Source organism: Narcine bancroftii, chromosome 4 (genome assembly GCF_036971445.1).
Source record: "Narcine bancroftii isolate sNarBan1 chromosome 4, sNarBan1.hap1, whole genome shotgun sequence".
Lineage (NCBI taxonomy): Eukaryota > Metazoa > Chordata > Chondrichthyes > Torpediniformes > Narcinidae > Narcine > Narcine bancroftii.
The window spans coordinates 144,997,261-145,068,457 of record NC_091472.1 but is presented as its reverse complement, the minus strand read 5'-3'; positions in this window follow the sequence as shown (position 1 = coordinate 145,068,457).

The window sequence follows — 71,197 nt, the reverse complement described above, 5'->3', positions numbered from 1 at the left end:
CTGATGCTCCTCTGGTGCTCCTCTGATGCTCCTCTGATGCTCCTCTGATGCTCCTCTGATCCTCCTCTGATGCTACACTGATGCTCCTCTGATGCTCCTCTGATGCTCCTCTGAGGCTCCTCTGATGCTCCTCTGATGCTCCTCTGATGCTCCTCTGATGCTCCTCTGATGCTCCTCTGATACTCCTCTGATGCTCCTCTGATGCTCCTGTGATGCTCCTCTGATGCTCCTCTGCTGCTCCTCTGATGCTCATCTGATGCTCCTCCGATCCACCTCTGATGCTCCTCTGATGCTCCTCTGATGCTCATCTGATGCTCCTGTGATGCTCCTCTGATGCTCCTGTGATGCTCCTCTGCTGTTCCTCTGCTGTTCCTCTGATGCTCCTCTGATGCTCCTCTGATGCTCCTCTGATGCTCCTCAGAGGCTCCTCTGATGCTCCTCTGATGCTCCTCTGATGCTCCTCTGATGCTCCTCTGATGCTCCTCTGATGCTCCTCTGATGCTCCTGTGATCCTCCTCTGATGCTCCTCTAATGCTCCTCTGATGCTCCTCTGATCCTCCTCTGATGCTCCTCTGATGCTCCTCTGATGCTCCTCTGATGCTCCTCTGATCCTCCTCTGATGCTCCTCTGATGCTCCACTGATGCTCCTCTGATCCTCCTCTGATGCTCCTCTGATGCTCCTCTGATGCTCCTCTGATGCTCCTCTGATGCTCCTCTGATGCTCCACTGATGCTCCTCTGATGCTCCTCTGATGCTCCTCTGATGCTCCTCTGATGCTCCTCTGATGCTCCTCTGATGCTCCTCTGATGCTCCTCTGATGCTCCTCTGATGTTCCTCTGATGCTCCTCTGATGCTCCTCTGATGCTCCTGCTCCTGCTCCTGCTCCTGCTCCTGCTCCTGCTCCTGCTCCTGCTCCTGCTCCTGCTCCTGCTCCTGCTCCTGCTCCTGCTCCTGCTCCTGCTCCTGCTCCTGCTCCTGCCCCTGCTCCTGCTCCTGCTCCTGCTCCTGCTCCTGCTCCTGCTCCTGCTCCGGCTCCTGCTCCGGCTCCTGCTCCGGCTCCTGCTCCTGCACCTCTGATGCTCCTGCTCCTGCTCGATGCTCCTCTGATGCACCTCTGATGCTCCTCTGATGCTCCTCTGATGCTCCACTGATGCTCCTCAGATGCTCCTCTGATGCACCTCTGATGCTCCTCTGATGCTCCTATGATGCTCCTCTGATGCTCCTCAGATGCTCCTCTGATGCACCTCTGATGCTCCTCTGATGCTCCTCTGATGCTCCTCTGATGCTCCTCTGATGCTCCTCTGTTGCTCCTCTGATGCTCCTCTGATGCTCCTCTGATGCTCCAATGATGCTCCAATGATGCTCCACTGATGCTCCTGTGATGCTCCTGTGATGCTCCTCTGAGGCTCCTCTGATGCTCCTCTGATGCTCCTCTGATGCTCCTCTGATGCTCCTCTGATGCTCCTCTGATCCTCCTCTGATCCTCCTCTGATGCTCCTCTGATGCTCCTCTGATGCTCCTCTGATTCTCCTCTGATGCTCCTCTGATCCTCCTCTGATGCTCCTCTGATGCTCCTCTGATTCTCTTCTGATGCTCCTCTGAGGCTCCTCTGAGGCTCCTCTGAGACTCCTCTGATGCTCCTCTGAGGCTCCTCTGATGCTCCTCTGATGCTCCTCTGATGCTCCTCTGATGCTCCTCTGATGCTCCTGTGATGCTCCTCTGATGCTCCTCTGCTGCTCCTCTGATGCTCATCTGATTCTCCTCTGATGCTCCTCTGATGCTCCTCTGATGCTCCTCTGATCCTCCTCTGATCCTCCTCTGATGCTCCTCTGATGCTCCTCTGATGCTCCTCTGATGCTCCTCTGATGCTCCTCTGATTCTCCTCTGATGCTCCTCTGATGCTCCTCTGATGCTCCTCTGATGCTCCTCTGATGCTCCTCTGATTCTCCTCTGATGCTCCTCTGATGCTCCTCTGATGCTGTCTGATGCTCCTCTGATCCTCCTCTGATGCTCCTCTGATGCTCCTCTGATGCTCCTCTGATGCTCCTCTGATGCTCCTCTGATGCTCCTCTGATGCTCCTCTGATGCTCCTCTGATGCTCCACTGATGCTCCTCTGCTGCTCCTCTGATGCTCATCTGATGCTCCTCTGATGCTCCTCTGATGCTCCTCTGATGCTCCTCTGATGCTCTTCTTATGCTCCTCTGATCCTCCTCTTATGCTCCTCTGATGCTCCTCTGATGCTCCTCTGATGCTCCTCTGATGCTCCTCTGATGCTACTCTGATGCTACTCTGATGCTCCTCTGATGCTCCTCTGATGCTCCTCTGATGCTCCTCTGATGCTCCTCTGATGCTCCTCTGATGCTCCTCTGATGCTCCTCTGATCCTCCTCTGATGCTCCTCTGATGCTCCTTTGATGCTCCTCTGATGCTCCTCTGATGCTCCTCAGAGGCTCCTCTGATGCTCCTCTGATGCTCCTCTGATGCTCCTCTGATGCTCCTCTGATGCTCCTCTGATGCTCCTCTGATGCTCCTCTGATGCTCCTGTGATCCTCCTCTGATGCTCCTCTGATGCTCCTCTGATGCTCCTCTGATCCTCATCTGATGCTCCTCTGATGCTCCTTTGATGCTCCTCTGATGCTCCTCTGATGCTCCTCAGAGGCTCCTCTGATGCTCCTCTGATGCTCCTCTGATGCTCCTCTGATGCTCCTCTGATGCTCCTCTGATGCTCCTCTGATGCTCCTCTGATGCTCCTGTGATCCTCCTCTGATGCTCCTCTGATGCTCCTCTGATGCTCCTCTGATGCTCCTCTGATGCTCCTCTGATCCTCCTCTGATGCTCCTCTGATGCTCCACTGATGCTCCTCTGATGCTCCTCTGATGCTCCTCTGATGCTCCTGTGATGCTCCTCTGATGCTCCTCTGCTGCTCCTCTGATGCTGATCTGATTCTCCTCTGATGCTCCTCTGATGCTCCTCTGATGCTCCTCTGATGCTCCTCTGATGCTCCTCTGATGCTCCTCTGATCCTCCTCTGATGCTACTCTGATGCTCCTCTGATGCTCCTCTGATGCTCCTCTGAGGCTCCTCTGATGCTCCTCTGATGCTCCTCTGATGCTCCTCTGATGCTCCTCTGATGCTCCTCTGATACTCCTCTGATGCTCCTCTGATGCTCCTGTGATGTTCCTCTGATGCTCCTCTGCTGCTCCTCTGATGCTCATCTGATGCTCCTCTGATTCTCCTCTGATGCTCCTCTGATGCTCCTCTGATGCTCCTCTGATGCTCCTCTGATCCACCTCTGATGCTCCTCTGATGCTCCTCTGATGCTCATCTGATGCTCCTGTGATGCTCCTCTGATGCTCCTGTGATGCTCCTCTGCTGTTCCTCTGCTGTTCCTCTGATGCTCCTCTGATGCTCCTCTGATGCTCCTCTGATGCTCCTCAGAGGCTCCTCTGATGCTCCTCTGATGCTCCTCTGATGCTCCTCTGATGCTCCTCTGATGCTCCTCTGATGCTCCTCTGATGCTCCTGTGATCCTCCTCTGATGCTCCTCTAATGCTCCTCTGATGCTCCTCTGATCCTCCTCTGATGCTCCTCTGATGCTCCTCTGATGCTCCTCTGATGCTCCTCTGATCCTCCTCTGATGCTCCTCTGATGCTCCACTGATGCTCCTCTGATCCTCCTCTGATGCTCCTCTGATGCTCCTCTGATGCTCCTCTGATGCTCCTCTGATGCTCCTCTGATGCTCCTCTGATGCTCCACTGATGCTCCTCTGATGCTCCTCTGATGCTCCTCTGATGCTCCTCTGATGCTCCTCTGATGCTCCTCTGATGCTCCTCTGATGCTCCTCTGATGCTCCTCTGATGCTCCTCTGATGTTCCTCTGATGCTCCTCTGATGCTCCTCTGATGCTCCTCTGATGCTCCTCTGATGCTCCTCTGATGCTCCTCTGATGCTCCTCTGATGTTCCTCTGATGCTCCTCTGATGCTCCTCTGATGCTCCTGCTCCTGCTCCTGCTCCTGCTCCTGCTCCTGCTCCTGCTCCTGCTCCTGCTCCTGCTCCTGCTCCTGCTCCTGCTCCTGCTCCTGCTCCTGCTCCTGCTCCTGCTCCTGCTCCTGCCCCTGCTCCTGCTCCTGCTCCTGCTCCTGCTCCTGCTCCTGCTCCTGCTCCGGCTCCTGCTCCGGCTCCTGCTCCGGCTCCTGCTCCTGCACCTCTGATGCTCCTGCTCCTGCTCGATGCTCCTCTGATGCACCTCTGATGCTCCTCTGATGCTCCTCTGATGCTCCACTGATGCTCCTCAGATGCTCCTCTGATGCACCTCTGATGCTCCTCTGATGCTCCTATGATGCTCCTCTGATGCTCCTCAGATGCTCCTCTGATGCACCTCTGATGCTCCTCTGATGCTCCTCTGATGCTCCTCTGATGCTCCTCTGATGCTCCTCTGTTGCTCCTCTGATGCTCCTCTGATGCTCCTCTGATGCTCCAATGATGCTCCAATGATGCTCCACTGATGCTCCTGTGATGCTCCTGTGATGCTCCTCTGAGGCTCCTCTGATGCTCCTCTGATGCTCCTCTGATGCTCCTCTGATGCTCCTCTGATGCTCCTCTGATGCTCCTCTGATGCTCCTCTGATGCTCCTCTGATCCTCCTCTGATGCTCCTCTGATGCTCCTCTGATGCTCCTCTGATGCTCCTCTGAGGCTCCTCTGAGGCTCCTCTGATGCTCCTCTGAGGCTCCTCTGAGGCTCCTCTGATGCTCCTCTGATGCTCCTCTGATGCTCCTCTGATGCTCCTCTGATGCTCCTGTGATGCTCCTCTGATGCTCCTCTGCTGCTCCTCTGATGCTCATCTGATTCTCCTCTGATGCTCCTCTGATGCTCCTCTGATGCTCCTCTGATCCTCCTCTGATCCTCCTCTGATGCTCCTCTGATGCTCCTCTGATGCTCCTCTGATGCTCCTCTGATGCTCCTCTGATGCTCCTCTGATGCTCCTCTGATGCTCCTCTGATGCTCCTCTGATGCTCCTGTGATGCTCCTCTCATGCTCCTCTGATTCTCCTCTGATGCTCCTCTGATGCTCCTCTGATGCTGTCTGATGCTCCTCTGATCCTCCTCTGATGCTCCTCTGATGCTCCTCTGATGCTCCTCTGATGCTCCTCTGATGCTCCTCTGATGCTCCTCTGATGCTCCTCTGATGCTCCTCTGATGCTCCACTGATGCTCCTCTGCTGCTCCTCTGATGCTCATCTGATGCTCCTCTGATGCTCCTCTGATGCTCCTCTGATGCTCCTCTGATGCTCTTCTTATGCTCCTCTGATCCTCCTCTTATGCTCCTCTGATGCTCCTCTGATGCTCCTCTGATGCTCCTCTGATGCTCCTCTGATGCTACTCTGATGCTACTCTGATGCTCCTCTGATGCTCCTCTGATGCTCCTCTGATGCTCCTCTGATGCTCCTCTGATGCTCCTCTGATGCTCCTCTGATGCTCCTCTGATCCTCCTCTGATGCTCCTCTGATGCTCCTTTGATGCTCCTCTGATGCTCCTCTGATGCTCCTCAGAGGCTCCTCTGATGCTCCTCTGATGCTCCTCTGATGCTCCTCTAATGCTCCTCTGATGCTCCTCTGATGCTCCTCTGATGCTCCTCTGATGCTCCTGTGATCCTCCTCTGATGCTCCTCTGATGCTCCTCTGATGCTCCTCTGATGCTCCTCTGATGCTCCTCTGATCCTCCTCTGATGCTCCTCTGATGCTCCACTGATGCTCCTCTGATGCTCCTCTGATGCTCCTCTGATGCTCCTGTGATGCTCCTCTGATGCTCCTCTGCTGCTCCTCTGATGCTGATCTGATTCTCCTCTGATGCTCCTCTGATGCTCCTCTGATGCTCCTCTGATGCTCCTCTGATGCTCCTCTGATCCTCCTCTGATGCTACTCTGATGCTCCTCTGATGCTCCTCTGATGCTCCTCTGAGGCTCCTCTGATGCTCCTCTGATGCTCCTCTGATGCTCCTCTGATGCTCCTCTGATGCTCCTCTGATACTCCTCTGATGCTCCTCTGATGCTCCTGTGATGTTTCTCTGATGCTCCTCTGCTGCTCCTCTGATGCTCATCTGATGCTCCTCTGATTCTCCTCTGATGCTCCTCTGATGCTCCTCTGATGCTCCTCTGATGCTCCTCTGATCCACCTCTGATGCTCCTCTGATGCTCCTCTGATGCTCATCTGATGCTCCTGTGATGCTCCTCTGATGCTCCTGTGATGCTCCTCTGCTGTTCCTCTGCTGTTCCTCTGATGCTCCTCTGATGCTCCTCTGATGCTCCTCTGATGCTCCTCAGAGGCTCCTCTGATGCTCCTCTGATGCTCCTCTGATGCTCCTCTGATGCTCCTCTGATGCTCCTCTGATGCTCCTGTGATCCTCCTCTGATGCTCCTCTAATGCTCCTCTGATGCTCCTCTGATCCTCCTCTGATGCTCCTCTGATGCTCCTCTGATGGTCCTCTGATGCTCCTCTGATCCTCCTCTGATGCTCCTCTGATGCTCCACTGATGCTCCTCTGATCCTCCTCTGATGCTCCTCTGATGCTCCTCTGATGCTCCTCTGATGCTCCTCTGATGCTCCTCTGATGCTCCTCTGATGCTCCACTGATGCTCCTCTGATGCTCCTCTGATGCTCCTCTGATGCTCCTCTGATGCTCCTCTGATGCTCCTCTGATGCTCCTCTGATGCTCCTCTGATGCTCCTCTGATGCTCCTCTGATGTTCCTCTGATGCTCCTCTGATGCTCCTCTGATGCTCCTCTGATGCTCCTCTGATGCTCCTCTGATGCTCCTCTGATGCTCCTCTGATGTTCCTCTGATGCTCCTCTGATGCTCCTCTGATGCTCCTGCTCCTGCTCCTGCTCCTGCTCCTGCTCCTGCTCCTGCTCCTGCTCCTGCTCCTGCTCCTGCTCCTGCTCCTGCTCCTGCTCCTGCTCCTGCTCCTGCCCCTGCTCCTGCTCCTGCTCCTGCTCCTGCTCCTGCTCCTGCTCCTGCTCCGGCTCCTGCTCCGGCTCCTGCTCCGGCTCCTGCTCCTGCACCTCTGATGCTCCTGCTCCTGCTCGATGCTCCTCTGATGCACCTCTGATGCTCCTCTGATGCTCCTCTGATGCTCCACTGATGCTCCACTGATGCTCCTCAGATGCTCCTCTGATGCACCTCTGATGCACCTCTGATGCTCCTCTGATGCTCCTCTGATGCTCCTCTGATGCTCCTCTGATGCTCCTCTGTTGCTCCTCTGATGCTCCTCTGATGCTCCTCTGATGCTCCAATGATGCTCCAATGATGCTCCACTGATGCTCCTGTGATGCTCCTGTGATGCTCCTCTAAGGCTCCTCTGATGCTCCTCTGATGCTCCTCTGATGCTCCTCTGATGCTCCTCTGATGCTCCTCTGATCCTCCTCTGATCCTCCTCTGATGCTCCTCTGATGCTCCTCTGATGCTCCTCTGATGCTCCTCTGATGCTCCTCTGATCCTCCTCTGATGCTCCTCTGATGCTCCTCTGATGCTCCTCTGATGCTCCTCTGAGGCTCCTCTGAGGCTCCTCTGAGACTCCTCTGATGCTCCTCTGAGGCTCCTCTGATGCTCCTCTGATGCTCCTCTGATGCTCCTCTGATGCTCCTCTGATGCTCCTGTGATGCTCCTCTGATGCTCCTCTGCTGCTCCTCTGATGCTCATCTGATTCTCCTCTGATGCTCCTCTGATGCCCCTCTGATGCTCCTCTGATCCTCCTCTGATCCTCCTCTGATGCTCCTCTGATGCTCCTCTGATGCTCCTCTGATGCTCCTCTGATGCTCCTCTGATGCTCCTCTGATGCTCCTCTGAGGCTCCTCTGATGCTCCTCTGATGCTCCTCTGATGCTCCTCTGATGCTCCTGTGATGCTCCTCTGATGCTCCTCTGATTCTCCTCTGATGCTCCTCTGATGCTCCTCTGATGCTGTCTGATGCTCCTCTGATCCTCCTCTGATGCTCCTCTGATGCTCCTCTGATGCTCCTCTGATCCTCCTCTGATGCTCCTCTGATGCTCCTCTGATGCTCCTCTGATGCTCCTCTGATCCTCCTCTGATGCTCCTCTGATGCTCCTCTGATGCTCCTGTGATGCTCCTCTGATGCTCCTCTGATGCTCCTGTGATGCTCCTCTGATGCTCATCTGATGCTCCTCTGCTGTTCCTCTGATGCTCCACTGATGCTCCAATGATGCTCCTCTGATGCTCCTGTGATGCTCCTCTGATGCTCCTCTGATGCTCCTGTGATGCTCCTCTGATGCTCATCTGACGCTCCTCGCTGTTCCTCTGATGCTCCTCTGATGCTCCTCTGATGCTCCTCTGATGCTCCTCTGAGGCTCCTCTGATGCTCCTCTGATGCTCCTCTGATGCTCCTCTGATGCTCCTCTGATCCTCCTCTGATGCTCCTCTGATGTTCCTCTGATGCTCCTCTGATGCTCCTCTGATCCTCCTCTGATGCTCCTCTGATGCTCCTCTGATGCTCCTGTGATGCTCCTCTGATGCTCCTCTGATGCTCCTGTGATGCTCCTCTGATGCTCATCTGATGCTCCTCTGCTGTTCCTCTGATGCTCCACTGATGCTCCAATGATGCTCCTCTGATGCTCCTGTGATGCTCCTCTGATGCTCCTCTGATGCTCCTGTGATGCTCCTCTGATGCTCATCTGACGCTCCTCGCTGTTCCTCTGATGCTCCTCTGATGCTCCTCTGATGCTCCTCTGATGCTCCTCTGAGTCTCCTCTGATGCTCCTCTGATGCTCCTCTGATGCTCCTCTGATGCTCCTCTGATGCTCCTCTGATGCTCCTCTGATGCTCCTGTGATGCTCCTCTGATGCTCCTGTGATCCTCCTCTGATGCTCCTCTGTTGCTCCTCTGATGCTCCTCTGATGCTCCTCTGATGCTCCAATGATGCTCCAATGATGCTCCACTGATGCTCCTGTGATGCTCCTGTGATGCTCCTCTGAGGCTCCTCTGATGCTCCTCTGATGCTCCTCTGATGCTCCTCTGATGCTCCTCTGAAGCTCCTCTGATCCTCCTCTGATCCTCCTCTGATGCTCCTCTGATGCTCCTCTGATGCTCCTCTGATGCTCCTCTGATGCTCCTCTGATCCTCCTCTGATGCTCCTCTGATGCTCCTCTGATGCTCCTCTGATGCTCCTCTGAGGCTCCTCTGAGGCTCCTATGAGACTCCTCTGATGCTCCTCTGAGGCTCCTCTGATGCTCCTCTGATGCTCCTCTGATGCTCCTCTGATGCTCCTCTGATGCTCCTGTGATGCTCCTCTGATGCTCCTCTGCTGCTCCTCTGATGCTCATCTGATTCTACTCTGATGCTCCTCTGATGCTCCTCTGATCCTCCTCTGATCCTCCTCTGATGCTCCTCTGATGCTCCTCTGATGCTCCTCTGATGCTCCTCTGATGCTCCTCTGATGCTCCTCTGATGCTCCTCTGATGCTCCTCTGATGCTCCTCTGATGCTCCTCTGATGCTCCTGTGATGCTCCTCTGATGCTCCTCTGATTCTCCTCTGATGCTCCTCTGATGCTCCTCTGATGCTGTCTGATGCTCCTCTGATCCTCCTCTGATGCTCCTCTGATGCTCCTCTGATGCTCCTCTGATGCTCCTCTGATGCTCCTCTGATGCTCCTCTGATGCTCCTCTGATGCTCCACTGATGCTCCTCTGCTGCTCCTCTGATGCTCATCTGATGCTCCTCTGATGCTCCTCTGATGCTCCTCTGATGCTCCTCTGATGCTCTTCTTATGCTCCTCTGATCCTCCTCTGATGCTCCTCTGATGATCCTCTGATGCTCCTCTGATGCTCCTCTGATGCTCCTCTGATGCTACTCTGATGCTACTCTGATGCTCCTCTGATGCTCCTCTGATGCTCCTCTGATGCTCCTCAGAGGCTCCTCTGATGCTCCTCTGATGCTCCTCTGATGCTCCTCTGATGCTCCTCTGATGCTCCTCTGATGCTCCTCTGATGCTCCTGTGATCCTCCTCTGATGCTCCTCTGATGCTCCTCTGATGCTCCTCTGATGCTCCTCTGAGGCTCCTCTGATGCTCCTCTGATGCTCCTCTGATGCTCCTCTGATCCTCCTCTGATGCTCCTCTGATGCTCCACTGATGCTCCTCTGATGCTCCTCTGATGCTCCTCTGATGCTCCTGTGATGCTCCTCTGATGCTCCTCTGCTGCTCCTCTGATGCTGATCTGATTCTCCTCTGATGCTCCTCTGATGCTCCTCTGATGCTCCTCTGATGCTCCTCTGATGCTCCTCTGATCCTCCTCTGATGCTACTCTGATGCTCCTCTGATGCTCCTCTGATGCTCCTCTGAGGCTCCTCTGATGCTCCTCTGATGCTCCTCTGATGCTCCTCTGATGCTCCTCTGATGCTCCTCTGATACTCCTCTGATGCTCCTCTGATGCTCCTGTGATGCTCCTCTGATGCTCCTCTGCTGCTCCTCTGATGCTCATCTGATGCTCCTCTGATTCTCCTCTGATGCTCCTCTGATGCTCCTCTGATGCTCCTCTGATGCTCCTCTGATCCACCTCTGATGCTCCTCTGATGCTCCTCTGATGCTCATCTGATGCTCCTGTGCTGCTCCTCTGATGCTCCTGTGATGCTCCTCTGCTGTTCCTCTGCTGTTCCTCTGATGCTCCTCTGATGCTCCTCTGATGCTCCTCTGATGCTCCTCAGAGGCTCCTCTGATGCTCCTCTGATGCTCCTCTGATGCTCCTCTGATGCTCCTCTGATGCTCCTCTGATGCTCCTCTGATGCTCCTGTGATCCTCCTCTGATGCTCCTCTAATGCTCCTCTGATGCTCCTCTGATCCTCCTCTGATGCTCCTCTGATGCTCCTCTGATGCTCCTCTGATGCTCCTCTGATCCTCCTCTGATGCTCCTCTGATGCTCCACTGATGCTCCTCTGATCCTCCTCTGATGCTCCTCTGATGCTCCTCTGATGCTCCTCTGATGCTCCTCTGATGCTCCTCTGATGCTCCTCTGATGCTCCACTGATGCTCCTCTGATGCTCCTCTGATGCTCCTCTGATGCTCCTCTGATGCTCCTCTGATGCTCCTCTGATGCTCCTCTGATGCTCCTCTGATGCTCCTCTGATGCTCCTGTGATCCTCCTCTGATGCTCCTCTAATGCTCCTCTGATCCTCCTCTGATGCTCCTCTGATGCTCCACTGATGCTCCTCTGATCCTCCTCTGATGCTCCTCTGATGCTCCTCTGATGCTCCTCTGATGCTCCTCTGATTCTCCTCTGATGCTCCACTGATGCTCCTCTGATGCTCCTCTGATGCTCCTCTGATGCTCCTCTGATGCTCCTCTGATGCTCCTCTGATGCTCCTCTGATGCTCCTACTCCTACTCCTGCTCCTCTGATGCTCCTCTGATGACCTCTGATGCTCCTCTGATGCTCCTCTGATGCTCCTGCTCCTGCTCCTGCTCCTGCTCCTGCTCCTGCTCCTGCTCCTGCTCCTGCTCCTGCTCCTGCTCCTGCTCCTGCTCCTGCTCCTGCTCCTGCTCCTGCTCCTGCTCCTGCTCCTGCTCCTGCTCCTGCTCCTGCTCCTGCTCCTGCTCCTGCTCCTGCTCCTGCTCCTGCTCCTGCTCCTGCTCCTGCTCCTGCTCCTGCTCCTGCTCCTGCTCCTGCTCCTGCTCCTGCTCCTGCTCCTCTGATGCTCCTCTGATGCTCCTGCTCCTGCACCTGCTCCTGCTCCTGCTCCTGCTCCTGCTCCTGCTCCTGCTCCTGCTCCTCTGATGCTCCTCTGATGTTCCTCTGATGCTCCTCTGATGCTCCTCTGATGCTCCACTGATGCTCCTCTGATGCTCCTCTGATGCTCCTCTGATGCTCTTCTGATGCTCCTCTGATGCTCCTCTGATGCTCTTCTGATGCTCCTCTGATGCTCCTCTGATGCTCCTCTGAGGCTCCTCTGAGGCTCCTCTGAGGCTCCTCTGAGGCTCCTCTGATGCTCCTCTGATGCTCCTCTGATTCTCCTCTGAGGCTCCTCTGATGCTCCTCTGATGCTCCTCTGATGCTCCTGTGATGCTCCTGTGATGCTCCTCTGATGCTCCTCTGATGCTCCACTGATGCTCCTCTGATGCTCCTCTGATGCTCCTCTGATGCTCCTCTGATGCTCCTCTGATGCTCCTCTGATCCTCCTCTGATGCTCCTCTGATGCCTCTCTGATGCTCCTCTGATGCTCCTCTGATGCTCCTCTGATGCTCCTCTGATGCTACTCTGATGCTCCTCTGATGCTCCTCTGATGCTCCTCTGATGCTCCTCTGATGCTCCTCTGATCCTCCTCTGATGCTCCTCTGATGCTCCTCTGATGCTCTTCTGATGCTCCTCTGATGCTCCTCTGATGCTCCTCTGAGGCTCCTCTGATGCTCCTCTGATGCTCCTCTGATGCTCCTCTGATGCTCCTCTGAGGCTCCTCTGATGCTCCTCTGATGCTCCTCTGATGCTCCTCTGATGCTCCTCTGATGCTCCTCTGATCCTCCTCTGATCCTCCTCTGATGCTCCTCTGATGCTCCTCTGATGCTCCTCTGATGCTCCTCTGATGCTCCTCTGATCCTCCTCTGATGCTCCTCTGATGCTCCTCTGATGCTCCTCTGATGCTCCTCTGAGGCTCCTCTGAGGCTCCTCTGAGACTCCTCTGATGCTCCTCTGAGGCTCCTCTGATGCTCCTCTGATGCTCCTCTGATGCTCCTCTGATGCTCCTGTGATGCTCCTCTGATGCTCCTCTGCTGCTCCTCTGATGCTCATCTGATTCTCCTCTGATGCTCCTCTGATGCTCCTCTGATGCTCCTCTGATCCTCCTCTGATCCTCCTCTGATGCTCCTCTGATGCTCCTCTGATGCTCCTCTGATGCTCCTCTGATGCTCCTCTGATGCTCCTCTGATGCTCCTCTGATGCTCCTCTGATGCTCCTCTGATGCTCCTCTGATGCTCCTGTGATGCTCCTCTGATGCTCCTCTGATTCTCCTCTGATGCTCCTCTGATGCTCCTCTGATGCTGTCTGATGCTCCTCTGATCCTCCTCTGATGCTCCTCTGATGCTCCTCTGATGCTCCTCTGATGCTCCTCTGATGCTCCTCTGATGCTCCTCTGATGCTCCTCTGATGCTCCACTGATGCTCCTCTGCTGCTCCTCTGATGCTCATCTGATGCTCCTCTGATGCTCCTCTGATGCTCCTCTGATGCTCCTCTGATGCTCTTCTTATGCTCCTCTGATCCTCCTCTTATGCTCCTCTGATGCTCCTCTGATGCTCCTCTGATGCTCCTCTGTTGCTCCTCTGATGCTACTCTGATGCTACTCTGATGCTCCTCTGATGCTCCTCTGATGCTCCTCTGATGCTCCTCTGATGCTCCTCTGATGCTCCTCTGATACTCCTCTGATGCTCCTCTGATCCTCCTCTGATGCTCCTCTGATGCTCCTTTGATGCTCCTCTGATGCTCCTCTGATGCTCCTCAGAGGCTCCTCTGATGCTCCTCTGATGCTCCTCTGATGCTCCTCTGATGCTCCTCTGATGCTCCTCTGATGCTCCTCTGATGCTCTTGTGATCCTCCTCTGATGCTCCTCTGATGCTCCTCTGATGCTCCTCTGATGCTCCTCTGATGCTCCTCTGATCCTCCTCTGATGCTCCTCTGATGCTCCACTGATGCTCCTCTGATGCTCCTCTGATGCTCCTCTGATGCTCCTGTGATGCTCCTCTGATGCTCCTCTGCTGCTCCTCTGATGCTGATCTGATTCTCCTCTGATGCTCCTCTGATGCTCCTCTGATGCTCCTCTGATGCTCCTCTGATGCTCCTCTGATGCTCCTACTCCTACTCCTGCTCCTCTGATGCTCCTCTGATGACCTCTGATGCTCCTCTGATGCTCCTCTGATGCTCCTGCTCCTGCCCCTGCTCCTGCTCCTGCTCCTGCTCCTGCTCCTGCTCCTGCTCCTGCTCCTGCTCCTGCTCCTGATCCTGCTCCTGCTCCTGCTCCTGCTCCTGCTCCTGCTCCTGCTCCTGCTCCTGCTCCTGCTCCTGCTCCTGCTCCTGCTCCTGCTCCTGCTCCTGCTCCTGCTCCTGCTCCTGCTCCTGCTCCTGCTCCTCTGATGCTCCTCTGATGCTCCTGCTCCTGCACCTGCTCCTGCTCCTGCTCCTGCTCCTGCTCCTGCTCCTGCTCCTGCTCCTCTGATGCTCCTCTGATGTTCCTCTGATGCTCCTCTGATGCTCCTCTGATGCTCCACTGATGCTCCTCTGATGCTCCTCTGATGCTCCTCTGATGCTCTTCTGATGCTCCTCTGATGCTCCTCTGATGCTCTTCTGATGCTCCTCTGATGCTCCTCTGATGCTCCTCTGAGGCTCCTCTGAGGCTCCTCTGAGGCTCCTCTGAGGCTCCTCTGATGCTCCTCTGATGCTCCTCTGATTCTCCTCTGAGGCTCCTCTGATGCTCCTCTGATGCTCCTCTGATGCTCCTGTGATGCTCCTGTGATGCTCCACTGATGCTCCTCTGATGCTCCACTGATGCTCCTCTGATGCTCCTCTGATGCTCCTCTGATGCTCCTCTGATGCTCCTCTGATGCTCCTCTGATCCTCCTCTGATGCTCCTCTGATGCCTCTCTGATGCTCCTCTGATGCTCCTCTGAGGCTCCTCTGAGGCTCCTCTGATGCTCCTCTGATGCTCCTCTGATTCTCCTCTGAGGCTCCTCTGATGCTCCTCTGATGCTCCTCTGATGCTCCTGTGATGCTCCTGTGATGCTCCTCTGATGCTCCTCTGATGCTCCACTGATGCTCCTCTGATGCTCCTCTGATGCTCCTCTGATGCTCCTCTGATGCTCCTCTGATGCTCCTCTGATCCTCCTCTGATGCTCCTCTGATGCCTCTCTGATGCTCCTCTGATGCTCCTCTGATGCTCCTCTGATGCTCCTCTGATGCTACTCTGATGCTCCTCTGATGCTCCTCTGATGCTCCTCTGATGCTCCTCTGATGCTCCTCTGATGCTCCTCTGATGCTCCTCTGATGCTCCTCTGATGCTCTTCTGATGCTCCTCTGATGCTCCTCTGATGCTCCTCTGATGCTCCTCTGATGATCCTGTGATGCTCCTCTGATGCTCCTGTGATCCTCCACTGATGCTCCTCTGCTGCTCCTCTGATGCTCCTCTGATGCTCCTCTGATGCTCCTCTGATGCTCCTCTGAGGCTCCTCTGATGCTCCTCTGATGCTCCTCTGATCCTCCTCTGATGCTCCTCTGATGCTCCTCTGATGCTCCTCTGATGCTCCTCTGATGCTCCTCTGATGCTCCTCTGATGCTCCTCTGATCCTCCTCTGATGCTCCTCTGATGCTCATCTGATGCTCCTCTGATGCTCCTCTGATCCTCCTCTGATGCTCCTCTGATGCTCCTCTGATGCTCCTGTGATGCTCCTCTGATGCTCCTCTGATGCTCCTGTGATGCTCCTCTGATGCTCATCTGATGCTCCTCTGCTGTTCCTCTGATGCTCCACTGATGCTCCAATGATGCTCCTCTGATGCTCCTGTGATGCTCCTCTGATGCTCCTCTGATGCTCCTGTGATGCTCCTCTGATGCTCATCTGACGCTCCTCGCTGTTCCTCTGATGCTCCTCTGATGCTCCTCTGATGCTCCTCTGATGCTCCTCTGAGGCTCCTCTGATGCTCCTCTGATGCTCCTCTGATGCTCCTCTGATGCTCCTCTGATGCTCCTCTGATGCTCCTCTGATGCTCCTCTGATGCTCCTGTGATGCTCCTCTGATGCTCCTGTGATCCTCCTCTGATGATCCTCTGCTGCTCCTCTGATGCTCCTCTGAGGCTCCTCTGATGCACCTCTGATGCTCCTCTGATCCTCCTCTGATGCTCGTCTGATGCTCCTCTGATGCTCCTCTGATGCTCCTCTGATGCTCCTCTGAGGCTCCTCTGATGCTCCTCTGATGCTCCTCTGATCCTCCTCTGATGCTCCTCTGATGCTCCTCTGATGCTCCTCTGATGCTCCTCTGATGCTCCTCTGAAGCTCCTCTGATGCTCCTCTGAAGCTCCTCTGATGCTCCTCTGATGCTCCTCTGATGCTCCTCTGATGCTCCTCTGATGCTCCTCTGATCCTCCTCTGATGCTCCTCTGATGCTCCTCTGATGCTCCTCTGATGCTCCTCTGATGCTCCTCTGATGCTCCTCCTATGATCCTCTGATGCTCCTGCTCCTGCTCCTGCTCCTGCTCCTGCTCATGCTCCTGCTCCTGCTCCTGCTCCTGCTCCTGCTCATCTGATGCTCCTCTGATGCTCCTGCTCCTGCTCCTGCTCCTGCTCCTGCTCCTGCTCATGCTCCTGCTCCTGCTCCTGCTCCTGCTCCTGCTCCTCTGATGCTCCTCTGATGCTCCTCTGATGCTCCTCTGATGTTCCTCTGATGCTCCTCTGATGCTCCACTGAGGCTCCTCTGATGCTCCTCTGATGCTCCTCTGATGCTCCTCTAATGCTCCTCTGATGCTCCTCTGTTGCTCCTCTGATGCTCCCCTGATGCTCCTCTGATGCTCCTCTGATGCTCCACTGATGCTCTTCTGATGCTCCTCTGATGCTCCTCTGATGCTCCTCTGATGCTCCTCTGATGCTCCTCTGATGCTCCTGTGATCCTCCTCTGATGCTCCTGTGCTGCTCCTCTGATGCTCCTCTGATGCTCCTCTGATGCTCCTCTGAGGCTCCTCTGATGCTCCTCTGATGCTCCTCTGATGCTCCTGCTCCTGCTCCTGCTCCTGCTCCTGCTCCTGCTCCTGCTCCTGCTCCTGCTCCTGCTCCTGCTCCTGCTCCTGCTCCTGCTCCTGCTCCTGCTCCTGCTCCTGCTCCTGCTCCTGCTCCTGCTCCTGCTCCTGCTCCTGCTCCTGCTCTTGCTCCTGCTCCTGTTCCTGCTCCTGCTCCTGCTCCTGCACCTCTGATGCTCCTCTGATGCACCTCTGATGCTCCTCTGATGCTCCTCTGATACTCCTCTGATGCTCCTCAGATGCTCCTCTGATGCTCCTCAGATGCTCCTCTGATGCTCCTCTGATGCTCCTCCGATGCTCCTCTGATACTCCTCTGATGCTCCTCAGATGCTCCTCCGATGCTCCTCTGATGCTCCTCTGATGCTCCTCTGATGCTCCTCTGATGCACCTCTGATGCTCCTCTGATGCTCCTCTGATGCTCCTCTGATGCACCTCTGATGCTCCTCTGATGCACCTCTGATGCTCCTCTGATGCTCCTCTGATGCTCCTCTGATCCTCCTCTGATGCTCTTCTGATGCTCCTCTGATGCTCCTCAGATGCTCCTCTGATGCTCCTCTGATACTCCTCTGATGCTCCTCAGATGCTCCTCTGATGCTCCTCTGATGCTCCTCTGATGCTCCTCTGATGCTCCTCTGATCCTCCTCTGATGCTCCTCTGATGCTCCTCTGATGCTCCTCTGATGCTCCTCTGATGCTCCTCTGATGCTCCTGCTCCTGCTCCTGCTCCTGCTCCTGCTCCTGCTCCTGCTCCTGCTCCTGCTCCTCTGATGCTCCTCTGATGCTCCTCTGATGCTCCTCTGATGCTCCTCTGATGCTCCTCTGACGCTCCTCTGATGCTCCTCTGATGCTCCTCTGATGCTCCTGCTCCTGCTCCTGCTCCTCTGATGCTCCTCTGATGCTCCTCTGATACTCCTCTGATGCTCCTCAGATGCTCCTCCGATGCTCCTCTGATGCTCCTCTGATTCTCCTCTGATGCTCCTCTGATGCACCTCTGATGCTCCTCTGATGCACCTCTGATGCTCCTCTGATGCTCCTCTGATACTCCTCTGATGCTCCTCAGATGCTCCTCTGATGCTCCTCTGATACTCCTCTGATGCTCCTCAGATGCTCCTCTGATGCTCCTCTGATGCTCCTCTGATGCTCCTCTGATGCTCCTCTGATGCTCCTCTGATCCTCCTCTGATGCTCCTCTGATCCTCCTCTGATGCTCCTCTGATGCTCCTCTGATGCTCCTCTGATGCTCCTCTGATCCTCCTCTGATGCTCCTCTGATGCTCCTCTGATGCTCCTCTGATGCTCCTCTGATGCTCCTCTGATGCTCCTCTGATCCTCCTCTGATCCTCCTCTGATGCTCCACTGATGCTCCTCTGATGCTCCTCTGATGCTCCTCTGATGCTCCTCTGATGCTCCTGCTCCTGCTCCTGCTCCTGCTCCTGCTCCTGCTCCTGCTCCTGCTCCTGCTCCTGCTCCTGCTCCTCTGATGCTCCTCTGATGCTCCTCTGATGCTCCTCTGATGCTCCTCTGATGCTCCTCTGATGCTCCTCTGATGCTCCTCTGATCCTCCTCTGATGCTCCACTGATGCTCCTCTGATGCTCCACTGATGCTCCTCTGATGCTCCTCTGATGCTCCTCTGATGCTCCTCTGATGCTCCTCTGATGCTCCTCTGACGCTCCTCTGATGCTCCTCTGATGCTCCTCTGATGCTCCTGCTCCTGCTCCTGCTCCTCTGATGCTCCTCTGATGACCTCTGATGCTCCTGCTCCTGCTCCTGCTCCTGCTCCTGCTCCTGCTCCTCTGATGCTCCTCTGATGCTCCTCTGATCCTCCTCTGATGCTCCTCTGATGCTCCTCTGATGCTCCTCTGATGCTCCTCTGATGCTCCTCTGAGGCTCCTCTGATGCTCCTCTGATGCTCCTCTGATGCTCCTCTGATGCTCCTCTGATGGTCCTGTGATGCTCCTCTGATGCTCCTCTGATGCTCCTCTGATGCTCCTCTGATGCTCCTCTGATGCTCCTCTGATCCTCCTCTGATCCTCCTCTGATGCTCCTCTGATGCTCCTCTGATGCTCCTCTGATGCTCCTCTGATGCTCCTCTGATCCTCCTCTGATACTCCTCTGATGCTCCTCTGATGCTCCTCTGATGCTCCTCTGAGGCTCCTCTGAGGCTCCTCTGAGGCTCCTCTGAGGCTCCTCTGAGGCTCCTCTGATGCTCCTCTGATGCTCCTCTGATGCTCCTCTGATGCTCCTCTGATGCTCCTCTGATCCTCCTCTGATGCTCCTCTGATGCTCCTCTGATGCTCCTCTGATGCTACTCTGATGCTCCTCTGATGCTCCTCTGATGCTCCTCTGATGCTCCTCTGATGCTCCTCTGATCCTCCTCTGATGCTCCTCTGATGCTCCTCTGATGCTCTTCTGATGCTCCTCTGATGCTCCTCTGATGCTCCTCTGATGCTCCTCTGATGATCCTGTGATGCTCCTCTGATGCTCCTGTGATCCTCCACTGATGCTCCTCTGCTGCTCCTCTGATGCTCCTCTGATGCTCCTCTGATGCTCCTCTGATGCTCCTCTGAGGCTCCTCTGATGCTCCTCTGATGCTCCTCTGATCCTCCTCTGATGCTCTTCTGATGCTCCTCTGATGCTCCTCTGATGCTCCTCTGATGCTCCTCTGATGCTCCTCTGATGCTCCTCTGATCCTCCTCTGATGCTCCTCTGATGCTCATCTGATGCTCCTCTGATGCTCCTCTGATCCTCCTCTGATGCTCCTCTGATGCTCCTCTGATGCTCCTGTGATGCTCCTCTGATGCTCCTCTGATGCTCCTGTGATGCTCCTCTGATGCTCATCTGATGCTCCTCTGCTGTTCCTCTGATGCTCCACTGATGCTCCAATGATGCTCCTCTGATGCTCCTGTGATGCTCCTCTGATGCTCCTCTGATGCTCCTGTGATGCTCCTCTGATGCTCATCTGACGCTCCTCGCTGTTCCTCTGATGCTCCTCTGATGCTCCTCTGATGCTCCTCTGATGCTCCTCTGAGGCTCCTCTGATGCTCCTCTGATGCTCCTCTGATGCTCCTCTGATGCTCCTCTGATGCTCCTCTGATGCTCCTCTGATGCTCCTCTGATGCTCCTGTGATGCTCCTCTGATGCTCCTGTGATCCTCCTCTGATGATCCTCTGCTGCTCCTCTGATGCTCCTCTGAGGCTCCTCTGATGCACCTCTGATGCTCCTCTGATCCTCCTCTGATGCTCGTCTGATGCTCCTCTGATGCTCCTCTGATGCTCCTCTGATGCTCCTCTGAGGCTCCTCTGATGCTCCTCTGATGCTCCTCTGATCCTCCTCTGATGCTCCTCTGATGCTCCTCTGATGCTCCTCTGATGCTCCTCTGATGCTCCTCTGAAGCTCCTCTGATGCTCCTCTGAAGCTCCTCTGATGCTCCTCTGATGCTCCTCTGATGCTCCTCTGATGCTCCTCTGATGCTCCTCTGATCCTCCTCTGATGCTCCTCTGATGCTCCTCTGATGCTCCTCTGATGCTCCTCTGATGCTCCTCTGATGCTCCTCCTATGATCCTCTGATGCTCCTGCTCCTGCTCCTGCTCCTGCTCCTGCTCATGCTCCTGCTCCTGCTCCTGCTCCTGCTCCTGCTCATCTGATGCTCCTCTGATGCTCCTGCTCCTGCTCCTGCTCCTGCTCCTGCTCCTGCTCATGCTCCTGCTCCTGCTCCTGCTCCTGCTCCTGCTCCTCTGATGCTCCTCTGATGCTCCTCTGATGCTCCTCTGATGTTCCTCTGATGCTCCTCTGATGCTCCACTGAGGCTCCTCTGATGCTCCTCTGATGCTCCTCTGATGCTCCTCTAATGCTCCTCTGATGCTCCTCTGTTGCTCCTCTGATGCTCCCCTGATGCTCCTCTGATGCTCCTCTGATGCTCCACTGATGCTCTTCTGATGCTCCTCTGATGCTCCTCTGATGCTCCTCTGATGCTCCTCTGATGCTCCTCTGATGCTCCTGTGATCCTCCTCTGATGCTCCTGTGCTGCTCCTCTGATGCTCCTCTGATGCTCCTCTGAGGCTCCTCTGATGCTCCTCTGATGCTCCTCTGATGCTCCTGCTCCTGCTCCTGCTCCTGCTCCTGCTCCTGCTCCTGCTCCTGCTCCTGCTCCTGCTCCTGCTCCTGCTCCTGCTCCTGCTCCTGCTCCTGCTCCTGCTCCTGCTCCTGCTCCTGCTCCTGCTCCTGCTCCTGCTCCTGCTCCTGCTCCTGCTCCTGCTCCTGTTCCTGCTCCTGCTCCTGCTCCTGCACCTCTGATGCTCCTCTGATGCACCTCTGATGCTCCTCTGATGCTCCTCTGATACTCCTCTGATGCTCCTCAGATGCTCCTCTGATGCTCCTCAGATGCTCCTCTGATGCTCCTCTGATGCTCCTCCGATGCTCCTCTGATACTCCTCTGATGCTCCTCAGATGCTCCTCCGATGCTCCTCTGATGCTCCTCTGATGCTCCTCTGATGCTCCTCTGATGCACCTCTGATGCTCCTCTGATGCTCCTCTGATGCTCCTCTGATGCACCTCTGATGCTCCTCTGATGCACCTCTGATGCTCCTCTGATGCTCCTCTGATGCTCCTCTGATCCTCCTCTGATGCTCTTCTGATGCTCCTCTGATGCTCCTCAGATGCTCCTCTGATGCTCCTCTGATACTCCTCTGATGCTCCTCAGATGCTCCTCTGATGCTCCTCTGATGCTCCTCTGATGCTCCTCTGATGCTCCTCTGATGCTCCTCTGATCCTCCTCTGATGCTCCTCTGATGCTCCTCTGATGCTCCTCTGATGCTCCTCTGATGCTCCTCTGATGCTCCTCTGATGCTCCTGCTCCTGCTCCTGCTCCTGCTCCTGCTCCTGCTCCTGCTCCTGCTCCTGCTCCTCTGATGCTCCTCTGATGCTCCTCTGATGCTCCTCTGATGCTCCTCTGATGCTCCTCTGACGCTCCTCTGATGCTCCTCTGATGCTCCTCTGATGCTCCTGCTCCTGCTCCTGCTCCTCTGATGCTCCTCTGATGCTCCTCTGATACTCCTCTGATGCTCCTCAGATGCTCCTCCGATGCTCCTCTGATGCTCCTCTGATTCTCCTCTGATGCTCCTCTGATGCACCTCTGATGCTCCTCTGATGCACCTCTGATGCTCCTCTGATGCTCCTCTGATACTCCTCTGATGCTCCTCAAATGCTCCTCTGATGCTCCTCTGATACTCCTCTGATGCTCCTCAGATGCTCCTCTGATGCTCCTCTGATGCTCCTCTGATGCTCCTCTGATGCTCCTCTGATGCTCCTCTGATCCTCCTCTGATGCTCCTCTGATCCTCCTCTGATGCTCCTCTGATGCTCCTCTGATGCTCCTCTGATGCTCCTCTGATCCTGCTCTGATGCTCCTCTGATGCTCCTCTGATGCTCCTCTGATGCTCCTCTGATGCTCCTCTGATGCTCCTCTGATCCTCCTCTGATCCTCCTCTGATGCTCCACTGATGCTCCTCTGATGCTCCTCTGATGCTCCTCTGATGCTCCTCTGATGCTCCTGCTCCTGCTCCTGCTCCTGCTCCTGCTCCTGCTCCTGCTCCTGCTCCTGCTCCTGCTCCTGCTCCTCTGATGCTCCTCTGATGCTCCTCTGATGCTCCTCTGATGCTCCTCTGATGCTCCTCTGATGCTCCTCTGATGCTCCTCTGATCCTCCTCTGATGCTCCACTGATGCTCCTCTGATGCTCCACTGATGCTCCTCTGATGCTCCTCTGATGCTCCTCTGATGCTCCTCTGATGCTCCTCTGATGCTCCTCTGACGCTCCTCTGATGCTCCTCTGATGCTCCTCTGATGCTCCTGCTCCTACTCCTGCTCCTCTGATGCTCCTCTGATGACCTCTGATGCTCCTGCTCCTGCTCCTGCTCCTGCTCCTGCTCCTGCTCCTCTGATGCTCCTCTGATGCTCCTCTGATCCTCCTCTGATGCTCCTCTGATGCTCCTCTGATGCTCCTCTGATGCTCCTCTGATGCTCCTCTGAGGCTCCTCTGATGCTCCTCTGATGCTCCTCTGATGCTCCTCTGATGCTCCTCTGATGGTCCTGTGATGCTCCTCTGATGCTCCTCTGATGCTCCTCTGATGCTCCTCTGATGCTCCTCTGATGCTCCTCTGATCCTCCTCTGATCCTCCTCTGATGCTCCTCTGATGCTCCTCTGATGCTCCTCTGATGCTCCTCTGATGCTCCTCTGATCCTCCTCTGATACTCCTCTGATGCTCCTCTGATGCTCCTCTGATGCTCCTCTGAGGCTCCTCTGAGGCTCCACTGAGGCTCCACTGAGGCTCCTCTGAGGCTCCTCTGATGCTCCTCTGATGCTCCTCTGATGCTCCTCTGATGCTCCTCTGATGCTCCTGTGATGCTCCTCTGATGCTCCTCTGCTGCTCCTCTGATGCTCATCTGATTCTCCTCTGATGCTCCTCTGATGCTCCTCTGATGCTCCTCTGATCCTCCTCTGATCCTCCTCTGATGCTCCTCTGATGCTCCTCTGATGCTCCTGTGATGCTCCTCTGATGCTCCTCTGATGCTCCTCTGATGCTCCTCTGAGGCTCCTCTGATGCTCCTCTGATGCCTCTCTGATGCTCCTCTGATGCTCCTCTGATGCTCCTCTGATGCTCCTGTGATGCTCCTCTGATGCTCCTCTGCTGCTCCTCTGATGCTCATCTGATGCTCCTCTGATTCTCCTCTGATGCTCCTCTGATGCTCCTCTGATGCTGTCTGATGCTCCTCTGATGCTCCTCTGATGCTCCTCTGATGCTCCTCTGATGCTCCTCTGATGCTCCTCTGATGCTCCTCTGATGCTCCACTGATGCTCCTCTGCTGCTCCTCTGATGCTCATCTGATGCTCCTCTGATGCTCCTCTGATGCTCCTCTGATGCTCCTCTGATGCTCTTCTTATGCTCCTCTGATCCTCCTCTGATGCTCCTCTGATGCTCCTCTGATGCTCCTCTGATGCTCCTCTGATGCTCCTCTGATGCTACACTGATGCTACTCTGATGCTCCTCTGATGCTCCTCTGATGCTCCTCTGATGCTCCTCTGATGCTCCTCTGATGCTCCTCTGATGCTCCTCTGATCCTCCTCTGATGCTCCTCTGATGCTCCTCTGATGCTCCTCTGATGCTCCTCTGATGCTCCTCAGAGGCTCCTCTGATGCTCCTCTGATGCTCCTCTGATGCTCCTCTGATGCTCCTCTGATGCTCCTCTGATGCTCCTCTGATGCTCCTCTGATGCTCCTGTGATCCTCCTCTGATGCTCCTCTAATGCTCCTCTGATGCTCCTCTGATCCTCCTCTGATGCTCCTCTGATGCTCCTCTGATGCTCCTCTGATGCTCCTCTGATCCTCCTCTGATGCTCCTCTGATGCTCCACTGATGCTCCTCTGATCCTCCTCTGATGCTCCTCTGATGCTCCTCTGATGCTCCTCTGATGCTCCTCTGATGCTCCTCTGATGCTCCTCTGATGCTCCACTGATGCTCCTCTGATGCTCCACTGATGCTCCTCTGATGCTCCTCTGATGCTCCTCTGATGCTCCTCTGATGCTCATCTGATGCTCCTCTGATGCTCCTCTGATGCTCCTCTGATGCTCCTACTCCTACTCCTGCTCCTCTGATGCTCCTCTGATGACCTCTGATGCTCCTCTGATGCTCCTCTGATGCTCCTGCTCCTGCTCCTGCTCCTGCTCCTGCTCCTGCTCCTGCTCCTGCTCCTGCTCCTGCTCCTGCTCCTGCTCCTGCTCCTGCTCCTGCTCCTGCTCCTGCTCCTGCTCCTGCTCCTGCTCCTGCTCCTGCTCCTGCTCCTGCTCCTGCTCCTGCTCCTGCTCCTGCTCCTGCTCCTGCTCCTGCTCCTGCTCCTGCTCCTGCTCCTGCTCCTGCTCCTGCTCCTGCTCCTGCTCCTGCTCCTCTGATGCTCCTCTGATGCTCCTGCTCCTGCACCTGCTCCTGCTCCTGCTCCTGCTCCTGCTCCTGCTCCTGCTCCTGCTCCTCTGATGCTCCTCTGATGTTCCTCTGATGCTCCTCTGATGCTCCTCTGATGCTCCACTGATGCTCCTCTGATGCTCCTCTGATGCTCCTCTGATGCTCCTCTGATGCTCCTCTGATGCTCTTCTGATGCTCCTCTGATGCTCCTCTGATGCTCCTCTGATGCTCCAATGATGCACCTCTGATGCTCCTGTGATGCTCCTGTGATGCTCCTGTGATGCTCCTCTGATGCTCCTCTGATGCTCCTCTGATGCTGCTCTGATGCTTCTCTGATCCTCCTCTGATCCTCCTCTGATGCTCCTCTGATGCTCCTCTGATGCTCCTCTGATGCTCCTCTGATGCTCCTCTGATGCTCCTCTGATGCTCCTCTGATGCTCCTCTGAGGCTCCTCTGAGGCTCCTCTGAGGCTCCTCTGAGGCTCCTCTGATGCTCCTCTGATGCTCCTCTGATTCTCCTCTGAGGCTCCTCTGATGCTCCTCTGAAGCTCCTCTGATGCTCCTGTGATGCTCCTCTGATGCTCCTCTGATCCTCCTCTGATGCTCCACTGATGCTCCTCTGATGCTCCTCTGATGCTCCTCTGATGCTCCTCTGATGCTCCTCTGATGCTCCTCTGATCCTCCTCTGATGCTCCTCTGATGCTCCTCTGATGCCTCTCTGATGCTCCTCTGATGCTCCTCTGATGCTCCACTGATGCTCCTCTGATCCTCCTCTGATCCTCCTCTGATGTTCCTCTGATGCTCCTCTGATGCTCCTCTGATGCTCCTCTGATGCTCCTCTGATCCTCCTCTGATGCTCCTCTGATGCTCCTCTGATGCCCCTCTGATGCTCCTCTGAGGCTCCTCTGATGCTCCTCTGATGCTCCTCTGATGCTCCTCTGATGCTCCTCTGATGCTCCTCTGATGCTCCTGTGATGCTCCTCTGCTGCTCCTCTGATGCTCATCTGATTCTCCTCTGATGCTCCTCTGATGCTCCTCTGATGCTCCTCTGATCCTCCTCTGATCCTCCTCTGATGCTCCTCTGATGCTCCTCTGATGCTCCTCTGATGCTCCTCTGATGCTCCTCTGATGCTCCTCTGAGGCTCCTCTGATGCTCCTCTGATGCTCCTCTGATGCTCCTCTGATGCTCCTCTGATGCTCTGTGATGCTCCTCTGATGCTCCTCTGCTGCTCCTCTGATGCTCATCTGATGCTCCTCTGATTCTCCTCTGATGCTCCTCTGATGCTCCTCTGATGCTGTCTGATGCTCCTCTGATGCTCCTCTGATGCTCCTCTGATGCTCCTCTGATGCTCCTCTGATGCTCCTCTGATGCTCCACTGATGCTCCTCTGCTGCTCCTCTGATGCTCATCTGATGCTCCTCTGATGCTCCTCTGATGCTCCTCTGATGCTCCTCTGATGCTCTTCTTATGCTCCTCTGATCCTCCTCTGATCCTCCTCTGATGCTCCTCTGATGCTCCTCTGATGCTCCTCTGATGCTCCTCTGATGCTCCTCTGATGCTACACTGATGCTACTCTGATGCTCCTCTGATGCTCCTCTGATGCTCCTCTGATGCTCCTCTGATGCTCCTCTGATGCTCCTCTGATCTCATCTGATCCTCCTCTGATGCTCCTCTGATGCTCCTTTGATGCTCCTCTGATGCTCCTCTGATGCTCCTCAGAGGCTCCTCTGATGCTCCTCTGATGCTCCTCTGATGCTCATCTGATGCTCCTCTGATGCTCCTCTGATGCTCCTCTGATGCTCCTGTGATCCTCCTCTGATGCTCCTCTAATGCTCCTCTGATGCTCCTCTGATCCTCCTCTGATGCTCCTCTGATGCTCCTCTGATGCTCCTCTGATCCTCCTCTGATGCTCCTCTGATGCTCCACTGATGCTCCTCTGATCCTCCTCTGATGCTCCTCTGATGCTCCTCTGATGCTCCTCTGATGCTCCTCTGATGCTCCTCTGATGCTCCTCTGATGCTCCTCTGATGCTCCACTGATGCTCCTCTGATGCTCCACTGATGCTCCTCTGATGCTCCTCTGATGCTCCTCTGATGCTCCTCTGATGCTCCTCTGATGCTCCTCTGATGCTCCTCTGATGCTCCTCTGATGCTCCTACTCCTACTCCTGCTCCTCTGATGCTCCTCTGATGACCTCAGATGCTCCTCTGATGCTCCTCTGATGCTCCTGCTCCTGCTCCTGCTCCTGCTCCTGCTCCTGCTCCTGCTCCTGCTCCTGCTCCTGCTCCTGCTCCTGCTCCTGCTCCTGCTCCTGCTCCTGCTCCTGCTCCTGCTCCTGCTCCTGCTCCTGCTCCTGCTCCTGCTAATGCTCCTGCTCCTGCTCCTGCTCCTGCTCCTGCTCCTCTGATGCTCCTCTGATGCTCCTGCTCCTGCACCTGCTCCTGCTCCTGCTCCTGCTCCTGCTCCTGCTCCTGCTCCTGCTCCTCTGATGCTCCTCTGATGTTCCTCTGATGCTCCTCTGATGCTCCTCTGATGCTCCACTGATGCTCCTCTGATGCTCCTCTGATGCTCCTCTGATGCTCCTCTGATGCTCCTCTGATGCTCCTCTGATGCTCTTCTGATGCTCCTCTGATGCTCCTCTGATGCTCCTCTGATGCTCCAATGATGCACCTCTGATGCTCCTGTGATGCTCCTGTGATGCTCCTGTGATGCTCCTCTGATGCTCCTCTGATGCTCCTCTGATGCTCCTCTGATGCTGCTCTGATGCTCCTCTGATCCTCCTCTGATCCTCCTCTGATGCTCCTCTGATGCTCCTCTGATGCTCCTCTGATGCTCCTCTGATGCTCCTCTGATGCTCCTCTGATGCTCCTCTGATGCTCCTCTGAGGCTCCTCTGAGGCTCCTCTGAGGCTCCTCTGAGGCTCCTCTGATGCTCCTCTGATGCTCCTCTGATTCTCCTCTGAGGCTCCTCTGATGCTCCTCTGATGCTCCTCTGATGCTCCTGTGATGCTCCTCTGATGCTCCTCTGATCCTCCTCTGATGCTCCACTGATGCTCCACTGATGCTCCTCTGATGCTCCTCTGATGCTCCTCTGATGCTCCTGCTCCTGCTCCTGCTCCTGCTCCTGCTCCTGCTCCTGCTCCTGCTCCTGCTCCTCTGATGCTCCTCTGATGCTCCTCTGATGCTCCTCTGATCCTCCTCTGATGCTCCTCTGATGCTCCTCTGATGCTCCTCTGATGCTCCTCTGATGCTACTCTGATGCTCCTCTGATGCTCCTCTGATGCTCCTCTCATGCTCCTCTGATGCTCCTCATATCCTCCTCTGATGCTCCTCTGATGCTCCTCTGATGCTCTTCTGATGCTCCTCTGATGCTCCTCTGATGCTCCTCTGATCCTCCTCTGATCCTCCTCTGATGCTCCACTGATGCTCCTCTGATGCTCCTCTGATGCTCCTCTGATGCTCCTGCTCCTGCTCCTGCTCCTGCTCCTGCTCCTGCTCCTGCTCCTGCTCCTGCTCCTCTGATGCTCCTCTGATGCTCCTCTGATGCTCCTCTGATCCTCCTCTGATGCTCCTCTGATGCCTCTCTGATGCTCCTCTGATGCTCCTCTGATGCTCCTCTGATGCTCCTCTGATGCTACTCTGATGCTCCTCTGATGCTCCTCTGATGCTCCTCTCATGCTCCTCTGATGCTCCTCATATCCTCCTCTGATGCTCCTCTGATGCTCCTCTGATGCTCTTCTGATGCTCCTCTGATGCTCCTCTGATGCTCCTCTGAGGCTCCTCAGATGCTCCTCTGATGCTCCTCTGATACTCCTCTGATGCTCCTCAGATGCTCCTCTGATGCTCCTCTGATGCTCCTCTGATGCTCCTCTGATGCTCCTCTGATGCTCCTCTGATCCTCCTCTGATGCTCCTCTGATGCTCCTCTGATGCTCCTCTGATGCTCCTCTGATGCTCCTCTGATGCTCCTCTGATGCTCCTCTGATCCTCCTCTGATCCTCCTCTGATGCTCCACTGATGCTCCTCTGATGCTCCTCTGATGCTCCTCTGATGCTCCTCTGATGCTCCTGCTCATGCTCCTGCTCCTGCTCCTGCTCCTGCTCCTGCTCCTGCTCCTGCTCCTGCTCCTCTGATGCTCCTCTGATGCTCCTCTGATGCTCCTCTGATGCTCCTCCTATGATCCTCTGATGCTCCTGCTCCTGCTCCTGCTCCTGCTCCTGCTCATGCTCCTGCTCCTGCTCCTGCTCCTGCTCCTGCTCATCTGATGCTCCTCTGATGCTCCTGCTCCTGCTCCTGCTCCTGCTCCTGCTCCTGCTCCTGCTCCTGCTCCTGCTCCTGCTCCTGCTCCTCTGATGCTCCTCTGATGCTCCTCTGATGCTCCTCTGATGTTCCTCTGATGCTCCTCTGATGCTCCACTGATGCTCCTCTGATGCTCCTCTGATGCTCCTCTGATGCTCCTCTAATGCTCCTCTGATGCTCCTCTGTTGCTCCTCTGATGCTCCCCTGATGCTCCTCTGATGCTCCTCTGATGCTCCACTGATGCTCTTCTGATGCTCCTCTGATGCTCCTCTGATGCTCCTCTGATGCTCCTCTGATGCTCCTCTGATGCTCCTGTGATCCTCCTCTGATGCTCCTGTGCTGCTCCTCTGATGCTCCTCTGATGCTCCTCTGATGCTCCTCTGAGGCTCCTCTGATGCTCCTCTGATGCTCCTCTGATGCTCCTGCTCCTGCTCCTGCTCCTGCTCCTGCTCCTGCTCCTGCTCCTGCTCCTGCTCCTGCTCCTGCTCCTGCTCCTGCTCCTGCTCCTGCTCCTGCTCCTGCTCCTGCTCCTGCTCCTGCTCCTGCTCCTGCTCCTGCTCCTGCTCCTGCTCCTGTTCCTGCTCCTGCTCCTGCACCTCTGATGCTCCTCTGATGCACCTCTGATGCTCCTCTGATGCTCCTCTGATACTCCTCTGATGCTCCTCTGATGCTCCTCTGATACTCCTCTGATGCTCCTCAGATGCTCCTCTGATGCTCCTCTGATACTCCTCTGATGCTCCTCAGATGCTCCTATGATGCTCCTCTGATGCTCCTCTGATGCTCCTCTGATGCTCCTCTGATCCTCCTCTGATGCTCTTCTGATGCTCCTCTGATGCTCCTCTGATGCTCCTCTGATGCTCCTCTGATGCTCCTCTGATCCTCCTCTGATGCTCCTCTGATGCTCCTCTGATGCTCCTCTGATGCTCCTCTGATGCTCCTCTGATGCTCCTCTGATGCTCCTCTGATCCTCCTCTGATCCTCCTCTGATGCTCCACTGATGCTCCTCTGATGCTCCTCTGATGCTCCTCTGATGCTCCTCTGATCCTCCTCTGATGCTCCTCTGATGCCTCTCTGATGCTCCTCTGATGCTCCTCTGATGCTCCTCTGATGCTCCTCTGATGCTACTCTGATGCTCCTCTGATGCTCCTCTGATGCTCCTCTGATGCTACTCTGATGCTCCTCTGATGCTCCTCTGATGCTCCTCTGATGCTCCTCTGATGCTCTTCTGATGCTCCTCTGATGCTCCTCTGATGCTCCTCTGAGGCTCCTCTGATGCTCCTCTGATGCTCCTCTGATGCTCCTCTGATGCTCCTCTGATTATCCTGTGATGCTCCTCTGATGCTCCTGTGATCCTCCTCTGATGCTCCTCTGCTGCTCCTCTGATGCTCCTCTGATGCTCCTCTGATGCTCCTCTGATGCTCCTCTGAGGCTCCTCTGATGCTCCTCTGATGCTCCTCTGATCCTCCTCTGATGCTCCTCTGATGCTCCTCTGATGCTCCTCTGATTCTCCTCTGATGCTCCTCTGATGCTCCTCTGATGCTCCTCTGATGCTCCTCTGATCCTCATCTGATGCTCCTCTGATGCTCCTCTGATGCTCCTCTGATGCTCCTCTGATCCTCCTCTGATGCTCCTCTGATGCTCCTCTGATGCTCCTGTGATGCTCCTCTGATGCTCCTCTGATGCTCCTGTGATGCTCCTCTGATGCTCATCTGATGCTCCTCTGCTGTTCCTCTGATGCTCCACTGATGCTCCAATGATGCTCCTCTGATGCTCCTGTGATGCTCCTCTGATGCTCCTCTGATGCTCCTGTGATGCTCCTCTGATGCTCATCTGATGCTCCTCGCTGTTCCTCTGATGCTCCTCTGATGCTCCTCTGATGCTCCTCTGATGCTCCTCTGAGGCTCCTCTGATGCTCCTCTGATGCTCCTCTGATGCTCCTCTGATGCTCCTCTGATGCTCCTCTGATGCTCCTCTGATGCTCCTCTGATGCTCCTGTGATGCTCCTCTGATGCTCCTGTGATCCTCCTCTGATGCTCCTCTGCTGCTCCTCTGATGCTCCTCTGAGGCTCCTCTGATGCACCTCTGATGCTCGTCTGATCCTCCTCTGATGCTCGTCTGATGCTCCTCTGATGCTCCTCTGATGCTCCTCTGATTCTCCTCTGATGCTCCTCTGAGGCTCCTCTGATGCTCCTCTGATGCTCCTCTGATCCTCCTCTGATGCTCCTCTGATGCTCCTCTGATGCTCCTCTGATGCTCCTCTGATGCTCCTCTGAAGCTCCTCTGATGCTCCTCTGAAGCTCCTCTGATGCTCCTCTGATGCTCCTCTGATGCTCCTCTGATGCTCCTCTGATGCTCCTCTGATCCTCCTCTGATGCTCCTCTGATGCTCCTCTGATGCTCCTCTGATGCTCCTCTGATGCTCCTCTGATGCTCCTCCTATGATCCTCTGATGCTCCTGCTCCTGCTCCTGCTCCTGCTCCTGCTCATGCTCCTGCTCCTGCTCCTGCTCCTGCTCCTGCTCATCTGATGCTCCTCTGATGCTCCTGCTCCTGCTCCTGCTCCTGCTCCTGCTCCTGCTCCTGCTCCTGCTCCTGCTCCTGCTCCTGCTCCTCTGATGCTCCTCTGATGCTCCTCTGATGCTCCTCTGATGTTCCTCTGATGCTCCTCTGATGCTCCACTGATGCTCCTCTGATGCTCCTCTGATGCTCCTCTGATGCTCCTCTAATGCTCCTCTGATGCTCCTCTGTTGCTCCTCTGATGCTCCCCTGATGCTCCTCTGATGCTCCTCTGATGCTCCACTGATGCTCTTCTGATGCTCCTCTGATGCTCCTCTGATGCTCCTCTGATGCTCCTCTGATGCTCCTCTGATGCTCCTGTGATCCTCCTCTGATGCTCCTGTGCTGCTCCTCTGATGCTCCTCTGATGCTCCTCTGATGCTCCTCTGAGGCTCCTCTGATGCTCCTCTGATGCTCCTCTGATGCTCCTGCTCCTGCTCCTGCTCCTGCTCCTGCTCCTGCTCCTGCTCCTGCTCCTGCTCCTGCTCCTGCTCCTGCTCCTGCTCCTGCTCCTGCTCCTGCTCCTGCTCCTGCTCCTGCTCCTGCTCCTGCTCCTGCTCCTGGTTCCTGCTCCTGCTCCTGCACCTCTGATGCTCCTCTGATGCACCTCTGATGCTCCTCTGATGCTCCTCTGATACTCCTCTGATGCTCCTCTGATGCTCCTCTGATACTCCTCTGATGCTCCTCAGATGCTCCTCTGATGCTCCTCTGATACTCCTCTGATGCTCCTCAGATGCTCCTATGATGCTCCTCTGATGCTCCTCTGATGCTCCTCTGATGCTCCTCTGATCCTCCTCTGATGCTCTTCTGATGCTCCTCTGATGCTCCTCTGATGCTCCTCTGATGCTCCTCTGATGCTCCTCTGATCCTCCTCTGATGCTCCTCTGATGCTCCTCTGATGCTCCTCTGATGCTCCTCTGATGCTCCTCTGATGCTCCTCTGATGCTCCTCTGATCCTCCTCTGATCCTCCTCTGATGCTCCACTGATGCTCCTCTGATGCTCCTCTGATGCTCCTCTGATGCTCCTGCTCCTGCTCCTGCTCCTGCTCCTGCTCCTGCTCCTGCTCCTGCTCCTGCTCCTCTGATGCTCCTCTGATGCTCATCGGATGCTCCTCTGATGCTCCTCTGATGCTCCTCTGATGCTCCTCTGATGCTCCTCTGATGCTCCTCTGATCCTCCTCTGATGCTCCACTGATGCTCCTCTGATGCTCCACTGATGCTCCTCTGATGCTCCTCTGATGCTCCTCTGATGCTCCTCTGATGCTCCTCTGATGCTCCTCTGACGCTCCTCTGATGCTCCTCTGATGCTCCTCTGATGCTCCTGCTCCTGCTCCTGCTCCTCTGATGCTCCTCTGATGCTCCTATGATACTCCTCTGATGCTCCTCAGATGCTCCTCCGATGCTCCTCTGATGCTCCTCTGATGCTCCTCTGATGCTCCTCTGATGCACCTCTGATGCTCCTCTGATGCACCTCTGATGCTCCTCTGATGCTCCTCTGATACTCCTCTGATGCTCCTCAGATGCACCTCTGATGCTCCTCTGATACTCCTCTGATGCTCCTCAGATGCTCCTCTGATGCTCCTCTGATGCTCCTCTGATGCTCCTCTGATACTCCTCTGATGCTCCTCAGATGCTCCTCTGATGCTCCTCTGATACTCCTCTGATGCTCCTCAGATGCTCCTCTGATGCTCCTCTGATGCTCCTCTGATGCTCCTCTGATGCTCCTCTGATGCTCCTCTGATCCTCCTCTGATGCTCCTCTGATGCTCCTCTGATGCTCCTCTGATGCTCCTCTGATGCTCCTCTGATGCTCCTCTGATGCTCCTCTGATCCTCCTCTGATCCTCCTCTGATGCTCCACTGATGCTCCTCTGATGCTCCTCTGATGCTCCTCTGATGCTCCTCTGATGCTCCTGCTCGTGCTCCTGCTCCTGCTCCTGCTCCTGCTCCTGCTCCTGCTCCTGCTCCTGCTCCTCTGATGCTCCTCTGATGCTCCTCTGATGCTCATCTGATGCTCCTCTGATGCTCCTCTGATGCTCCTCTGATGCTCCTCTTATGCTCCTCTGATCCTCCTCTGATGCTCCACTGATGCTCCTCTGATGCTCCACTGATGCTCCTCTGATGCTCCTCTGATGCTCCTCTGATGCTCCTCTGATGCTCCTCTGATGCTCCTCTGACGCTCCTCTGATGCTCCTCTGATGCTCCTCTGATGCTCCTGCTCCTGCTCCTGCTCCTCTGATGCTCCTCTGATGGCCTCTGATGCTCCTGCTCCTGCTCCTGCTCCTGCTCCTGCTCCTGCTCCTCTGATGCTCCTCTGATGCTCCTCTGATCCTCCTCTGATGCTCCTCTGGTGCTCCTCTGATCCTCCTCTGATGCTCCTCTGATGCTCCTCTGATGCTCCTCTGATGCTCCTCTGAGGCTCCTCTGATGCTCCTCTGATGCTCCTCTGATGCTCCTCTGATGCTCCTCTGATGCTCCTCTGATACTCCTCTGATGCTCCTCTGATGCTCCTGTGATGCTCCTCTGATGCTCCTCTGCTGCTCCTCTGATGCTCATCTGATGCTCCTCTGATTCTCCTCTGATGCTCCTCTGATGCTCCTCTGATGCTCCTCTGATGCTCCTCTGATCCACCTCTGATGCTCCTCTGATGCTCCTCTGATGCTCCTCTGATGCTCCTGTGATGCTCCTCTGATGCTCCTCTGCTGCTCCTCTGATGCTCAACTGATGCTCCTCTGATTCTCCACTGATGCTCCTCTGATGCTCCTCTGATGCTCCTCTTATGCTCCTCTCATCCTCCTCTGATGCTCCTCTGATGCTCCTCTGATGCTCCTCTGATGCTCCTCTGATGCTACTCTGATGCTCCTCTGATGCTCCTCTGATGCTCCTCTGATGCTCCTCTGATGCTCCTCTGATGCTCCTCTGATGCTCCTCTGATGCTCCTCTGATCCTCCTCTGCTGCTCCTCTGATGCTCCTCTGATGCTCCTCTGATGCTCCTCTGATGATCCTGTGATGCTCCTCTGATGCTCCTGTGATCCTCCTCTGATGCTCCTCTGCTGCTCCTCTGATGCTCCTCTGATGCTCCTCTGATGCTCCTCTGAGGCTCCTCTGATGCTCCTCTGATGCTCCTCTGATCCTCATCTGATGCTCCTCTGATGCTCCTCTGATGCTCCTCTGATGCTCCTCTGATGCTCCTCTGATGCTCCTCTGATGCTCCTCTGATGCTCCTCTGATGCTCCTCTGATGCTCCTCTGATGCTCCTCTGATGCTCCAATGATGCTCCTCTGATGCTCCTGTGATGCTCCTCTGATGCTCCTCTGATGCTCCTGTGATGCTCCTCTGATGCTCATCTGATGCTCCTCTGCTGTTCCTCTGATGCTCCACTGATGCTCCAATGATGCTCCTCTGATGCTCCTGTGATGCTCCTCTGATGCTCCTCTGATGCTCCTGTGATGCTCCTCTGATGCTCATCTGATGCTCCTCGCTGTTCTCTGATGCTCCTCTGATGCTCCTCTGATGCTCCTCTGATGCTCCTCTGAGGCTCCTCTGATGCTCCTCTGATGCTCCTCTGATGCTCCTCTGATGCTCCTCTGATGCTCCTCTGATGCTCCTCTGATGCTCCTCTGATGCTCCTCTGATGCTCCTGTGATCCTCCTCTGATGCTCCTCTGCTGCTCCTCTGATGCTCCTCTGAGGCTCATCTGATGCACCTCTGATGCTCCTCTGATCCTCCTCTGATGCTCGTCTTATGCTCCTCTGATGCTCCTCTGATTCTCCTCTGATGCTCCTCTGATTCTCCTCTGATGCTCCTCTGAGGCTCCTCTGATGCTCCTCTGATGCTCCTCTGATCCTCCTCTGATGCTCCTCTGATGCTCCTCTGATGCTCCTCTGATGCTCCTCTGATGCTCCTCTGAAGCTCCTCTGATGCTCCTCTGAAGCTCCTCTGATGCTCCTCTGATGCTCCTCTGATGCTCCTCTGATGCTCCTCTGATGCTCCTCTGATCCTCCTCTGATGCTCCTCTGATGCTCCTCTGATGCTCCTCTGATGCTCCTCTGATGCTCCTCTGATGCTCCTCTGATGCTCCTCCTATGATCCTCTGATGCTCCTGTTCCTGCTCTTGCTCCTGCTCCTGCTCATGCTCCTGCTCCTGCTCCTGCTCCTGCTCCTGCTCATCTGATGCTGCTCTGATGCTCCTGCTCCTGCTCCTGCTCCTGCTCCTGCTCCTGCTCCTGCTCCTGCTCCTGCTCCTGCTCCTCTGATGCTCCTCTGATGCTCCTCTGATGCTCCTCTGATGTTCCTCTGATGCTCCTCTGATGCTCCACTGATGCTCCTCTGATGCTCCTCTGATGCTCCTCTGATGCTCCTCTGATGCTCCTCTGATTCTCCTCTGTTGCTCCTCTGATGCTCCCCTGATGCTCCTCTGATGCTCCTCTGATGCTCCACTGATGCTCTTCTGATGCTCCTCTGATGCTCCTCTGATGCTCCTCTGATGCTCCTCTGATGCTCCTCTGAGGCTCCTCTGATGCTCCTCTGATGCTCCTCTGATGCTCCTCTGAGGCTCCTCTGATGCTCCTCTGATGCTCCTCTGATGCTCCTCTGATGCTCCTCTGAGGCTCCTCTGATGCTCCTCTGATGCTCCTCTGATGCTCCTCTGATGCTCCTCTGATCCTCCTCTGATGCTCCTCTGATGCTCCTCTGATGCTCATCTGATGCTCCTCTGATACTCCTCTGATGCTCCTCTGAGGCTCCTCTGATGCTCCTCTGATGCTCCACTGATGCTCCTCTGAGGCTCCTCTGATGCTCCTCTGATGCTCCTCTGATGCTCCTCTGATGCTCCTCTGATGCTCCTCTGATGCTCCTCTGAGGCTCCTCTGATGCTCCTCTGATGCTCCTCTGATGCTCCTCTGATGCTCCTCTGAGGCTCCTCTGATGCTCCTCTGATGCTCCTCTGATGCTCCTCTGATGCTCCTCTGATCCTCCTCTGATGCTCCTCTGATGCTCCTCTGATGCTCATCTGATGCTCCTCTGATACTCCTCTGATGCTCCTCTGAGGCTCCTCTGATGCTCCTCTGATGCTCCACTGATGCTCCTCTGATGCTCCTCTGATGCTCCTCTGATGCTCCTGTGATCCTCCTCTGATGCTCCTGTGCTGCTCCTCTGATGCTCCTCTGATGCTCCTCTGATGCTCCTCTGAGGCTCCTCTGATGCTCCTCTGATGCTCCTCTGATGCTCCTGCTCCTGCTCCTGCTCCTGCTCCTGCTCCTGCTCCTGCTCCTGCTCCTGCTCCTGCTCCTGCTCCTGCTCCTGCTCCTGCTCCTGCTCCTGCTCCTGCTCCTGCTCCTGCTCCTGCTCCTGCTCCTGCTCCTGCTCCTGCTCCTGCTCCTGCTCCTGCTCCTGCTCCTGCTCCTGTTCCTGCTCCTGCTCCTGCTCCTGCACCTCTGATGCTCCTCTGATGCACCTCTGATGCTCCTCTGATGCTCCTCTGATACTCCTCTGCTGCTCCTCTGATGCTCCTCTGAGGCTCATCTGATGCACCTCTGATGCTCCTCTGATCCTCCTCTGATGCTCGTCTTATGCTCCTCTGATGCTCCTCTGATTCTCCTCTGATGCTCCTCTGATTCTCCTCTGATGCTCCTCTGAGGCTCCTCTGATGCTCCTCTGATGCTCCTCTGATCCTCCTCTGATGCTCCTCTGATGCTCCTCTGATGCTCCTCTGATGCTCCTCTGATGCTCCTCTGAAGCTCCTCTGATGCTCCTCTGAAGCTCCTCTGATGCTCCTCTGATGCTCCTCTGATGCTCCTCTGATGCTCCTCTGATGCTCCTCTGATCCTCCTCTGATGCTCCTCTGATGCTCCTCTGATGCTCCTCTGATGCTCCTCTGATGCTCCTCTGATGCTCCTCTGATGCTCCTCCTATGATCCTCTGATGCTCCTGTTCCTGCTCTTGCTCCTGCTCCTGCTCATGCTCCTGCTCCTGCTCCTGCTCCTGCTCCTGCTCATCTGATGCTGCTCTGATGCTCCTGCTCCTGCTCCTGCTCCTGCTCCTGCTCCTGCTCCTGCTCCTGCTCCTGCTCCTGCTCCTCTGATGCTCCTCTGATGCTCCTCTGATGCTCCTCTGATGTTCCTCTGATTCTCCTCTGATGCTCCACTGATGCTCCTCTGATGCTCCTCTGATGCTCCTCTGATGCTCCTCTGATGCTCCTCTGATGCTCCTCTGTTGCTCCTCTGATGCTCCCCTGATGCTCCTCTGATGCTCCTCTGATGCTCCACTGATGCTCTTCTGATGCTCCTCTGATGCTCCTCTGATGCTCCTCTGATGCTCCTCTGATGCTCCTCTGAGGCTCCTCTGATGCTCCTCTGATGCTCCTCTGATGCTCCTCTGAGGCTCCTCTGATGCTCCTCTGATGCTCCTCTGATGCTCCTCTGATGCTCCTCTGAGGCTCCTCTGATGCTCCTCTGATGCTCCTCTGATGCTCCTCTGATGCTCCTCTGATCCTCCTCTGATGCTCCTCTGATGCTCCTCTGATGCTCATCTGATGCTCCTCTGATACTCCTCTGATGCTCCTCTGAGGCTCCTCTGATGCTCCTCTGATGCTCCACTGATGCTCCTCTGAGGCTCCTCTGATGCTCCTCTGATGCTCCTCTGATGCTCCTCTGATGCTCCTCTGATGCTCCTCTGATGCTCCTCTGAGGCTCCTCTGATGCTCCTCTGATGCTCCTCTGATGCTCCTCTGATGCTCCTCTGAGGCTCCTCTGATGCTCCTCTGATGCTCCTCTGATTCTCCTCTGATGCTCCTCTGATCCTCCTCTGATGCTCCTCTGATGCTCCTCTGATGCTCATCTGATGCTCCTCTGATACTCCTCTGATGCTCCTCTGAGGCTCCTCTGATGCTCCTCTGATGCTCCACTGATGCTCCTCTGATGCTCCTCTGATGCTCCTCTGATGCTCCTGTGATCCTCCTCTGATGCTCCTGTGCTGCTCCTCTGATGCTCCTCTGATGCTCCTCTGATGCTCCTCTGAGGCTCCTCTGATGCTCCTCTGATGCTCCTCTGATGCTCCTGCTCCTGCTCCTGCTCCTGCTCCTGCTCCTGCTCCTGCTCCTGCTCCTGCTCCTGCTCCTGCTCCTGCTCCTGCTCCTGCTCCTGCTCCTGCTCCTGCTCCTGCTCCTGCTCCTGCTCCTGCTCCTGCTCCTGCTCCTGCTCCTGCTCCTGCTCCTGCTCCTGCTCCTGCTCCTGTTCCTGCTCCTGCTCCTGCTCCTGCACCTCTGATGCTCCTCTGATGCACCTCTGATGCTCCTCTGATGCTCCTCTGATACTCCTCTGATGCACCTCAGATGCTCCTCTGATGTTCCTCTGATGCTCCTCTGATGCTCCTCTGATACTCCTCTGATGCTCCTCAGATGCTCCTCCGATGCTCCTCTGATGCTCCTCTGATGCTCCTCTGATGCTCCTCTGATGCACCTCTGATGCTCCTCTGATGCACCTCTGATGCTCCTCTGATGCTCCTCTGATACTCCTCTGATGCTCCTCAGATGCTCCTCTGATGCTCCTCTGATACTCCTCTGATGCTCCTCAGATGCTCCTCTGATGCTCCTCTGATGCTCATCTGATGCTCCTCTGATGCTCCTCTGATGCTCCTCTGATCCTCCTCTGATGCTCCTCTGATGCTCCTCTGATGCTCCTCTGATGCTCCTCTGATGCTCCTCTGATGCTCCTCTGATGCTCCTCTGATCCTCCTCTGATGCTCCTCTGATGCTCCTCTGATGCTCCTCTGATGCTCCTCTGATGCTCCTCTGATGCTCCTCTGATGCTCCTCAGATCCTCCTCTGATCCTCCTCTGATGCTCCACTGATGCTCCTCTGATGCTCCTCTGATGCTCCTCTGATGCTCCTCTGATGCTCCTGCTCCTGCTCCTGCTCCTGCTCCTGCTCCTGCTCCTGCTCCTGCTCCTGCTCCTGCTCCTCTGATGCTCCTCTGATGCTCCTCTGATGCTCCTCTGATGCTCCTCTGATGCTCCTCTGATGCTCCTCTGATGCTCCTCTGATCCTCTTCTGATGCTCCACTGATGCTCCTCTGATGCTCCACTGATGCTCCTCTGATGCTCCTCTGATGCTCCTCTGATGCTCCTCTGATGCTCCTCTGATGCTCCTCTGACGCTCCTCTGATGCTCCTCTGATGCTCATCTGATGCTCCTGCTCCTGCTCCTGCTCCTCTGATGCTCCTCTGATGACCTCTGATGCTCCTGCTCCTGCTCCTGCTCCTGCTCCTGCACCTGCTCCTCTGATGCTCCTCTGATGCTCCTCTGATCCTCCTCTGATGCTCCTCTGATGCTCCTCTGATGCTCCTCTGATGCTCCTCTGAGGCTCCTCTGATGCTCCTCTGATGCTCCTCCGATGCTCCTCTGATACTCCTCTGATGCTCCTCAGATGCTCCTCCGATGCTCCTCTGATGCTCCTCTGATGCTCCTCTGATGCACCTCTGATGCTCCTCTGATGCACCTCTGATGCTCCTCTGATGCTCCTCTGATACTCCTCTGATGCTCCTCAGATGCTCCTCTGATGCTCCTCTGATACTCCTCTGATGCTCCTCAGATGCTCCTCTGATGCTCCTCTGATGCTCCTCTGATGCTCCTCTGATGCTCCTCTGATCCTCCTCTGATGCTCCTCTGATGCTCCTCTGATGCTCCTCTGATGCTCCTCTGATGCTCCTCTGATGCTCCTCTGATCCTCCTCTGATGCTCCTCTGATGCTCCTCTGATGCTCCTCTGATGCTCCTCTGATGCTCCTCTGATGCTCCTCTGATGCTCCTCTGATCCTCCTCTGATCCTCCTCTGATGCTCCACTGATGCTCCTCTGATGCTCCTCTGATGCTCCTCTGATGCTCCTCTGATGCTCCTGCTCCTGCTCATGCTCCTGCTCCTGCTCCTGCTCCTGCTCCTGCTCCTGCTCCTGCTCCTCTGATGCTCCTCTGATGCTCCTCGGATGCTCCTCTGAAGCTCCTCTGATGCTCCTCTGATGCTCCTCTGATGCTCCTCTGATGCTCCTCTGATCCTCCTCTAATGCTCCACTGATGCTCCTCTGATGCTCCACTGATGCTCCTCTGATGCTCCTCTGATGCTCCTCTGATGCTCCTCTGATGCTCCTCTGATGCTCCTCTGATGCTCCTCTGATGCTCCTGCTCCTGCTCCTGCTCCTCTGATGCTCCTCTGATCCTCCTCTGATGCTCCTCTGATGCTCCTCTGATGCTCCTGTGATGCTCCTCTGATGCTCCTGTGATGCTCCTCTGCTGTTCCTCTGATGTTCCTCTGATGCTCCTCTGATGCTCCTCTGATGCTCCTCTGATGCTCCTCTATGGCTCCTCTGATGCTCCTCTGATGCTCCTCTGATCCTCCTCTGATGCTCCTCTGATACTCCTCTGATGCTCCTCTGATGCTCCTCTGATGCTCCTATGATGCTCCTCTGATGCTCCTCTGATGCTCCTCTGATGCTCCTCTGATGCTCCTCTGATGCTCCTCTGATGCTCCTCTGATGCTCCTCTGATCCTCCTCTGATGCTCCTCTGATGCTCCTCTGATGCTCCTCTGATGCTCCTCTGATGCTCCTCTGATGCTCCTGCTCCTGCTCCTGCTCCTGCTCCTGCTCCTGCTCCTGCTCCTGCTCCTGCTCCTGCTCCTGCTCCTGCTCCTGCTCCTGCTCCTGTTCCTGCTCCTGCTGCTGTTCCTGCTCCTGCACCTCTGATGCTCCACTGATGCACCTCTGATGCTCTCCTGATGCTCCTCTGATACTCCTCTGATGCTCCTTAGATGCTCCTCTGATGCTCCTCTGATGCTCCTCTGATGCTCCTCTGATGCCTCTGTGATGCTCCTCTGATGCTCCTCTGATTCTCCTCTGATGCTCCGCTGATGCTCCTCTGATGCTCCTCTGATGCTCCTCTGATGATCCTCTGATCCTCCTCTGATGCTCCACTGATGCTCCTCTGATGCTCCTGTGATGCTCCTGTAATGCTCCTCTGATTCTCCTCTGATGCTCCTCTGATGCTCCTCTGATGCTCCTCTGATGCTCCTCTGATGCTCCTCTGATGCTCCTCTGATGCTCCTCTGATGTTCCTCTGATGCTCCTCTGATGCTCCTTTGATGCTCCTGCTCCTGCTCCTGCTCCTGCTCCTGCTCCTGCTCCTGCTCCTGCTCCTGCTCCTGCTCCTGCTCCTGCTCCTGCTCCTGCTCCTGCTCCTGCTCCTGCTCCTGCTCCGGCTCCTGCTCCGGCTCCTGCTCCTGCACCTCTGATGCTCCTGCTCCTGCTCGATGCTCCTCTGATGCACCTCTGATGCTCCTCTGATGCTCCTCTGATGCTCCACTGATGCTCCTCAGATGCTCCTCTGATGCACCTCTGATGCTCCTCTGATGCTCCTATGATGCTCCTCTGATGCTCCTCAGATGCTCCTCTGATGCACCTCTGATGCTCCTCTGATGCTCCTCTGATGCTCCTCTGATGCTCCTCTGTTGCTCCTCTGATGCTCCTCTGATGCTCCTCTGATGCTCCAATGATGCTCCAATGATGCTCCACTGATGCTCCTGTGATGCTCCTCTGATGCTCCTCTGATGCTCCTCTGATGCTCCTCTGATGCTCCTCTGATGCTCCTCTGATGCTCCTCTGATGCTCCTCTGATACTCCTCTGATGCTCCTCTGAGGCTCCTCTGATGCTCCTCTGATGCTCCTCTGATGCTCCTCTGATGCTCCTCTGATGCTCCTGTGATGCTCCTCTGATGCTCCTCAGATGCTCCTCTGATGCACCTCTGATGCTCCTCTGATGCTCCTCTGATGCTCCTCTGATGCTCCTCTGTTGCTCCTCTGATGCTCCTCTGATGCTCCTCTGATGCTCCAATGATGCTCCTCAGATGCTCCTCTGATGCTCCTCTGATGCTCCTCTGATGCTCCTCTGATGCACCTCTGATGCTCCCATGATGCTCCTCTGATGCTCCTCTGATGCTCCTCTGATGCTCCTCTGATGCTCCTCTGTTGCTCCTCTGATGCTCCTCTGATGCTCCTCTGATGCTCCAATGATGCTCCAATGATGCTCCACTGATGCTCCTGTGATGCTCCTCTGATGCTCCTCTGATGCTCCTCTGATGCTCCTCTGATGCTCCTCTGATGCTCTGATGCTCCTCTGATGCTCCTCTGATGCTCATCTGATGCTCCTCTGATACTCCTCTGATGCTCCTCTGAGGCTCCTCTGATGCTCCTCTGATGCTCCTCTGATGCTCCTCTGATGCTCCTCTGATGCTCCTCTGATGCTCCTCTGATGCTCCTCTGATGCTCCTCTGATGCTCCTCTGATGCTCCTCTGATGCTCCTCTGATGCTCCTCTGATTCCCGGCCTCTGATGCTCCTGTGATGCTCCTCTGATGCTCCTCAGATGCTCCTCTGATGCACCTCTGATGCTCCTCTGATGCTCCTCTGATGCTCCTCTGATGCTCCTCTGTTGCTCCTCTGATGATCCTCTGATGCTCCTCTGATGCTCCAATGATGCTCCTCAGATGCTCCTCTGATGCTCCTCTGTGATGCTCCTCTGATGCTCCTCTGATTCTCCTCTGATGCTCCCATGATGCTCCTCTGATGCTCCTCTGATGCTCCTCTGATGCTCCTCTGATGCTCCTCTGTTGCTCCTCTGATGCTCCTCTGATGCTCCTCTGATGCTCCAATGATGCTCCAATGATGCTCCACTGATGCTCCTGTGATGCTCCTCTGATGCTCCTCTGATGCTCCTCTGATGCTCCTCTGATGCTCCTCTGATGCTCCTCTGATGCTCCTCTGAGGCTCCTCTGATGCTCCTCTGATGCTCCTCTGATGCTCCAATGATGCTCCAATGATGCTCCACTTATGCTCCTGTGATGCTCCTCTGATGCTCCTCTGATGCTCCTCTGATGCTCCTCTGATGCTCCTCTGATGCACCTCTGATGCTCCTCTGATGCTCCTCTGATGCTCATCTGATGCTCCTCTGATACTCCTCTGATGCTCCTCTGATGCTCCTCTGAGGCTCCTCTGATGCTCCTCTGATGCTCCTCTGATGCTCCTCTGTTGCTCCTCTGATGCTCCTCTGATGCTCCTCTGATGCTCCAATGATGCTCCAATGATGCTCCACTGATGCTCCTGTGATGCTCCTCTGATGCTCCTCTGATGCTCCTCTGATGCTCCTCTGATGCTCCTCTGATGCTCCTCTGATGCTCCTCTGTTGCTCCTCTGGTGCTCCTCTGATGCTCCTCTGATGCTCCAATGATGCTCCAATGATGCTCCTCTGATGCTCCTCTGATGCTCCTCTGATGCTCCTCTGATTCCCGGCCTCTGATTCCCTGCTTCTGATTCTGATTCCCTGCCTCTGATTCCCCAACTCTGATTCCGCACATCTGATTCCTTGCCTCTGATTCCCCGCCTCAGATTCCCCAGCTCTGATTTCCCGCCTCTGATTCCCGGCATCCGATTCCCTGCCTCTGATTCCCCGCCTCTATTTTCCCGCCTCTGATTCCCTGCCTCTGATTCCCCATATCTGATTCCCCGCCTCTGATTCCCCAACTCTGATTCCCCGCCTCTGATTCCCCAGCTCTGAATCCCCGCCTCTGATTCCCCGCGTCTGATTCCCTGCCTCTGATTCCCCGCCTCTGATTCCCCATCTGTGATTCACAACCTCTGATGCCCCACCTCTGATTCCCCATATCTGATTCCCCGCCTCTGTTTCCCCGCCTCTTTTTCCCCGCCTCTGATTCCCCGCCTCTGATTCCCCATATCTGATTCCCCGCCTCTGATTGCCCACCTCTGATTCCCCGCGTCTGATTCCCTGCCTCTGATTCCCCGCCTCTGATTCCCCATCTCTGATTCACCACCTCTGATTCCCAGCCTCTGATTCCCCATCTCTGATTCCGCACATCCGATTCCCTGCCTATGATTCCCCACCTCTGATTCCCCGCCTCTGATTCCCCATATCTGATTCCCTGCCTCTATTTCCCCGCCTCTGATTCCCCACCTCTGTTTCCCCATATTGATTCCCCGCCTCTGATTCCCCAACTCTAATACCCCGCCTCTGATTCCCCAGCTCTGATTCCCCGCCTCTGATTCACCGCATCTGATTCACTGCCTCTGATTCCCCGCCTCTGATTCCAGGCCTCTGATTCCCAGCATCTGATTCCGGCCTCTAATTCCCGGCCTCTGATTCCCTTCTTCTGATTCTGATTCCCTGCCTCTGATTCCCCATCTCTGATTCCGCACATCTGATTCCTTGCCTCTGATTCCCCACCTCTGATTCCCCATATCTGATTCCCCGCCTGGGTTTCCCCGCCTCTGATTCCCCGCCTCTGTTTCCCAATATCTAAGTCCCCGCCTCTGATTCCCCAAATCTGATTCCCCACCTCTGATTCCCCAGCTCTGATTTCCCGCCTCTGATTCCCCGCATCTGATTCCCTGCATCTGATTCCAAGCCTCTGATTCCCTGCCTCTGATTCCCAACCTCTGATTCCCCACCTCTGATTCCCCATATCTGATTCCCCGCCTCTGTTTCCCCGCCTCGGATTCCCCGCCTCTGATTCCCCGCCTCTGATTCCCTGCCTCTGATTCCCCATCTCCGATTCCGCACATCTGATTCCCTTCCTCTGATTCCCCGCCTCTGATTCCCCGCCTCTGATTCCCTGCCTCTGATTCCCAACCTCGGATTCCCCACCTCTGATTCCCCATATCTGATTCCCCGCCTCTGTTTCCCCGCCTCTGATTCCCCGCCTCTGATTCCCAACTCTGATTCCCCGCCTCTGATTCCCCAGCTCTGATTCCCCGTGTTTGATTCCCTGCCTCTGATTCCCTGCCCTGATTCCCCATCTCTGTTTCACCGCCTTTGATTCGCCACCTCTGATTCCCCATATCTGATTACCCGCCTCTGTTTCCCCGACTCTGATTCCCTGCCTCTGATTCCCAACCTCTGATTCCACACCTCTGATTCCCCATATCTGAATCCCCGCCTCTATTTCCCCATATCTGATTCCCCGCCTCTGATTCCCCAACTCTGATTCCCCGCCTCTGATTCCCCAGCTCTGATTCCCCGACTCTGATTCCCGGAGTCCGATTCCCTGCCTCTGATTCCCCGCCTCTGATTCCCCATCTCTGTTTCCCCGCCTCTGATTCCCCGTGTCTGATTCCCTGCCTCTGATTCCCCGCCTCTGATTCCCCGCCTCTGATTCCCTGCCACTGATTCCCTGCCCCTGATTCCCCAATTCTGATTCCCCATATCTGATTCCCCGCCTCTGTTTCCCCGCCTCTGATTCCCCACCTCTGATTTCCCATATCTGATTCCCTGCCTCTGATTCCCCAACTCTGATTCACCGCCTCTGATTCCCCAGCTCTGAATCCCCGCCTCTGATTCCCCGCGTCTGATTCCCTGCCTCTGATTCCCCGCCTTGATTCCCCATCTCTGATTCACAACCTCTGATTCCCCACCTCTGATTCCCTATATTTGATTCCCCGCCTCTGTTTCCCCGCCTCCGATTCACTGCCTCTGATTCCCCACATCTGATTCCCCATCTCTGATTCCGCACAACCGATTCCCTGCCTATGATTCCCCGACTCTGATTCCCCACCTCTGATTCCCCAGCTCTGATTCCCCGCCTCTGATTCCCCGCGTCTGATTCCCTGCCTGTGATTCCCCGCCTCTGATTCCACATCTCTGATTCCCCACCTCTGATTCCCTGTGTCTGATTCCCTTCCTTTGATTCCCCGCCTCTGATTCCCCGCCTCTGATTCCCTGCCACTGATTCCCCGCACCTGATTCCCCACCTCTGATTCCCCATATCTTATTCCCCGCCTCTGTTTCCCCCCCTCTGATTCCCAGCCTCTGATTCCCCATATCTGATTCCCCGCCTCTGATTCCCCATATCTGATTCCCCGCCTCTATTTCCCCATATCTGCTTCGCCGCCTCTGATTCCCCAACTCTGATTCCCCGCCTCTGATTCCCCAGCTCTGATTTCCCGCCTCTGATTCCCGGCATCCGATTCCCTGCCTCTGATTCCCCGCCTCTGATTCCCCATCTCTGATTCCCCGCCTCTGATTCCCCGTGTCTGATTCCCTGCCTCTGATTCCCCGCCTCTGATTCCCCATATCTGATTCCCCGCCTCTGTATTCCCGCCTCTGATTCCCTGCCTCTGATTCCCCATGTCTGATTCCCCGCCTCTGATTCCCAACCTCTGATTCCCCACCTCTGATTCCCCATATCTGATTCCCCGCCTCTGTTTCCCCGCCTCGGATTCCCCGCCTCTGTTTCCCCATATCTGATTCCCGGCCTCTGATTCCCCGCCTCTGATTCCCCGCCTCTGATTCCCTGCCTCTGATTCCCCATCTCCGATTCCGCACATCTGATTCCCTTCCTCTGATTCCCCGCCTCTGATTCCCCGCCTCTGATTCCCTGCCACTGATTCCCAACCTCGGATTCCCCACCTCTGATTCCCCATATCTGATTCCCCGCCTCTGTTTCCCTGCCTCTGATTCACCGCCTCTGATTCCCAACTCTGATTCCCAACCTCTGATTCCACACCTCTGATTCCCCATATCTGATTCCCCGCCTCTATTTCCCCATATCTGATTCCCCACCTCTGTTTCCCCGCCTCTGATTCCCCGCCTCTGATTCTCCATATCTCATTCCCCGCCTCTGAATCCCCATCTCTGATTCCCAGAGTCTGATTCCCCACCTCTGATTCCCGGCCTCTTATTCCCAGCATCTGATTCCCGGCCTCTGATTCCCGGCCTCTGATTCCCCGCTTCTGATTCTGATTCCCTGCCTCTGATTCCTCATCTCTGATTCCGCACATCTGATTCCCTGCCTCTGATTCCCCACCTCTGATTCCCCATATCTGATTCCCCGCCTCTGTTTCCCCGCCTCTGATTCCCCGCCTCTGTTTCCCCATATCTAATTCCCCACCTCTGATGCCCCAACTCTGATTCCCCACCTCTGATTCCCCAGCTCTGATTCCCCGCCTCTGATTCCCCGCATCCGATTCCCCATGTCTGATTCCCCGCCTCTGTTTCCCCGCCTCTGATTCCCCGCCTCTCTTTCCCCATATCTGATTCCCCGCCTCTGATTCCCCAGCTCTGATTCCCTGCCTCTGATTCCCCGCGTTCTATTCGCTGCCTCTGATTCCCCGCCTGTGATTACCCATCTCTGATTCACCACCTCTGATTTCCCACCTCTGATTCCCCATATCTAATTCCCGGCCTCTGCTTGCCCGCCTCTCATTCCCCGCCTCTGTTTCCCCATATCTGATTCCCCGCCTCTGAATCCCCAACTCTGATTCCCTGCCTCTGATTCACCAGCTCTGATTCCCCGCCTTTGATTCCCCCCGTCTGATTCCCAGCCTCTGAATCCCTGTCTGATTTCCTGCCTCTGATTCCCCGCCTCTGATTCCCCATCTCTGATTCACCGCCTCTGATTCCCCACATCTGATTCCCCATCTCTGATTCCGCACAACCGATTCCCTGCCTCTGATTCCCCGACTCTGATTCCCCACCTCTGATTCCCCAGCTCTGATTCCCCGCCTCTGATTCCCCGCGTCTGATTCCCTGCCTGTGATTCCCCGCCTCTGATTCCCCATCTCTGATTACCCACCTCTGATTCTCCGTGTCTGATTCCCTTCCTTTGATTCCCCGCCTCTGATTCCCCGCCTCTGATTCCCTGCCACTGATTCCCCGCCCCTGATTCCCCACCTCTGATTCCCCATATCTTATTCCCCGCCTCTGTTTCCCCCCCCTCTGATTCCCAGCCTCTGATTCCCCATATCTGATTCCCCGCCTCTGATTCCCCATATCTGATTCCCCGCCTCTATTTCCCCATATCTGCTTCGCCGCCTCTGATTCCCCAACTCTGATTCCCCGCCTCTGATTCCCCAGCTCTGATTTCCCGCCTCTGATTCCCGGCATCCGATTCCCTGCCTCTGATTCCCCGCCTCTGATTCCCCATCTCTGATTCCCCGCCTCTGATTCCCCGTGTCTGATTCCTGGCCTCTGATTCCCCGCCTCTGATTCCCCATATCTGATTCCCCGCCTCTGTTTTCCCGCCTCTGATTCCCTGCCTCTGATTCCCCATATCTGATTCCCCGCCTCTGATTCCCCAACTCTGATTCCCCGCCTCTGATTCCCCAGCTCTGAATCCCCGCCTCTGATTCCCCGCGTCTGATTCCCTGCCTCTGATTCCCCGCCTCTGATTCCCCATCTGTGATTCACAACCTCTGATGCCCCACCTCTGATTCCCCATATCTGATTCCCCGCCTCTGTTTCCCCGCCTCTGATTCCCCGCCTCTGATTCCCCATATCTGATTCCCCGCCTCTGATTGCCCACCTCTGATTCCCCGCGTCTGATTCCCCGCCTCTGATTCCCCGCCTCTGATTCCCCATCTCTGATTCACCACCTCTGATTCCCAGCCTCTGATTCCCCATCTCTGATTCCGCACATCCGATTCCCTGCCTATGATTCCCCACCTCTGATTCCCCGCCTCTGATTCCCCATATCTGATTCCCTGCCTCTGTTTCCCCGCCTCTGATTCCCCACCTCTGTTTCCCCATATCTGATTCCCCATATCTGATTCCCCAACTCTAATACCCCGCCTCTGATTCCCCAGCTCTGATTCCCCTCCTCTCATTCCCCGCATCTGATTCCCTGCCTCTGATTCCCCGCCTCTGATTCCAGGCCTCTGATTCCCAGCATCTGATTCCGGCCTCTAATTCCCGGCCTCTGATTCCCTGCTTCTGATTCTGATTCCCTGCCTCTGATTCCCCATCTCTGATTCCGCACATCTGATTCCTTGCCTCTGATTCCCCACTTCTGATTCCCCATATCTGATTCCCCGCCTAGGTTTCCCCGCCTCTGATTCCCCGCCTCTGTTTCCCAATATCTAAGTCCCCGCCTCTGATTCCCCAAATCTGATTCCCCACCTCTGATTCCCCAGTTCTGATTCCCCGCCTCTGATTCCCCGCATCTGATTCCCTGCATCTGATTCCAAGCCTCTGATTCCCTGCCTCTGATTCCCAACCTCTGATTCCCCACCTCTGATTCCCCATATCTGATTCCCCGCCTCTGTTTCCCCGCCTCGGATTCCCCGCCTCTGTTTCCCCATATCTGATTCCCGGCCTCTGATTCCCCGCCTCTGATTCCCCGCCTCTGATTCCCTGCCTCTGATTCCCCATCTCCGATTCCGCACATCTGATTCCCTTCCTCTGATTCCCCGCCTCTGATTTTCCGCCTCTGATTCCCTGCCTCTGATTCCCAACCTCGGATTCCCCACCTCTGATTCCCCATATCTGATTCCCCGCCTCTGTTTCCCCACCTCTGATTCCCCGCCTCTGATTCCCAACTCTGATTCCCCGCCTCTGATTCCCCAGCTCTGATTCCCCGTGTTTGATTCCCTGCCTCTGATTCCCTGCCCTGATTCCCCATCTCTGTTTCTCCGCCTTTGATTCGCCACCTCTGATTCCCCATATCTGATTACCCGCCTCTGTTTCCCCGACTCTGATTCCCTGCCTCTGATTCCCAACCTCTGATTCCACACCTCTGATTCCCCATATCTGATTCCCCTCCTCTATTTCCCCATATCTGATTCCCCGCCTCTGATTCCCCAACTCTGATTCCCCGCCTCTGATTCCCCAGCTCTGATTCCCCGACTCTGATTCCCGGAGTCCGATTCCCTGCCTCTGATTCCCCGCCTCTGATTCCCCATCTCTGATTCCCCGCCTCTGATTCCCCGTGTCTGATTCCCTGCCTCTGATTCCCCGCCTCTGATTCCCCGCCTCTGATTCCCTGCCACTGATTCCCTGCCCCTGATTCCCCAATTCTGATTCCCCATATCTGATTCCCCGCCTCTGTTTCCCCGCCTCTGATTCCCCACCTCTGATTCCCCATATCTGATTCCCTGCCTCTGATTCCCCAACTCTGATTCACCGCCTCTGATTCCCCAGCTCTGAATCCCCGCCTCTGATTCCCCGCGTCTGATTCCCTGCCTCTGATTCCCCGCCTTGATTCCCCATCTCTGATTCACAACCTCTGATTCCCCACCTCTGATTCCCTATATTTGATTCCCCGCCTCTGTTTCCCCGCCTCTGATTCACTGCCTCTGATTCCCCACATCTGATTCCCCATCTCTGATTCCGCACAACCGATTCCCTGCCTATGATTCCCCGACTCTGATTCCCCACCTCTGATTCCCCAGCTCTGATTCCCCGCCTCTGATTCCCCGCGTCTGATTCCCTGCCTGTGATTCCCCGCCTCTGATTCCCCATCTCTGATTCCCCACCTTTGATTCCCCGTGTCTGATTCCCTTCCTTTGATTCCCCGCCTCTGATTCCCCGCCTCTGATTCCCTGCCACTGATTCCCCGCCCCTGATTCCCCACCTCTGATTCCCCATATCTTATTCCCCGCCTCTGTTTCCCCCCCTCTGATTCCCAGCCTCTGATTCCCCATATCTGATTCCCCGCCTCTGATTCCCCATACCTGATTCCCCACCTCTATTTCCCCATATCTGCTTCGCCGCCTCTGATTCCCCAACTCTGATTCCCCGCCTCTGATTCCCCAGCTCTGATTTCCCGCCTCTGATTCCCCGCCTCTGATTCCCCATCTCTGATTCCCCGCCTCTGATTCCCCGTGTCTGATTCCCTGCCTCTGATTCCCCGCCTCTGATTCCCCATATCTGATTCCCCGCCTCTGTTTTCCCGCCTCTGATTCCCTGCCTCTGATTCCCCATATCTGTTTCCCCGCCTCTGATTCCCCGTGTCTGATTCCCTGCCTCTGATTCCCCGCCTCTGATTCCCCATATCTGATTCCCCGCCTCTGTTTTCCCGCCTCTGATTCCCTGCCTCTGATTCCCCATATCTGTTTCCCCGCCTCTGAATCCCCGCCTCTGATTCCCCGCGTCTGATTCCCTGCCTCTGATTCCCCGCCTCTGATTCCCCATCTGTGATTCACAACCTCTTATGCCCCACCTCTGATTCCCCATATCTGATTCCCCGCCTCTGTTTCCCCGCCTCTGATTCCCCGCCTCTGATTCCCCATATCTGATTCCCCGCTTCTGATTGCCCACCTCTGATTCCCCGCGTCTGATTCCCTGCCTCTGATTCCCCGCCTCTGATTCCCCATCTCTGATTCACCACCTCTGATTCCCAGCCTCTGATTCCCCATCTCTGATTCCGCACATCCGATTCCCTGCCTATGATTCCCCACCTCTGATTCCCCGCCTCTGATTCCCCATATCTGATTCCCTGCCTCTGTTTCCCCGCGTCTGATTCCCCACCTCTGTTTCCCCATATCTGATTCCCCGCCTCTGATTCCCCAACTCTAATACCCCGCCTCTGATTCCCCAGCTCTGATTCCCCACCTCTGATTCCCCGCATCTGATTCCCTGCCTCTGATTCCCCGCCTCTGATTCCAGGCCTCTGATTCCCAGCATCTGATTCCGGCCTCTGATTCCCGGCCTCTGATTCCCTGCTTCTGATTCTGATTCCCTGCCTCTGATTCCCCATCTCTGATTCCGCACATCTGATTCCTTGCCTCTGATTCCCCACCTCTGATTCCCCATATCTGATTCCCCGCCTGGGTTTCCCCGCCTCTGATTCCCCGCCTCTGTTTCCCAATATCTAAGTCCCCGCCTCTGATTCCCCAAATCTGATTCCCCACCTCTGATTCCCCAGCTCTGATTCCCCGCCTCTGATTCCCCGCATCTGATTCCCTGCATCTGATTCCAAGCCTCTGATTCCCTGCCTCTGATTCCCAACCTCTGATTCCCCACCTCTGATTCCCCATATCTGATTCCCCGCCTCTGTTTCCCCGCCTCGGATTCCCCGCCTCTGTTTCCCCATATCTGATTCCCGGCCTCTGATTCCCCGCCTCTGATTCCCCGCCTCTGATTCCCTGCCTCTGATTCCCCATCTCCGATTCCGCACATCTGATTCCCTTCCTCTGATTCCCCGCCTCTGATTTTCCGCCTCTGATTCCCTGCCTCTGATTCCCAACCTCGGATTCCCCACCTCTGATTCCCCATATCTGATTCCTGCCTCTGTTTCCCCGCCTCTGATTCCCCGCCTCTGATTCCCAACTCTGATTCCCCGCCTCTGATTCCCCAGCTCTGATTCCCCGTGTTTGATTCCCTGCCTCTGATTCCCTGCCCTGATTCCCCATCTCTGTTTCACCGCCTTTGATTCGCCACCTCTGATTCCCCATATCTGATTCCCCGCCTCAGTTTCCCCGACTCTGATTCCCTGCCTCTGATTCCCAACCTCTGATTCCACACCTCTGATTCCCCATATCTGATTCCCCGCCTCTATTTCCCCATATCTGATTCCCCGCCTCTGATTCCCCAACTCTGATTCCCCGCCTCTGATTCCCCAGCTCTGATTCCCCGACTCTGATTCCCGGCATACGATTCCCTGCCTCTGATTCCCCGCCTCTGATTCCCCATCTCTGATTCCCCGCCTCTGATTCCCCGTGTCTGATTCCCTGCCTTTGATTCCCCGCCTCTGATTCCCCGCCTCTGATTCCCTGCCACTGATTCCCTGCCCCTGATTCCCCACCTCTGATTCCCCACATCTGATTCCCCGCCTCTGTTTCCCCGCCTCTGATTCCCCGCCTTGAATTCCTTATATCTGATTCCCCACCTCTGATTCCCCATATCTGATTCCCCGCCTCTGTTTCCCCGCCTCGGATTCCCCGCCTCTGTTTCCACATATCTGATTCCCGGCCTCTGATTCCCCGCCTCTGATTCCCCGCCTCTGATTCCCTGCCTCTGATTCCCCATCTCCGATTCCGCACATCTGATTCCCTTCATCTGATTCCCCGCCTCTGATTTTCCGCCTCTGATTCCCTGCCTCTGATTCCCAACCTCGGATTCCCCACCTCTGATTCCCCATATCTAATTCCCCGCCTCTGTTTCCCCACCTCTGATTCCCCGCCTCTGATTCCCAACTCTGATTCCCCGCCTCTGATTCCCCAGCTCTGATTCCCCGTGTTTGATTCCCTGCCTCTGATTCCCTGCCCTGATTCCCCATCTCTGTTTCACCGCCTTTGATTCGCCACCTCTGATTCCCCATATCTGATTACCCGCCTCTGTTTCCCCGACTCTGATTCCCTGCCTCTGATTCCCAACCTCTGATTCCACACCTCTGATTCCCCATATCTGATTCCCCGCCTCTATTTCCCCATATCTGATTCCCCGCCTCTGATTCCCCAACTCTGATTCCCCGCCTCTGATTCCCCAGCTCTGATTCCCCGACTCTGATTCCCGGAGTCCGATTCCCTGCCTCTGATTCCCCGCCTCTGATTCCCCATCTCTGATTCCCCGCCTCTGATTCCCCGTGTCTGATTCCCTGCCTCTGATTCCCCGCCTCTGATTCCCCGCCTCTGATTCCCTGCCACTGATTCCCTGCCCCTGATTCCCCAATTCTGATTCCCCATATCTGATTCCCCGCCTCTGTTTCCCCGCCTCTGATTCCCCACCTCTGATTCCCCATATCTGATTCCCTGCCTCTGATTCCCCAACTCTGATTCACCGCCTCTGATTCCCCATCTCTGATTCACAACCTCTGATTCCCCACCTCTGATTCCCTATATTTGATTCCCCGCCTCTGTTTCCCCGCCTCTGATTCACTGCCTCTGATTCCCCACATCTGATTCCCCATCTCTGATTCCGCACAACCGATTCCCTGCCTATGATTCCCCGACTCTGATTCCCCACCTCTGATTCCCCAGCTCTGATTCCCCGCCTCTGATTCCCCGCGTCTGATTCCCTGCCTGTGATTCCCCGCCTCTGATTCCCCATCTCTGATTCCCCACCTCTGATTCCCCGTGTCTGATTCCCTTCCTTTGATTCCCCGCCTCTGATTCCCCGCCTCTGATTCCCTGCCACTGATTCCCCGCCCCTGATTCCCCACCTCTGATTCCCCATATCTTATTCCCCGCCTCTGTTTCCCCCCCTCTGATTCCCAGCCTCTGATCCCCCATATCTGATTCCCCGCCTCTGATTCCCCATACCTGATTCCCCACCTCTATTTCCCCATATCTGCTTCGCCGCCTCTGATTCCCCAACTCTGATTCCCCGCCTCTGATTCCCCAGCTCTGATTTCCCGCCTCTGATTCCCCGCCTCTGATTCCCCATCTCTGATTCCCCGCCTCTGATTCCCCGTGTCTGATTCCCTGCCTCTGATTCCCCGCCTCTGATTCCCCATATCTGATTCCCCGCCTCTGTTTTCCCGCCTCTGATTCCCTGCCTCTGATTCCCCATATCTGTTTCCCCGCCTCTGATTCCCCGTGTCTGATTCCCTGCCTCTGATTCCCCGCCTCTGATTCCCCATATCTGATTCCCCGCCTCTGTATTCCCGCCTCTGATTCCCTGCCTCTGATTCCCCATATCTGTTTCCCCGCCTCTGAATCCCCGCCTCTGATTCCCCGCGTCTGATTCCCTGCCTCTGATTCCCCGCCTCTGATTCCCCATCTGTGATTCACAACCTCTGATGCCCCACCTCTGATTCCCCATATCTGATTCCCCGCCTCTGTTTCCCCGCCTCTGATTCCCCGCCTCTGATTCCCCATATCTGATTCCCCGCCTCTGATTGCCCACCTCTGATTCCCCGCGTCTGATTCCCTGCCTCTGATTCCCCGCCTCTGATTCCCCATCTCTGATTCACCACCTCTGATTCCCAGCCTCTGATTCCCCATCTCTGATTCCGCACATCCGATTCCCTGCCTATGATTCCCCACCTCTGATTCCCCGCCTCTGATTCCCCATATCTGATTCCCTGCCTCTGTTTCCCCGCGTCTGATTCCCCACCTCTGTTTCCCAATATCTGATTCCCCGCCTCTGATTCCCCAACTCTAATACCCCGCCTCTGATTCCCCAGCTCTGATTCCCCACCTCTGATTCCCCGCATCTGATTCCCTGCCTCTGATTCCCCGCCTCTGATTCCAGGCCTCTGATTCCCAGCATCTGATTCCGGCCTCTGATTCCCGGCCTCTGATTCCCTGCTTCTGATTCTGATTCCCTGCCTCTGATTCCCCATCTCTGATTCCGCACATCTGATTCCTTGCCTCTGATTCCCCACCTCTGATTCCCCATATCTGATTCCCCGCCTGGGTTTCCCCGCCTCTGATTCCCCGCCTCTGTTTCCCAATATCTAAGTCCCCGCCTCTGATTCCCCAAATCTGATTCCCCACCTCTGATTCCCCAGCTCTGATTCCCCTCCTCTGATTCCCCGCATCTGATTCCCTGCATCTGATTCCAAGCCTCTGATTCCCTGCCTCTGATTCCCAACCTCTGATTCCCCACCTCTGATTCCCCATATCTGATTCCCCGCCTCTGTTTCCCCGCCTCGGATTCCCCGCCTCTGTTTCCCCATATCTGATTCCCGGCCTCTGATTCCCCGCCTCTGATTCCCCACCTCTGATTCCCTGCCTCTGATTCCCCATCTCCGATTCCGCACATCTGATTCCCTTCCTCTGATTCCCCGCCTCTGATTTTCCGCCTCTGATTCCCTGCCTCTGATTCCCAACCTCGGATTCCCCACCTCTGATTCCCCATATCTGATTCCCGCCTCTGTTTCCCCGCCTCTGATTCCCCGCCTCTGATTCCCAACTCTGATTCCCCGCCTCTGATTCCCCAGCTCTGATTCCCCGTGTTTGATTCCCTGCCTCTGATTCCCTGCCCTGATTCCCCATCTCTGTTTCACCGCCTTTGATTCGCCACCTCTGATTCCCCATATCTGATTCCCCGCCTCAGTTTCCCCGACTCTGATTCCCTGCCTCTGATTCCCAACCTCTGATTCCACACCTCTGATTCCCCATATCTGATTCCCCGCCTCTATTTCCCCATATCTGATTCCCCGCCTCTGATTCCCCAACTCTGATTCCCCGCCTCTGATTCCCCAGCTCTGATTCCCCGACTCTGATTCCCGGCATACGATTCCCTGCCTCTGATTCCCCGCCTCTGATTCCCCATCTCTGATTCCCCGCCTCTGATTCCCCGTGTCTGATTCCCTGCCTTTGATTCCCCGCCTCTGATTCCCCGCGTCTGATTCCCTGCCACTGATTCCCTGCCCCTGATTCCCCACCTCTGATTCCCCACATCTGATTCCCCGCCTCTGTTTCCCCGCCTCTGATTCCCCGCCTCTGATTCCCCATATCTGATTCCCTGCCTCTGATTCCCCAACTCTGATTCCCCGCCTCTGATTCCCCAGCTCTGAATCCCCGCCTCTGATTCCCCGCGTTTGATTCCCTGCCTCTGATTCCCCGCCTTGATTCCCCATCTCTGATTCACAACCTCTGATTCCCCACCTCTGATTCCCTATATTTGATTCCCCGCCTCTGTTTCCCCGCCTCTGATTCCCCGCCTCTGATTCCCCATATCTGATTCCCCGCCTCTGATTGCCCACCTCTGATTCCCAGCCTCTGATTCGCCAGCTCTGATTCCCCGCCTCTGATTCCCCACATCTGATTCCCTGCCTCTGATTCCCCGCCTCTGATTCCCCATCTCTGATTCACCGCCTTTGATTCGCCACCTCTGATTCCCCATATCTGATTCCCCACCTCTGATTCCCGGCCTCTTATTCCCAGCATCTGATTCCCGGCCTCTGATTCCCGGCCTCTGATTCCCCGCTTCTGATTCTGATTCCCTGCCTCTTATTCCCCATCTCTGATTCCGCACATCTGATTCCCTGCCTCTGATTCCCCACCTCTGATTCCCCATATCTGATTCCCCGCCTCTGTTTCCCCGCCTCTGATTCCCCGCCTCTGTTTCCCTATATCTAATTCCCCACCTCTGATGCCCCAACTCTGATTCCCCGCCTCTGATTCCCCAGCTCTGATTCCCCGCCTCTGATTCCCTGCATCCGATTCACCATATCTGATTCCCCGCATCTGTTTCACCGCCTCTGATTCCCCGCCTCTGTTTCCCCATATCTGATTCCCGCCTCTGATTCCCAACTATGAATCCCCTCCTCTGATTCCCCAGCTCTGATTCCCTGCCTCTGATTCCCCGCGTTCTATTCCCTGCCTCTGATTCCCCGCCTGTGATTCCCCATCACTGATTCACCACCTCTGATTCCCTACCTCTGATTCCCCATATCTAATTCCCCGCCTCTGTTTGCCCGCCTCTGATTCCCCGCCTCTGTTTCCCCAAATCTGATTCCCCGCCTCTGAATCCCCAACTCTGATTCCCTGCCTCAGATTCCCCAGCTCTGATTCCCCGCCTTTGATTCCCCCCGTCTGATTCCCAGCCTCTGAATCCCCGTGTCTGATTTCCTGCCTCTGATTCCCCGCCTCTGATTCCCCATCTCTGATTCACCGCCTCTGATTCCCCACCTCTGATTCCCCCTCTCTGATTCCGCACATCCAATTCCCTGCCTCTGATTCCCCAACTCTGATTCCCCACCTCTGATTCCCCAGCTCTGATTCCCCGCCTCAGATTCCCCGCATCTGATTCCCTGCCTCTGATTCCCCGCCTCTGATTCCCTGCCTCTGATTCCCCATATCTGATTCCCCGCCTCTGATTCCCCAACTCTGATTCCCCGCTTCTGATTCCCCAGCTCTGAATCCCCGCCTCTGATTCCCCGCGTCTTATTCCCTGCCTCTGATTCCCCGCCTCTGATTCCCCATCTGTGATTCACAACCTCTGATGCCCCACCTCTGATTCCCCATATCTGATTCCCTGCCTCTGTTTCCCCGCCTCTTATTCCCCACCTCTGTTTCCCCATATCTGATTCCCCGCCTCTGATTCCCCAACTCTAATACCCCGCCTCTGATTCCCCAGCTCTGATTCCCCGCCTCTGATTCCCCGCATCTGATTCCCTGCCTCTGATTCCCCGCCTCTGATTCCAGGCCTCTGATTCCCAGCATCTGATTCCGGCCTCTGAGACCCGGCCTCTGATTCCCTGCTTCTGATTCTGATTCCCTGCCTCTGATTCCCCATCTCTGATTCCGCACATCTGATTCCCTGCCTCTGATTGCCCACCTCTGATTCCCCATATCTGATTCCCCGCCTCTGTTTCCCCGCCTCTGATTCCCCGCCTCTGTTTCCCAATATCAAAGTCCCCACCTGTGATTCCCCAAATCTGATTCCCCACCTCTGATTCCCCAGCTCTGATTCCCCGCCTCTGATTCCCCGCATCTGATACCCTGCATCTGATTCCAAGCCTCTGATTCCCTGCCTCTGATTCCCAACCTCTGATTCCCCACCTCTGATTCCCCATATCTGATTCCCCGCCTCTGTTTCCCCGCCTCGGATTCCCCGCCTCTGTTTCCCCATATCTGATTCCCGGCCTCTGATTCCCCGCCTCTGATTCCCCATATCTGATTCCCCGCCTCTATTTCCCCATATCTGATTCCCCGCCTCTGATTCCCCAACTCTGATTCCCCGCCTCTGATTCCCCAGCTCTGATTCCCCGACTCTGATTCCCGGCATACGATTCCCTGCCTCTGATTCCCCGCCTCTGATTCCCCATCTCTGATTCCCCGCCTCTGATTCCCCGTGTCTGATTCCCTGCCTTTGATTCCCCGCCTCTGATTCCCCGCGTCTGATTCCCTGCCACTGATTCCCTGCCCCTGATTCCCCACCTCTGATTCCCCACATCTGATTCCCCGCCTCTGTTTCCCCGCCTCTGATTCCCCGCCTCTGATTCCCCATATCTGATTCCCTGCCTCTGATTCCCCAACTCTGATTCCCCGCCTCTGATTCCCCAGCTCTGAATCCCCGCCTCTGATTCCCCGCGTTTGATTCCCTGCCTCTGATTCCCCGCCTTGATTCCCCATCTCTGATTCACAACCTCTGATTCCCCACCTCTGATTCCCTATATTTGATTCCCCGCCTCTGTTTCCCCGCCTCTGATTCCCCGCCTCTGATTCCCCATATCTGATTCCCCGCCTCTGATTGCCCACCTCTGATTCCCAGCCTCTGATTCGCCAGCTCTGATTCCCCGCCTCTGATTCCCCGCATCTGATTCCCTGCCTCTGATTCCCCGCCTCTGATTCCCCATCTCTGATTCACCGCCTTTGATTCGCCACCTCTGATTCCCCATATCTGATTCCCCACCTCTGATTCCCGGCCTCTTATTCCCAGCATCTGATTCCCGGCCTCTGATTCCCGGCCTCTGATTCCCCGCTTCTGATTCTGATTCCCTGCCTCTTATTCCCCATCTCTGATTCCGCACATCTGATTCCCTGCCTCTGATTCCCCACCTCTGATTCCCCATATCTGATTCCCCGCCTCTGTTTCCCCGCCTCTGATTCCCCGCCTCTGTTTCCCTATATCTAATTCCCCACCTCTGATGCCCCAACTCTGATTCCCCGCCTCTGATTCCCCAGCTCTGATTCCCCGCCTCTGATTCCCTGCATCCGATTCACCATATCTGATTCCCCGCATCTGTTTCACCGCCTCTGATTCCCCGCCTCTGTTTCCCCATATCTGATTCCCGCCTCTGATTCCCAACTATGAATCCCCTCCTCTGATTCCCCAGCTCTGATTCCCTGCCTCTGATTCCCCGCGTTCTATTCCCTGCCTCTGATTCCCCGCCTGTGATTCCCCATCACTGATTCACCACCTCTGATTCCCTACCTCTGATTCCCCATATCTAATTCCCCGCCTCTGTTTGCCCGCCTCTGATTCCCCGCCTCTGTTTCCCCAAATCTGATTCCCCGCCTCTGAATCCCCAACTCTGATTCCCTGCCTCAGATTCCCCAGCTCTGATTCCCCGCCTTTGATTCCCCCCGTCTGATTCCCAGCCTCTGAATCCCCGTGTCTGATTTCCTGCCTCTGATTCCCCGCCTCTGATTCCCCATCTCTGATTCACCGCCTCTGATTCCCCACCTCTGATTCCCCCTCTCTGATTCCGCACATCCAATTCCCTGCCTCTGATTCCCCAACTCTGATTCCCCACCTCTGATTCCCCAGCTCTGATTCCCCGCCTCAGAATCCCCGCATCTGATTCCCTGCCTCTGATTCCCCGCCTCTGATTCCCTGCCTCTGATTCCCCATATCTGATTCCCCGCCTCTGATTCCCCAACTCTGATTCCCCGCTTCTGATTCCCCAGCTCTGAATCCCCGCCTCTGATTCCCCGCGTCTTATTCCCTGCCTCTGATTCCCCGCCTCTGATTCCCCATCTGTGATTCACAACCTCTGATGCCCCACCTCTGATTCCCCATATCTGATTCCCTGCCTCTGTTTCCCCGCCTCTTATTCCCCACCTCTGTTTCCCCATATCTGATTCCCCGCCTCTGATTCCCCAACTCTAATACCCCGCCTCTGATTCCCCAGCTCTGATTCCCCGCCTCTGATTCCCCGCATCTGATTCCCTGCCTCTGATTCCCCGCCTCTGATTCCAGGCCTCTGATTCCCAGCATCTGATTCCGGCCTCTGATTCCCGGCCTCTGATTCCCTGCTTCTGATTCTGATTCCCTGCCTCTGATTCCCCATCTCTGATTCAGCACATCTGATTCCCTGCCTCTGATTGCCCACCTCTGATTCCCCATATCTGATTCCCCGCCTCTGTTTCCCCGCCTCTGATTCCCCGCCTCTGTTTCCCAATATCAAAGTCCCCACCTGTGATTCCCCAAATCTGATTCCCCACCTCTGATTCCCCAGCTCTGATTCCCCGCCTCTGATTCCCCGCATCTGATACCCTGCATCTGATTCCAAGCCTCTGATTCCCTGCCTCTGATTCCCAACCTCTGATTCCCCACCTCTGATTCCCCATATCTGATTCCCCGCCTCTGTTTCCCCGCCTCGGATTCCCCGCCTCTGTTTCCCCATATCTGATTCCCGGCCTCTGATTCCCCGCCTCTGATTCCCCATATCTGATTCCCTGCCTCTGATTCCCCAACTCTGATTCCCCGCCTCTGATTCCCCAGCTCTGAATCCCCGCCTCTGATTCCCCGCGTCTGATTCCCTGCCTCTGATTCCCCGCCTTGATTCCCCATCTCTGATTCACAACCTCTGATTCCCCACCTCTGATTCCCTATATTTGATTCCCCGCCTCTGTTTCCCCGCCTCTGATTCCCCGCCTCTGATTCCCCATATCTGATTCCCCGCCTCTGATTGCCCACCTCTGATTCCCAGCCTCTGATTCGCCAGCTCTGATTCCCCGCCTCTGATTCCCCGCATCTGATTCCCTGCCTCTGATTCCCTGCCTCTGATTCCCCATCTCTGATTCACCACCTTTGATTCGCCACCTCTGATTCCCCATATCTGATTCCCCAACTCTGTTTCCCCGCCTCTGATTCCCCGCCTCTGATTCTCCATATCTCATTCCCCGCCTCTGAATCCCCATCTCTGATTCCCGGACTCTGATTCCCCTCCTCTGATTCCCGGCCTCTTATTCCCAGCATCTGATTCCCGGCCTCTGATTCCCGGCCTCTGATTCCCCGCTTCTGATTCCCTGCCTCTGATTCCCCATCTCTGATTCCGTACATCTGATTCCCTGCCTCTGATTCCCCACTTCTGATTCCCCATATCTGATTCCCCGCCTCTGTTTCCCCGCCTCTGATTCCCCGCCTCTGTTTCCCTATATCTAATTCCCCACCTCTGATGCCCCAACTCTGATTCCCCACCTCTGATTCCCCAGCTCTGATTCCCCGCCTCTGATTCCCTGCATCCGATTCCCCATATCTGATTCCCCGCCTCTGTTTCCCCGCCTCTGATTCCCCGCCTCTGTTTCCCCATATCTGATTCCCGCCTCTGATTCCCAACTATGATTCTCCGCCTCTGATTCCCCAGCTCTGATTCCCTGCCTCTGATTCCCCGCGTTCTATTCCCTGCCTCTGATTCCCCGCCTGTGATTCCCCATCACTGATTCACCACCTCTGATTCCCTACCTCTGATTCCCCATATCTAATTCCCCGCCTCTGTTTGCCCGCCTCTGATTCCCCGCCTTTGTTTCCCCATATCTGATTCCCCGCCTCTGAATCCCCAACTCTGATTCCCTGCCTCAGATTCCCCAGCTCTGATTCCCCGCCTTTGATTCCCCCCGTCTGATTCCCAGCCTCTGAAACCCCGTGTCTGATTTCCTGCCTCTGATTCCCCGCCTCTGATTCCCCATCTCTGATTCACCGCCTCTGATTCCCCACCTCTGATTCCCCATCTCTGATTCCGCACATCCAATTCCCTGCCTCTGATTCCCCAACTCTGATTCCCCACCTCTGATTCCCCAGCTCTGATTCCCCGCCTCAGATTCCCCGCGTCTGATTCCCTGCCTCTTATTCCCCGCCTCTGATTCCCTGCCTCTGATTCCCCATATCTGATTCCCCGCCTCTGATTCCCCAACTCTGATTCCCCGCTTCTGATTCCCCAGCTCTGAATCCCCGCCTCTGATTCCCCGCGTCTGATTCCCTGCCTCTGATTCCCCGCCTCTGATTCGGCATCTGTGATTCACAACCTCTGATGCCCCACCTCTGATTCCCCATATCTGATTCCCCGCCTCTGTTTCCCCGCCTCTGATTCCCCATATCTGATTCCCCGCCTCTGATTGCCCACCTCTGATTCCCCGCGTCTGATACCCTGCCTCTGATTCCCCGCCTCTGATTCCCCATCTCTGATTCACCACCTCTGATTCCCGGCCTCTGATTCCCCATCTCTGATTCCGCACATCCGATTCCCTGCCTATGTTTCCCCACCTCTGATTCCCCGCCTCTGATTCCCCATATCTGATTCCCTGCCTCTGTTTCCCCGCCTCTGATTCCCTACCTCTGTTTCCCCATATCTGATTCCCCGCCTCTGATTCCCCAACTCTAATACCCGCCTCTGATTCCCCAGCTATGATTCCCCGCCTCTGATTCCCCGCATCTGATTCCCTGCCTCTGATTCCCCGCCTCTGATTCCAGGCCTCTGATTCCCATCATCTGATTCCGGCCTCTGATTCCCGGCCTCTGATTCCCTGCCTCTGATTCCCTATCTCTGATTCCGCACATCTGATTCCCTGCCTCTGATTCCCCACCTCTGATTCCCCATATCTGATTCCCCACCTCTGTTTCCCCGCCTCTGATTCCCCGCCTCTGTTTCCCAATATCTAAGTCCCCACCTCTGATTCCCCAAATCTGATTCCCCACCTCTGATTCCCCAGCTCTGATTCCCCGCCTCTGATGCCCCGCATCTGATTCCCTGCATCTGATTCCAAGCCTCTGATTCCCTGCCTCTGATTCCCAACCTCTGATTCCCCACCTCTGAATCCCCATATCTGATTCCCCGCCTCTGTTTCCCCGCCTCGGATTCCCCGCCTCTGTTTCCCCATATCTGATTCCCCACATCTGATTCCCCGCCTCTGTTTCCCCGCCTCTGATTCCCCGCCTCTGATTCCCCATATCCGATTCCCTGCCTCTGATTCCCCAACTCTGATTCCCCGCCTCTGATTCCCCAGCTCTGAATCCCCGCCTCTGATTCCCCGCGTCTGATTCCCTGCCTCTGTTTCCCCGCCTTGATTCCCCATCTCTGATTCACAACCTCTGATTCCCCACCTCTGATTCCCTATATTTGATTCCCCGCCTCTGTTTCCCCGCCTCTGATTCCCCGCCTCTGATTCCCCATATCTGATTCCCCGCCTCTGATTGCCCACCTCTGATTCCCAGCCTCTGATTCGCCAGCTCTGATTCCCCGCCTCTGATTCCCCGCATCTGATTCCCTGCCTCTGATTCCCCGCCTCTGATTCCCCATCTCTGATTCACCGCCTTTGATTCGCCACCTCTGATTCCCCATATCTGATTCCCCACCTCTGATTCCCGGCCTCTTATTCCCAGCATCTGATTCCCGGCCTCTGATTCCCGGCCTCTGATTCCCCGCTTCTGATTCCCTGCCTCTGATTCCCCATCTCTGATTCCGCACATCTGATTCCCTGCCTCTGATTCCCCACCTCTGATTCCCCATATCTGATTCCCCGCCTCTGTTTCCCCGCCTCTGATTCCCCGCCTCTGTTTCCCTATATCTAATTCCCCACCTCTGATGCCCCAACTCTGATTCCCCGCCTCTGATTCCCCAGCTCTGATTCCCCGCCTCTGATTCCCTGCATCCGATTCCCCATATCTGATTCCCCGCCTCTGTTTCCCCGCCTCTGATTCCCCGCCTCTGTTTCCACATATCTGATTCCCGCCTCTGATTCCCAACTATGATTCTCCGCCTCTGATTCCCAAGCTCTGATTCCCTGCCTCTGATTCCCCGCGTTCTATTCCCTGCCTCTGATTCCCCGCCTGTGATTCCCCATCACTGATTCACCACCTCTGATTCCCTACCTCTGATTCCCCATATCTAATTCCCCTCCTCTGTTTGCCCGCCTCTGATTCCCCGCCTCTGTTTCCCCATATCTGATTCCCCGCCTCTGAATCCCCAACTCTGATTCCCTGCCTCAGATTCCCCAGCTCTGATTCCCCGCCTTTGATTCCCCCCGTCTGATTCCCAGCCTCTGAATCCCCGTGTCTGATTTCCTGCCTCTGATTCCCCGCCTCTGATTCCCCATCTCTGATTCACCGCTTCTGATTCCCCACCTCTGATTCCCCCTCTCTGATTCCGCACATCCAATTCCCTGCCTCTGATTCCCCAACTCTGATTCCCCACCTCTGATTCCCCAGCTCTGATTCCCCGCCTCAGATTCCCCGCGTCTGATTCCCTGCCTCTTACTCCCCGCCTCTGATTCCCTGCCTCTGATTCCCCATATCTGATTCCCCGCCTCTGATTCCCCAACTCTGATTCCCCGCTTCTGATTCCCCAGCTCTGAATCCCCGCCTCTGATTCCCCGCGTCTGATTCCCTGCCTCTGATTCCCCGCCTTTGATTCCCCATCTGTGATTCACAACCTCTGATGCCCCACCTCTGATTCCCCATATCTGATTCCCCGCCTCTGTTTCCCCGCCTCTGATTCCCCATATCTGGATCCCCGCCTCTGATTGCCCACCTCTGATTCCCCGCGTCTGATACCCTGCCTCTGATTCCCCGCCTCTGATTCCCCATCTCTGATTCACCACCTCTGATTCCCGGCCTCTGATTCCCCATCTCTGATTCCGCACATCCGATTCCCTGCCTATGTTTCCCCATCTCTGATTCCCCGCCTCTGATTCCCCATATCTGATTCCCTGCCTCTGTTTCCCCGCCTCTGATTCCCTACCTCTGTTTCCCCATATCTGATTCCCCGCCTCTGATTCCCCAACTCTAATACCCCGCCTCTGATTCTCCAGCTCTGATTCCCCGCCTCTGATTCCCCGCATCTGATTCCCTGCCTCTGATTCCCCGCCTCTGATTCCAGGCCTCTGATTCCCATCATCTGATTCCGGCCTCTGATTCCCGGCCTCTGATTCCCTGCTTCTGATTCTGATTCCCTGCCTCTGATTCCCTATCTCTGATTCCGCACATCTGATTCCCTGCCTCTGATTCCCCACCTCTGATTCCCCATATCTGATTCCCCACCTCTGTTTCCCCGCCTCTGATTCCCCGCCTCTGTTTCCCAATATCTAAGTCCCCACCTCTGATTCCCCAAATCTGATTCCCCACCTCTGATTCCCCAGCTCTGATTCCCCGCCTCTGATGCCCCGCATCTGATTCCCTGCATCTGATTCCAAGCCTCTGATTCCCTGCCTCTGATTCCCAACCTCTGATTCCCCACCTCTGATTCCCCATATCTGATTCCCCGCCTCTGTTTCCCCGCCTCGGATTCCCCGCCTCTGTTTCCCAATATCTGATTCCCCACATCTGATTCCCCGCCTCTGTTTCCCCGCCTCTGATTCCCCGCCTCTGATTCCCCATATCTGATTCCCTGCCTCTGATTCCCCAACTCTGATTCCCCGCCTCTGATTCCCCAGCTCTGAATCCCCGCCTCTGATTCCCCGCGTCTGATTCCCTGCCTCTGTTTCCCCGCCTTGATTCCCCATCTCTGATTCACAACCTCTGATTCCCCACCTCTGATTCCCTATATTTGATTCCCCGCCTCTGTTTCCCCGCCTCTGATTCCCCGCCTCTGATTCCCCATATCTGATTCTCCGCCTCTGATTGCCCACCTCTGATTCCCAGCCTCTGATTCGCCAGCTCTGATTCCCCGCCTCTGATTCCCCGCATCTGATTCCCTGCCTCTGATTCCCCGCCTCTGATTCCCCATCTCTGATTCACCGCCTTTGATTCGCCACCTCTTATTCCCCATATCTGATTCCCCACCTCTGATTCCCGGCCTCATTCCCAGCATCTGATTCCCGGCCTCTGATTCCCGGCCTCTGATTCCCCGCTTCTGATTCTGATTCCCTGCCTCTTATTCCCCATCTCTGATTCCGCACATCTGATTCCCTGCCTCTGATTCCCCACCTCTGATTCCCCATATCTGATTCCCCGCCTCTGTTTCCCCGCCTCTGATTCCCCGCCTCTGTTTCCCTATATCTAATTCCCCACCTCTGATGCCCCAACTCTGATTCCCCGCCTCTGATTCCCCAGCTCTGATTCCCCGCCTCTGATTCCCTGCATCCGATTCCCCATATCTGATTCCCCGCCTCTGTTTCACCGCCTCTGATTCCCCGCCTCTGTTTCCCCATATCTGATTCCCGCCTCTGATTCCCAACTATGAATCCCCTCCTCTGATTCCCCAGCTCTGATTCCCTGCCTCTGATTCCCCGCGTTCTATTCCCTGCCTCTGATTCCCCGCCTGTGATTCCCCATCACTGATTCACCACCTCTGATTCCCTACCTCTGATTCCCCATATCTAATTCCCCGCCTCTGTTTGCCCGCCTCTGATTCCCCGCCTCTGTTTCCCCATATCTGATTCCCCGCCTCTGAATCCCCAACTCTGATTCCCTGCCTCAGATTCCCCAGCTCTGATTCCCCGCCTTTGATTCCCCCCGTCTGATTCCCAGCCTCTGAATCCCCGTGTCTGATTTCCTGCCTCTGATTCCCCGCCTCTGATTCCCCATCTCTGATTCACCGCCTCTGATTCCCCACCTCTGATTCCCCCTCTCTGATTCCGCACATCCAATTCCCTGCCTCTGATTCCCCAACTCTGATTCCCCACCTCTGATTCCCCAGCTCTGATTCCCCGCCTCAGATTCCCCGCGTCTGATTCCCTGCCTCTGATTCCCCGCCTCTGATTCCCCAACTCTGATTCCCCGCTTCTGATTCCCCAGCTCTGAGTCCCCGCCTCTGATTCCCCGCGTCTTATTCCCTGCCTCTGATTCCCCGCCTATGATTCCCCATCTGTGATTCACAACCTCTGATGCCCCACCTCTGATTCCCCATATCTGATTCCCTGCCTCTGTTTCCCCGCCTCTGATTCCCCACCTCTGTTTCCCCATATCTGATTCCCCGCCTCTGATTCCCCAACTCTAATACCCCGCCTCTGATTCCCCAGCTCTGATTCCCCGCCTCTGATTCCCCGCATCTGATTCCCTGCCTCTGATTCCCCGCCTCTGATTCCAGGCCTCTGATTCCAAACATCTGATTCCGGCCTCTGATTCCCGGCCTCTGATTCCCTGCTTCTGATTCTGATTCCCTGACTCTGATACCCCATCTCTGATTCCGCACATCTGATTCCCTGCCTCTGATTCCCCACCTCTGATTCCCCATATCTGATTCCCCGCCTCTGTTTCCCCGCCTCTGATTCCCCGCCTCTGTTTCCCAATATCTAAGTCCCCACCTCTGATTCCCCAAATCTGATTCCCCACCTCTGATTCCCCAGCTCTGATTCCCCGCCTCTGATTCCCCGCATCTGATACCCTGCATCTGATTCCAAGCCTCTGATTCCCTGCCTCTGATTCCCAACCTCTGATTCCCCACCTCTGATTCCCCATATGTGATTCCCCGCCTCTGTTTCCCCGCCTCGGATTCCCCGCCTCTGTTTCCCCATATCTGATTCCCGGCCTCTGATTCCCCGCCTCAGATTCCCCATATCTGATTCCCTGCCTCTGATTCCCCAACTCTGATTCCCCGCCTCTGATTCCCCAGCTCTGAATCCCCGCCTCTGATTCCCCGCGTCTGATTCCCTGCCTCTGATTCCCCACCTTGATTCCCCATCTCTGATTCACAACCTCTGATTCCCCACCTCTGATTCCCTATATTTGATTCCCCGCCTCTGTTTCCCCGCCTCTGATTCCCCGCCTCTAATTCCCCATATCTGATTCCCCGCCTCTGATTGCCCACCTCTGATTCCCAGCCTCTGATTCGCCAGCTCTGATTCCCCGCCTCTGATTCCCCGCATCTGATTCCCTGCCTCTGATTCCCTGCCTCTGATTCCCCATCTCTGATTCACCGCATTTGATTCGCCACCTCTGATTCCCCATATCTGATTCCCCAACTCTGTTTCCCCGCCTCTGATTCCCCGCCTCTGATTCTCCATATCTCATTCCCCGCCTCTGAATCCCCATCTCTGATTCCCGGACTCTGATTCCCCTCCTCTGATTCCCGGCCACTTATTCCCAGCATCTGATTCCCGGCCTCTGATTCCCGGCCTCTGATTCCCCGCTTCTGATTCCCTGCCTCTGATTCCCCATCTCTGATTCCGCACATCTGATTCCCTGCCTCTGATTCCCCACCTCTGATTCCCCATATCTGATTCCCCGCCTCTGTTTCCCCGCCTCTGATTCCCCGCCTCTGTTTCCCTATATCTAATTCCCCACCTCTGATGCCCCAACTCTGATTCCCCGCCTCTGATTCCCCAGCTCTGATTCCCCGCCTCTGTTTCCCCGCCTCTGATTCCCCGCCTCTGTTTCCCCATATCTGATTCCCGCCTCTGATTCCCAACTATGATTCTCCGCCTCTGATTCCCCAGCTCTGATTCCCTGCCTCTGATTCCCCGCGTTCTATTCCCTGCCTCTGATTCCCCGCCTGTGATTCCCCATCACTGATTCACCACCTCTGTTTGCCCGCCTCTGATTCCCCGCCTCTGTTTCCCCATATCTGATTCCCCGCCTCTGAATCCCCAACTCTGATTCCCTGCCTCAGATTCCCCAGCTCTGATTCCCCGCCTTTGATTCCCCCCGTCTGATTCCCAGCCTCTGAATCCCCGTGTCTGATTTCCTGCCTCTGATTCCCCGCCTCTGATTCCCCATCTCTGATTCACCGCCTCTGATTCCCCACCTCTGATTCCCCATCTCTGATTACGCACATCCAATTCCCTGCCTCTGATTCCCCAACTCTGATTCCCCACCTCTGATTCCCCAGCTCTGATTCCCCGCCTCAGATTCCCCGCGTCTGATTCCATGCCTCTTATTCCCCGCCTCTGATTCCCTGCCTCTGATTCCCCATATCTGATTCCCCGCCTCTGATTCCCCAACTCTGATTCCCCGCTTCTGATTCCCCAGCTCTGAATCCCCGCCTCTGATTCCCCGCGTCTGATTCCCTGCCTCTGATTCCCCGCCTCTGATTCCCCATCTGTGATTCACAACCTCTGATGCCCCTCCTCTGATTCCCCATATATGATTCCCCGCCTCTGTTTCCCCGCCTCTGATTCCCCGCCTCTGATTCCCCATATCTGATTCCCCTCCTCTGATTGCCCACCTCTGATTCCCCGCCTCTGATACCCTGCCTCTGATTCCCCGCCTCTGATTCCCCATCTCTGATTCACCACCTCTGATTCCCGGCCTCTGATTCCCCATCTCTGATTCCGCACATCCGATTCCCTGCCTATGTTTCCCCACCTCTGATTCCCCGCCTCTGATTCCCCATATCTGATTCCCTGCCTCTGTTTCCCCGCCTCTGATTCCCTACCTCTGTTTCCCCATATCTGATTCCCCGCCTCTGATTCCCCAACTCTAATACCCCGCCTCTGATTCCCCAGCTCTGATTCCCCGCCTCTGATTCCCCGCATCTGATTCCCTGCCTCTGATTCCCCGCCTCTGATTCCAGGCCTCTGATTCCCATCATCTGATTCCGGCCTCTGATTCCCGGCCTCTGATTCCCTGCTTCTGATTCTGATTCCCTGCCTCTGATTCCCTATCTCTGATTCCGCACATCTGATTCCCTGCCTCTGATTCCCCACCTCTGATTCCCCATATCTGATTCCCCACCTCTGTTTCCCCGCCTCTGATTCCCCGCCTCTGTTTCCCAACATCTAAGTCCCCACCTCTGATTCCCCAAATCTGATTCCCCACCTCTGATTCCCCAGCTCTGATTCCCCGCCTCTGATGCCCCGCATCTGATTCCCTGCATCTGATTCCAAGCCTCTGATTCCCTGCCTCTGATTCCCAACCTCTGATTCCCCACCTCTGATTCCCCATATCTGATTCCCCGCCTCTGTTTCCCCGCCTCGGATTCCCCGCCTCTGTTTCCCCATATCTGATTCCCGGCCTCTGATTCCCCGCCTCTGATTCCCCGCCTCTGATTCCCCGCCTCTGATTCCATGCCTCTGATTCCCAACCTCTGATTCCCCACCTCTGATTCCCCATATCTGATTCCCCGCCTCTGTTTCCCCGCCTCTGATTCCCCGCCTCTGATTCCCAACTCTGATTCCCCACCTCTGATTCCCCAGCTCTGATTCCCCGTGTTTGATTCCCTGCCTCTGATTCCCTGCCCTGATTCCCCATCTCTGTTTCACCGCCTTTGATTCGCCACCTCTGATTCCACATATCTGATTCCCCGCCTCTGTTTCCCCGACTCTGATTCCCTTCCTCTGATTCCCAACCTCTGATTCCACACCTCTGATTCCCCATATCTGA